At 43.9% G+C, this 69,359-nt stretch overlaps 6 protein-coding genes across 23 annotated transcripts; all 6 read left to right on the top strand.

Annotated features, from left to right (window-relative positions):
* The first annotated feature begins 4,199 nt into the window (after positions 1 to 4,199).
* Positions 4,200 to 6,756, top strand: LOC106562304 (uncharacterized). Of its 3 annotated transcripts, none has more exons than XM_045689206.1 (6): positions 4,200 to 4,609; positions 4,735 to 4,865; positions 5,326 to 5,512; positions 5,609 to 5,790; positions 5,884 to 5,970; positions 6,074 to 6,756. In XM_045689206.1, exons 1-6 carry the CDS (start codon positions 4,216 to 4,218, stop codon positions 6,653 to 6,655), a joined length of 1,563 nt encoding a protein of 520 aa, XP_045545162.1. In that variant the 5' UTR covers positions 4,200 to 4,215; the 3' UTR covers positions 6,656 to 6,756. The 3 variants fall into 3 exon arrangements, with proteins under 3 accessions (XP_045545162.1, XP_045545161.1, XP_045545159.1); XM_045689205.1 differs by having other exon boundaries at positions 4,205 to 4,609; positions 4,717 to 4,865; positions 5,338 to 5,512; XM_045689203.1 differs by having other exon boundaries at positions 4,206 to 4,609; positions 4,717 to 4,865.
* A 4,791-nt stretch (positions 6,757 to 11,547) lies between these two features.
* On the top strand, positions 11,548 to 14,450 carry LOC123725141 (serine-rich adhesin for platelets-like). Of its 5 annotated transcripts, none has more exons than XM_045689209.1 (6): positions 11,548 to 12,276; positions 12,402 to 12,532; positions 13,027 to 13,201; positions 13,298 to 13,479; positions 13,578 to 13,664; positions 13,768 to 14,450. In XM_045689209.1, exons 1-6 carry the CDS (start codon positions 11,964 to 11,966, stop codon positions 14,347 to 14,349), a joined length of 1,470 nt encoding a protein of 489 aa, XP_045545165.1. In that variant the 5' UTR covers positions 11,548 to 11,963; the 3' UTR covers positions 14,350 to 14,450. The 5 variants fall into 5 exon arrangements, with proteins under 5 accessions (XP_045545165.1, XP_045545164.1, XP_045545163.1 ...); XM_045689208.1 differs by having other exon boundaries at positions 11,570 to 12,276; positions 12,384 to 12,532; positions 13,030 to 13,201; positions 13,768 to 14,449; XM_045689207.1 differs by having other exon boundaries at positions 11,572 to 12,276; positions 12,384 to 12,532; positions 13,768 to 14,449.
* A 5,020-nt stretch (positions 14,451 to 19,470) lies between these two features.
* On the top strand, positions 19,471 to 22,306 carry LOC106562303 (serine-rich adhesin for platelets). 4 transcript variants are annotated; one of them, XM_045689201.1, is made up of 6 exons: positions 19,471 to 20,132; positions 20,258 to 20,388; positions 20,872 to 21,058; positions 21,155 to 21,336; positions 21,435 to 21,521; positions 21,625 to 22,306. In XM_045689201.1, the coding sequence occupies exons 1-6, from the start codon at positions 19,820 to 19,822 to the stop codon at positions 22,204 to 22,206; spliced, it is 1,482 nt and encodes a 493-aa protein (XP_045545157.1). In that variant the 5' UTR covers positions 19,471 to 19,819; the 3' UTR covers positions 22,207 to 22,306. The 4 variants fall into 4 exon arrangements, with proteins under 4 accessions (XP_045545157.1, XP_045545156.1, XP_045545155.1 ...); XM_045689200.1 differs by having other exon boundaries at positions 19,474 to 20,132; positions 20,240 to 20,388; positions 20,884 to 21,058; XM_045689199.1 differs by having other exon boundaries at positions 19,476 to 20,132; positions 20,240 to 20,388.
* Positions 22,307 to 27,193: 4,887 nt separating this feature from the next.
* On the top strand, positions 27,194 to 29,910 carry LOC123725239 (uncharacterized). Of its 4 annotated transcripts, XM_045690364.1 has the most exons (5): positions 27,251 to 27,912; positions 28,020 to 28,168; positions 28,652 to 28,838; positions 28,935 to 29,116; positions 29,421 to 29,910. In XM_045690364.1, the coding sequence occupies exons 1-5, from the start codon at positions 27,600 to 27,602 to the stop codon at positions 29,439 to 29,441; spliced, it is 852 nt and encodes a 283-aa protein (XP_045546320.1). In that variant the 5' UTR covers positions 27,251 to 27,599; the 3' UTR covers positions 29,442 to 29,910. The 4 variants fall into 4 exon arrangements, with proteins under 4 accessions (XP_045546321.1, XP_045546319.1, XP_045546320.1 ...); XM_045690365.1 differs by lacking the exon at positions 29,421 to 29,910 and having other exon boundaries at positions 27,194 to 27,912; positions 28,038 to 28,168; positions 28,935 to 29,175; XM_045690363.1 differs by lacking the exon at positions 29,421 to 29,910 and having other exon boundaries at positions 27,235 to 27,912; positions 28,664 to 28,838; positions 28,935 to 29,173.
* Positions 29,911 to 31,223: 1,313 nt separating this feature from the next.
* On the top strand, positions 31,224 to 34,100 carry LOC106592769 (serine-rich adhesin for platelets). 4 transcript variants are annotated; one of them, XM_045690360.1, is made up of 6 exons: positions 31,224 to 31,950; positions 32,076 to 32,206; positions 32,690 to 32,876; positions 32,973 to 33,154; positions 33,253 to 33,339; positions 33,443 to 34,100. In XM_045690360.1, the coding sequence occupies exons 1-6, from the start codon at positions 31,638 to 31,640 to the stop codon at positions 34,022 to 34,024; spliced, it is 1,482 nt and encodes a 493-aa protein (XP_045546316.1). In that variant the 5' UTR covers positions 31,224 to 31,637; the 3' UTR covers positions 34,025 to 34,100. The 4 variants fall into 4 exon arrangements, with proteins under 4 accessions (XP_045546316.1, XP_045546315.1, XP_045546314.1 ...); XM_045690359.1 differs by having other exon boundaries at positions 31,243 to 31,950; positions 32,058 to 32,206; positions 32,702 to 32,876; XM_045690358.1 differs by having other exon boundaries at positions 31,265 to 31,950; positions 32,058 to 32,206.
* A 13,537-nt stretch (positions 34,101 to 47,637) lies between these two features.
* On the top strand, positions 47,638 to 50,229 carry LOC106592770 (uncharacterized). 3 transcript variants are annotated; one of them, XM_045690356.1, is made up of 6 exons: positions 47,638 to 48,080; positions 48,206 to 48,336; positions 48,833 to 49,007; positions 49,104 to 49,285; positions 49,383 to 49,469; positions 49,573 to 50,229. In XM_045690356.1, exons 1-6 carry the CDS (start codon positions 47,837 to 47,839, stop codon positions 50,152 to 50,154), a joined length of 1,401 nt encoding a protein of 466 aa, XP_045546312.1. In that variant the 5' UTR covers positions 47,638 to 47,836; the 3' UTR covers positions 50,155 to 50,229. The 3 variants fall into 3 exon arrangements, with proteins under 3 accessions (XP_045546312.1, XP_045546310.1, XP_045546311.1); XM_045690354.1 differs by having other exon boundaries at positions 47,645 to 48,080; positions 48,188 to 48,336; XM_045690355.1 differs by having other exon boundaries at positions 47,646 to 48,080; positions 48,188 to 48,336; positions 48,836 to 49,007.
* The last annotated feature ends 19,130 nt before the right edge of the window (positions 50,230 to 69,359 follow it).

Genomic DNA, 69,359 nt, shown 5'->3' with positions numbered 1-69,359 from the left:
CGCCCGCGTCATAGTAGTAATGGCCCTCCCCCTGTGACCAAATTCCAAGCCTCTCTTTGGGTCAGTTTCTACCATAGAAGACTCAAACCACTTTGTAAAGACTGTTGACATCTAGTGGAAGCCTTAGGAAGTGCTAAATGATTAATAAGTCCCTGTGTGTTTCAATGGCAAAGGCTTGAAGTGATTCCACACATCAGATTTCCACTTCCTGTTCGGATTTGTCTCAGGGTTTTGACTGCCATATGCGTTCTGTTAAACTCACAGACACCATTCAAACAGTTTTAGAAACTTTAGAGTGTTTTCTATCCAAATCTACCAATTATATGCATATTCTAGTTACTGGGCAGGAGTAGTAACCAGATTAAATTGGGTACGTTTTTTATCCGGCCGTGCAAATACTGCCCCCTATCCCCAACAGGTTTTAAACAATGCCACTTTAATACTGTTTACATATCTTACATTATCATCTCATATGTCTATACTGCCTATGCCGCTCGGCCATCGCTCATCCATATATTTATATATTCATATTCTTATTCCATCCCTTTATATTTGTGTGTATTAGGTAGTTGTTGGTGATATTGTTAGATTACTTGTTAGATATCACTGCACTGTCAGAACTAGCACAAGCATTTCGCTACACTCGCATTAACCTGTTATGGCTAGGGGGCAGTATTTTCACGGCTGGATAAAAAACGTACCCGATTTAATCTGGTTACTACTCCTGCCCAGTAACTAGAATATGCATATAATTATTGGCTTTGGATAGAAAACACCCTAAAGTTTCTAAAACTGTTTGAATGGTGTCTGTGAGTATAACAGAACTCATATGGCAGGCAAAAACCTGAGAAGATTTCATGCAGGAAGTGGCCTGTCTGACAAGGTGTCGTTCTTCTTGTCTCTGTTTATTGAAGAGTGAGGATCTTAGCTGTCCCGTGACACTTCCTACGGCTGCCATAGGCTCTCAGAAGGCGGCAAAACGCTGAATCGTGGCTTTGCAGGCTCTGGCTGAAACAAAGTAGCGCGTTTGGGTAGTGGCTGGTTACAGTACTGTGAGACTCAGGCTCGTGCCCGCGTTGACCGAAAGCTTTGTTTTCTTTCCTCTGTTTAGCTAAATGGACATTCCCGGTCGGAATATTATCGCTTTTTACGAGAAAAATGGCATAAAAATGGATTTTAAACAGCGGTTGACATGCTTCGAAGTACGGTCATGGAATATTTAGATTTTTTTTGTCACGAATTGCGCCATGCGCGCGACCCTGATTTACCATTTCGGATAGTGTCTGGGACGCACGAACAAAACGCTGCTATTCGGATATAACGATGGATTATTTTGGACCAAACCAACATTTGTTATTGAAGTAGCAGACCTGGGAGTGCATTCTGACGAAGACAACAAAAGGTAATCAAACTTTTATAATAGTAAATCTGATATTGGTGAGTGCTAAACTTGCCGGGTGTCTAAATAGCTAGCCCGTGATGGCTGGGCTATGTACTTAGAATATTGCAAAATGTGCTTTCACCAAAAAGCTATTTTATAATCGGACATATCGAGTGCATAGAGGAGTTCTGTATCTATAATTCTTAAAATAATTGTTATGCTTTTTGTGAATGTTTATCGTGAGAAATTTAGTAAATTGTTAGCAAATTCCCCGGAAGTTTGCGGGGGGTATGCTAGTTCTGAACGTCACATGCTAGTGTAAAAAGCAGTTTTTTGATATAAATATGAACTTGATTGAACAAAACATGCATGTATTGTATAACATAATGTCCTAGGTGTGTCATCTGATGAAGATCATCAAAGGTTAGTGCTGCATTTAGCTGTCTTCTGGGTTTTTGTGACATGATATGCTAGCTTGAAAAATGGGTGTCTGATTATTTCTGCCTTGGTACTCTGCTGACATAATCTAATGTTTTGTTTTCGCTGTAAAGCCTTTTTGAAATCGGACAGTGTGGTTAGATAAAGGAGAGTCTTGTCTTTAAAATGCTGTGAAATAGTCATATGTTTGAAAAATTGAAGTTTTTGTATTTTTGAGGAATTTGTAATTCGCGCCACGCCTATCATTGGATATTGGAGCAGGTGTTCCGCTAGCGGAACATCTAGATGTAAGAGGTTAACATCTGCTAACCATTTGTATGTGACCAATAAAATGTCATTTGATTTGATTTGATTTATGTTACACAATTTCTGATATTTCTCATGCCTTTTATTTTCTTGCAGAAGTAAAAACAGGAAATGCATCACCGATGCCTCTACTGCCATTAATTCTAATTAGACTGGTTTGGATTTCTCTCTGATGAAAATGGCTGCCATTATCACTACATTCTATAACTTTGAGGGATTATGTAATAGCCCCTTTAGTAATTTAATAGATTCTCTATGGAGTTGACCACCAGACGACAGGGGCAGATAAACTGTCTTTCTCTCTGTGTGTGTGTGTGTGTGTGTTGTATGTCGTATGGAGAGAGCACCACTTTCCTCATCACAGAACATCAATAAATTAGAGTACCATTGTTGTAGTGTTGCATCTCGCTGTATGATGCCACATCCTTTACATCAGCTCTGCTGTCTGGGTACCTCCATGAACTCTACCACTGTCCTGTCCACCACAGATTAAGATTTTTACATGGCCATTTGGGGCTTCTTCATGCTCCACCTGCCACAACGTGATGATTTCTCTGTTATCTCATCCCAGCTAGGGAGGCCAATGGCAATGTATTTTTTCTTCAATGCTTTTTTCTGTATCATTATATCAAGCCAAGACATTGCCTTTTACTTCAGGTCCCACATCCCATGGGATATAAAACACACCATCTCATGGTCTTACTGCTTTAACGCAGCTCGTCAATACTGCTCTTTCACAGGTCATTGTCATGGACCACCATAAAGAGAGAGCGTATATCACCCCTACTTCTAGGGCTGTCAACAGACAGAGATTGGTGCAACTGCACTGTAGAACATCCTCTTCCATATCTGCTCCCCATTACATTCAGCTAGCTGCAGTCTGTTTCTTTTCTCTTGTCCCTCTCTTCTCCTCTGTCTAGCATATAGCATCACTCAGGCCGTTGGTTAGAGTTGCTGTGATGTAGATAAGGCCTCTCATCCCTGACTGATATAAACCAGGCCATTAGCTAGCTGCGCTGCTGTTGGATGTTGCCGTGCTACAGATGAAAAATGTTGTTACCATTAGTATGCACAGTGTCACAGGTCTCTCTGAGCACCTTTATGACAGCCAGCCTGCTGTCGCCTCTCATCTGGTTAACAACCGTGACCCATGGTCCACCTACACCAACCATTACTGTATGACAATAGGGTGTGTGTGTGTGTGTGTGTGTGTGTGTGTGTGTGTGTGTGTGTGTGTGTGTGTGTGTGTGTGTGTGTGTGTGTGTGTGTGTGTGTGTGTGTGTGTGTGTGTGTCTGTGTCTGTGTGCACGTACGTGCATACCTGCAAACCTATCGTTAGTGGTCTGAGTGAAATGGATACATTTCTGTGATCCATCCAGGTGCCTACAGAGGTGTTAGCCTATCATGTTGTGTGAGCTTTTATCACTAATCGCCTCAGAGGATGACACACAGAGTAATTATCAGGCTGACATGTAGCAGCACTTAAAAGCTGACACTAACAGGCGCTGAGCGAAGGAGGCTTGCTATCTTTTACGCTACATGTGGCAGCGATCTGCTTTTAATAGTGCAGACATAGAGGAGGTATGAATAGACGTGTTGCCATGACTCTTGCCCACAGGGCTGCATGTATTCACTGAGTCGCCTCTTGGACTACAACAAGCATGTATTCTGATTGCCAACAGTAGTAGTCTGTTGAATGTGGCACTTGATAATCAACTGTATAATCATTCTCATTGTGGAGTGATTGACCTGTGCTCAGCCACTCTCTCCTTGCATCATGATGCAGGCAAATAATTAGAAAATAAACTGCTGCAATAGGGTGAAGGCAGAGGTTGAATATGAGTACAGGCATAGAGAGGGAGAGGTAGAGAGAAGTAAAGAGAGAGACAGGCATAGAGTTGTAGGATCTTAATTTGATCCAGTTTGCTACAGCAGGAAAATAAAAACATACAGGCAGACTAGATCTATAGAAATAGGCAGTTCCAGTGTTCTGGGTTGATAGGTGGATAGGTAACTAACTTGATGATGTCACAATGCCCCTTTTCCAGGGACGGAGCACTAGTTATAATAAGGGAACATTATGAGGTAACATGTTGCCACGGAAACACACTTATGTCATAATCTCAGACCACATTAAAACTGTCAGACAAGCTCAGGTAGAGCGCATTAGCTACATTCGAACGATCTCTCGACCTGTAACTGATTTGATTGATTACAACAATACACTACCTTGTCGGGACATGGGTCAGAGACTAAGTGACCCTGTCCCTGAGGTATCCCTTAGGGAGAAACCAAAGGAGACACAGGAACATAAAGATAAACCCAAGGAGAAGAGGATCCCTCAAGCCCTGACCTTTCTTCAGCTGTTTACACTGCTGAGCTGCGTCAAGGTGAAGAAAACACCCTTTGATCCCTCCCAGAGTGGTGAGGGGAGAAAGGGAACGACGATAAACGAGACGAACAACAATAATGACTCTGATACTGGTGAGTGTTAGGAGTTGTATATTGATTAGTGCTGCTACATAGTACAATTATTTAGGCTTCACATGGAAAAAAACAGGTCACATGTCTTAGAAATGTTTCACTTACAGGCTTGGACTACTCTGCAGGTGACGTGAAAAGGATCAAGGACAAGAGTAAAGGAAAGGTTGGGGGAGAGAAACATTGCATTGAATCTCAGGACCACAAATGCAGAACCACACCGGAAAAAGAAAAATACATTAAACAAAGACCTAACTCGGTAAGACATCAAAATGTGCTTATTAATGAGGATTTACCAATGCATTTGACAGCTGATAATGACCACAATAAGGAAAACACAGCATATTGTGTTGATTTTAATCCTTTGACAAGGCTTGACAAATGTGATAATGTCACAATGCCCCTTCGGATGGGATAGCCCCTAATAGTTATTAGGAAAAGTCAACTCTGACCTTTGACGTTTGAAATTGAAATGGTTAAGGTAAGGGTTAAGGTTAAGGTAGGGGTTAAGGTTAGGGTTTAGGGTAGGGACGTCCCAAGGATCACGGACAGCACTAACCCTAGTTATTATGGGGTAACATTATGACATGGAAACACACTTAGGAAATAATATTTGCTGCCAATCAAGCTAGAGCTCATTGGCTACATATATTCAACATTGATATTGTAGTTTGAAATATCAGTAGATTTCTAACTGATGTACTGATTGCGACACTGAGGTCTCCCCCAAGGAGAAAGCAAAGGAGACCCAGCAGAAAGAGAAGAAGAGCATCCATCCAGCTGTGGCGGCCCTGCAGCTGTTCACTCTCTTCTGCTGTGGTGGGAAAGTCAAGCTGAGGAAGACTCGTCCCTCTCAGAACAGACAGAATAGAAAGGACCAGGACAAAGATAATGCATCTGATACTGGTGAGTGTTATGGGGTGTCTGTTGATTAGATATAGATTGAGATTGGCTCCACTTGGAAGAAAGTGTCTTCAAAATCAAAATGTCTAATCTACACAGGCTCGGACTTGTCTGGAGGTGATGTTACAACCAAAAGGGTAAAGGACAAGAGTAAGGGAAAGGTGGGGAGGGAGAAAGACCAGACTGAAGTTCAGCTGTTGAAATCATCTCAAGACCACAAACCCATAAGTACAACACCAGAAACAGACAAGGGAACTAATTCGGGACAAAGACCTAACTCTGTGAGACAACCAAACATGCTATATCATATTTTATTGTGAGCAGATCTTTCCCATAATGCTGTCATCATTGGGTGTTACAATTGTGTCATGCAGGAAAATCGAATGACACCCCGGCAAGTGAAGACCCCTGTGGAGGAAATTTACATAAGACCTGACTCTCCGACTCTACCACGTGCCCACGTAAGTTACTGAAAACTAAATTACTATACGGACAGACAAAGATTCAAACATCTAGACAATTTCCCCTATGACCTCAACCTAACCACCCTTTTCCTCCGTGTAGAGCTCCCTCTCTCAGTTTTCCCTGGCTAGGAGCCTGGCCATCCTCCCGCTGGAGTGGCAGCTACCTGGAGTCCCTCTGACCACCTCGTCTATGGCAACTAGGACAGAGAGAAAGCCATCATCTACCAACACTTCGACACACGCACAGATGGAAACACAGACAACAGATATGAACACAGACTCACAGACCACTGCCACCTCTCAGAGCCAGATCTCCACAGTCTCATCGGAGACCATGATAGATGTTCACACGTCAGACTCCATTACCCAGACCTCCACTCTTGACATGGCCCTGACACCTGACAGCACTAAGGACATGATCACTACTGATGAGGATGTGAAGGATGACTCTGCTAAAGATTTGATCTCCACCCTAACAGACACCTCTATGGAGAAATCCATCAGTGAGATCAGCCTGAAAGACCTCATCGCTGAGTATGAAGATGACAATGAGCTGAAGGATATGGCTGCCTCCGCTATCCCTGATACTGATAATGCCAATGAGGATGCAAAGCTGCTGGAGCATGCAGCACTTTATGACTTCATGTTGACAGTGGAGACCGAGCTGCCTCTGCATCTCTGAAGAGTCAATAGGCCTAATGAACATTTCAATGTAGCAAAAGCTATACTATGATCAATTAATAAAACATTTTTTATGCAGCAAATTCTCACTACTGTTGACATGTGACGCAGCATGTTTAGATTAGGCCTATTTGTTTGAATTCACCAAAAATAATAAATATTACTGCCTTGGGAACAAGCAAACCACTACAGGTAGGGGAGAGTGAATACATCAGCATAGAGTTCATTTGGACAATAATGATCCATAGGCATATTGCATTCTGTAATGTATGAAATAACATTCACCTGCAGCGAATACAAATCAGATGTGTTCTATTTTCTCCCTCTGTCCTTCCCTCCCACATCCAGATGAGGTTTATATTGTCATGTTATCCAGCCCTTAAACTGTTTAGCATTTTAATAACACCTCGCAAACTCAGGGCCTAATTACCTTTGTTTCAAATGCATCAAATAGTCCTCCTATCACCACATATCTGGGCCACCTGAAGGTGCTGTGTTACTGGTGGGTTTCCAACAGATTACAGGGAGATTGGTTAAGTAAGTCAACCTAAATAAGGATGGTGGGAACATCCTCATACTACAGCACATCATTCTCTTTGCCTATATTACAGGAGGGGAGGATATATTGGTGTCATCAGAGTAATTGATTAGCACACATACTGTATGTGTCGTTTTATCACCTTGAATGTCGACAAAATAGAGAGCTTTGAAACTATTCAATTAAGTGTTAAAATACCAGGTGAAAAATGCTCCGTTAGAAAATCACTTTGAGAATTTAGGTATTTTATGAAATCTCACAGGTAAGATTTCGGTCAAACTTTACTTTTCTGTCTCTGTCATGCCTGTGGTCACCAGCTGTACAGCCTCCCCAAAGCTGCATATTCCAGTGGCCTACATGCATGGATAATGAGCTGAGAAGTAGTAGTAGCAGCACATCGTTTAGGGCTACAGCCAAGCTGTCCTTCACCTGAGAATCCCCCTAGTTGTACATGAGTGCACTCTCCACAATAAAGATCAGCCTGACATCAACATACTGTTGACAAAGTAGACATGGAATGAAATCAACATAACATAGATACTGTACATGTATGTAATTAAACATGACGTTTTTGATGACTGTTAATCTAGAAAAGATGCAGAACATATTATTCTCAGAATGGGGAGGGAGAGAAGAGAGAGGGGGATGAATGGGTGGATATAGAGGAGACACAGTAGGAGGGATGGTGGGATGTGTCCATCTATGAATTCAAATATTAATCTACCCAATAAGGGGATCAAAGGGTCTCTCACCCAGGTGTACACACAGACATGCACGTACACACAGACATGCACGTACACACACAAAAGCACACACACACGCTCACACCCACTCCTCTATCCACATGAAGTGGTCAGGGCATCACAGTGATCTAGTTACATGGACATTGAGGCGGCAGGGTAGCCTAGTTGTTAGAGCGTTGGACTAGTAACCGAAATGATGCAAGATCGAATCCCCAAGCTGACAAGGTACAAATCTGTGGTTCTGCCCCTGAACAACGCAGTTTACCCACTGTTCCTAGGCTGTCATTGATAATAAGAATTTCTTTTTAACTGACTTGCCTAGTTAAATAAAGGTAAAATAAATTGAGAAAAGGCATTTCATTCCACTAGAGACAGTAACATTGATGAGGTCTCCAACAAGTCTGTGAATCAAAAGATTACATCATCATTTTAATCCAAGTACTTTTCATATGACTGCACAGTTAGATACATATTACTACAGTGAGGACCATTAATAGAGATCCACACTCTTTTCACACTTCGGTAGGCTATCTATGCCAGGTGCTATTCTAGATCCTGAGCTACGAGTATCCATTGACCTGGCCCATCATGGCTTTAACTGACCAGTCTATCCACAGGGGGATACTACTGACAACACATTGAAAGTGGGTGGGGTTATATCCTGCCTGTTTGGCCCTGTCCGGGCGATTCGTCGGATGGGGCCACAGTGTCTCCCGACCCCTCCTGTCTCAGCCTCCAGTATTTATGCTGCAGTAGTTTATGTGTTTCGGTGGGCCAGGGACAGTCTGTTATATCTGGAGTATTTCTCCTGTCTTATCCGGTGTCCTGTGTGAATTTAAGTATGCTCTCTCTAATTCTCACTTTCTCTCTTTCTTTCTCTCTCTCTTTCATTCTTTCTTTCTCTCTCGGAGGACCTGAGCCCTAGGACCACGCCTCAGGACTACTTGGCCTGATGACTCCTTGCTGTCCCTTGTCCACCTGGCCGTGCTGCTGCTCCAGATTCAACTTTTCTGCCTGCGGCTATGGAACCCTGACCTGTTCACCGGACGTGCTACCTGTTCCAGACCTGCTGTTTTCAACTCTCTAGAGACAGCAGGAGCAGTAGAGATACTCTGAATGATCGGCTATTGAATGCCAACTGACATTTACTCCTGAGGTGCTGACCTGTAGCACCCTTGACAACCACTGTGATTATTATTATTTGACCCTGCTGGTCATCTATGAACATTTGAACACCTTGGCTATGTTCTGTTATAACCTCCACCCGGCACAGCCAGAAGAGGACTGGCCACCCCTCATAGCCTGGTTCCTCTGTAGGTTTCTTCCTAGGTTCTAGGGAGTTTTTCCTAGCCACCGTGCTTTTACACCTGCATTACTTGCTGTTTGGGGTTTTAGGCTGGGTTTCTGTACAGCACTTTGAGATATCAGCTGATGTAAGAAGGGCTTTATAAATACTTTTTATTTGATTTATAAATAAATTTGATTTGACAGCCAGGCTCTATTACGGTCTGTAATCTGCTGTTTTTGCTGGCCCTGCTCATAGGACATGATGGACAGTGTGTGTGTCTGTCTTCAGAAATGTGTGTGCATGCATTCCTAGGCATGCATGCGTGGTTGCAAATTAATATATGTGTGTTTGTTTGTGTGTGTGTGTCTGTCTGTCTGTCTGTCTGTCTGTCTGTCTGTCTGTCTGTCTGTCTGTCTGTGTGTGTGTGTGTGTGTGCATGTGCATGTTGTGTGTGTTTGTGCGTGCATACCTGCAAATCTATCGTTAGTGGTCTGAGCGAAATGGATAAACTACTGTGATCCATCCAGGTGCCTACAGAGGTGTTAGCCTATCATGTTGTGTGAGCTTTTATCACTAATCGCTTCAGCGGATGACACACAGAGTAATTATCAGGCTGACATGTAACACTTAAAAACGGACTCTAACAGGCGCTGAACCAGGGAGGCTTGCTATCTCTTTTGCTACCTGTGGCAGCAATCTGCTTTTAATAGTGCAGACATAGAGGAGGTATGAATAGACATGTTGCCATGACTCTTACCCACTGGGCTGCATGTATTCACTGAGTCGACTCTTGGACTACAACAAGCATGTATTCTGATTGCCAACTGTAGTAGTCTTGTCACGACTGTCGGATGAAGTAGACCAAGGTGCAGCATGGTGAGTGTACATTTTCCTTTTTATTGAATGTCGCCAGCAAAACCAATAAACAATACAAAACGACCGTGAAGCTTACAGGGCAAAGTGCCACAAACAAAGACTACCCACAAGGACAGGTGGGAAAAGGGCTGCCTAAGTATGGTTCCCAATCAGAGACAACGATAGACAGCTGTCCCTGATTGAGAACCATACCCGGCCAAAACAAAGAAATACAAAACATAGAAAATAGAACATAGAATGCCCACCCAAATCACACCCTGACCAAACCTAAATAGAGACATAAAAAGGCTCTCTCTGGTCAGGACGTGACAAGTCAGTTGAATGTGGCACTTGATAATCAACTGTCTAATCATACTCTTTGTGGAGTGATTGACCTGTGCTCAGCCACTGTCTCCTTGCAACATGATGCAGGCAAATGATGAGAAAATAAACTGCTGCAATAGGGTGAAGGCAGAGGTTGAATATGAGTACAGGCAGAGAGAGAGAGAGGTAGAGAGAAGGAAAGAGAGAGACTGTCACGACTTCCGCCGAAGTCGGCTCCTCTCCTTGTTCGGGCGGTGTTCGGCGGTCGACGTCCCCGGCTTTCTAGCCATCGCCTGTCACGTCCTGGCCAGTATAAGGGTTAATTGTTATTGGAGTTTGGTCAGGACGTGGCAGAGGGTATTTGTTTTATGTGGTCCGGGGTGGTGTTTTGGTAAAAGGGTGTTTGATGTAGTATTTCCGGGTTTTTGGTTTATGGTCTATGTTTATGTATTTCTATGTGTAGTCTAGTAAGTGTGTTTCTATGTAGAGTTAATTGGGGTGGACTTCCAATTGAAGGCAGCTGTGTGGTGTTGCCTTTGATTGGAAGTCCTATATTAGTTCTGTGTTTAGCCTTGTGCCTTGCCAGACTGTCTGTATATCGTTCGTTCACTTGTTTTGTTATTTTGGTGTTCATTTTGGGAAGTTAATAAACGTCAAGATGAGCTTACACATACCTGCTGCATTTTGGTCCTCCATTACCGACGAAAACCGTGACATCGCCGCTCCATTTTTCATGTATCCATTTGTTTTGTCTTGTTCTCTGCACACCTGGTTTTCATTCCCCAATCAATTCATATGTATTTATTCCTCTGTTCCCATCATGTCTTTGTGTAGGATTGTTTGTGTTACGTGTATTTTGATATTGAGGATATTGTTACGCGCATTACTTTTTGTCTATGTTCCGTGTTTTGGGCACATTTTATGTTATTTTTGTGCTGTCATTTTGACCGGAATAAAAGTGCGCCTGTTCACTACACTCTGCTCTCCTGCACCTGACTTCGCCTCCGATACACACTCCTAACAGAGACAGACATACAGTTGTAGGATCTTAATTGACCCAGTTTGCTATAGCAGGAAAATAATTGTGCAGCAACAGGAAATGTGAATTATTATGTGGATAATAATTAATGGAGATTTTTTTGTAGGGTTTGATACATTGTTTATTTAGGCAAATCAAGTCTGACATTTTAAAATGGAAAATACAAACTTACAAAGCCTTTTGTAATACAATACAAGTTTGCATTTCTTGTTCTGCAGTACAAATCTCAGAAACAAAAGAGTGATCAACTTAAGATCCTACATCTGTACAGACAGACAGACATACAGACCTTCAGGCAGACTTGGTCTATAGAAATAGGCCGTTTCAGTGTTCTGAGTGGATATGTGGATAGGTAACTAACTCGATGATGTCACAATGCCCCTTTTCCAGGGACGGAGCACTAGTTATTATAAGGGAACATTATGAGGTAACATGTTGCCAAGGAAACACACTTATGTCATAATCTAAGACCACATTAAAACTGTCAGACAAGCTCAGGTAGAGCGCATTAGCTACATTTGAATGATCTCTCAACCGATAACTGATTTGATTGATTACAACAATACCTTGTTACAACAACCTTGTCGTGACATGGGTCAGAGACTAAGTGACCCTGTCCCTGAGGTATCCCCTAGGGAGAATCCAAAGGAGACACAGGAACATAAAGATAAACCCAAGGAGAAGAGGATCCCTCAAGCCCTGACCTTTCTTCAGCTGTTTACACTGCTGAGCTGCGTCAAGGTGAAGAAAACACCCTTTGATCCCTCCCAGAGTGGTGAGGGGAGAAAGGGAACGACGATAAACGAGACGAACAACAATAATGACTCTGATACTGGTGAGTGTTAGGAGTTGTATATTGATTAGTGCTGCTACATAGTACAATTATTTAGGCTTCACATGGAAAAAAACAGGTCACATGTCTTAGAAATGTTTCACTTACAGGCTTGGACTACTCTGCAGGTGACGTGAAAAGGATCAAGGACAAGAGTAAAGGAAAGGTTGGGGGAGAGAAACATTGCATTGAATCTCAGGACCACAAATGCAGAACCACACCGGAAAAAGAAAAATACATTAAACAAAGACCTAACTCGGTAAGACATCAAAATGTGCTTATTAATGAGGATTTACCAATGCATTTGACAGCTGATAATGACCACAATAAGGAAAACACAGCATATTGTGTTGATTTTAATCCTTTGACAAGGCTTGACAAATGTGATAATGTCACAATGCCCCTTCGGATGGGGTAGGCCCTAATAGTTATTAGGAAAAGTCTATACGGAATCCATGGAACGTCCCAACTCTGACCTTTGACGTTGAAATTGAAATGTTTAAGGTAAGGGTTAAGGTTAAGGTAGGGGTTAATGTTAGGGTTTAGGGTAGGGACGTCCCAAGGATCACGGACAGCACTAACCCTATTTATTATGGGGTAACATTATGACATGGAAACACACTTAGGAAATAATATTTGCTGCCAATCAAGCTAGAGCTCATTGGCTACATATATTCAACATTGATATTGTAGTTTGAAATATCAGTAGATTTCTAACTGATGTACTGATTGCGACACTGAGGTCTCCCCAAGGAGAAAGCAAAGGAGACCCAGCAGAAAGAGAAGAAGAGCACCCATCCAGCTGTGGCGGCCCTGCAGCTGTTCACTCTCTTCTGCTGTGGTGGGAAAGTCAAGCTGAGGAAGACTCGTCCCTCTCAGAACAGACAGAGTAGAAAGGACCAGAACAAAGATAATGCATCTGATACTGGTGAGTGTTATGGGGTGTCTGTTGATTAGATATAGATTGAGATTGGCTCCACTTGGAAGAAAGTGTCTTCAAAATCAAAATGTCTAATCTACACAGGCTCGGACTTGTCTGGAGGTGATGTTACAACCAAAAGGGTAAAGGACAAGAGTAAGGGAAAGGTGGGGAGGGAGAAAGACCAGACTGAATTTCAGCTGTTGAAATCATCTCAAGACCACAAACCCATAAGTACAACACCAGAAACAGACAAGGGAACTAATTCGGGACAAAGACCTAACTCTGTGAGACAACCAAACATGCTATATCATATTTTATTGTGAGCAAAATATCTTTCCCATAATGCTGTGTCATCATTGGGTGTTACAATTGTGTTATGCAGGAAAATCGAAGGACACCCCGGCAAGTGAAGACCCCTGTGGAGGAAATTTACATAAGACCTGACTCTCCGACTCTACCACGTGCCCACGTAAGTTACTGAAACCTAAATTACTATACGGACAGACAGAGATTCAAACATCTAGACACTTTCCCCTATGACCTCAACCTAACCACCCTTTTCCTCCGTGTAGAGCTCCCTCTCTCAGTTTTCCCTGGCAAGGAACCTGCCCATCCACCTGTTGGAGTGGCAGCTACCTGGAGTCCCTCTGACCACCTCGTCTATGGCAACTAGGACAGAGAGAAAGCCATCCTCTACCAACACTTCGACACACGCACAGATGGAAACACAGACAACAGATATGAACACAGACTCACAGACCACTGCCACCTCTCAGAGCCAGATCTCCACGGTCTCATCGGAGACCATGATAGATGTTCACACGTCAGACTCCATTACCCAGACCTCCACTCTTGACATGGCCCTGACACCTGACAGCACTAAGGACATGATCACTACTGATGAGGATGTGAAGGATGACTCTGCTAAAGATTTGATCTCCACCCTAACAGACACCTCTATGGAGAAATCCATCAGTGAGATCAGCCTGAAAGACCTCATCGCTGAGTATGAAGATGACAATGAGCTGAAGGATATGGCTGCCTCCGCTATCCCTGATACTGATAATGCCAATGAGGATGCAAAGCTGCTGGAGCATGCAGCACTTTATGACTTCATGTTGACAGTGGAGACCGAGCTGCCTCTGCATCTCTGAAGAGTCAATAGGCCTAATGAACATTTCAATGTAGCAAAAGCTATACTATGATCAATTAATAAAACATTTTTTATGCAGCAAATTCTCACTACTGTTGACATGTGACGCAGCATGTTTAGATTAGGCCTATTTGTTTGAATTCACCAAAAATAATAAATATTACTGCCTTGGGAACAAGCAAACCACTACAGGTAGGGGAGAGTGAATACATCAGCATAGAGTTCATTTGGACAATAATGATCCATAGGCATATTGCATTCTGTAATGTATGAAATAACATTCACCTGCAGCGAATACAAATCTGATGTGTTCTATTTTCTCCCTCTGTCCTTCCCTCCCACATCCAGATGAGGTTTATATTGTCATGTTATCCAGCCCTTAAACTGTTTAGCATTTTAATAACACCTCGCAAACTCAGGGCCTAATTACCTTTGTTTCAAATGCATCAAATAGTCCTCCTATCACCACATATCTGGGCCACCTGAAGGTGCTGTGTTACTGGTGGGTTTCCAACAGATTACAGGGAGATTGGTTAAGTAAGTCAACCTAAATAAGGATGGTGGGAACATCCTCATACTACAGCACATCATTCTCTTTGCCTATATTACAGGAGGGGAGGATATATTGGTGTCATCAGAGTAATTGATTAGCACACATACTGTATGTGTCGTTTTATCACCTTGAATGTCGACAAAATAGAGAGCTTTGAAACTATTCAATTAAGTGTTAAAATACCAGGTGAAAAATGCTCCGTTAGAAAATCACTTTGAGAATTTAGGTATTTTATGAAATCTCACAGGTAAGATTTCGGTCAAACTTTACTTTTCTGTCTCTGTCATGCCTGTGGTCACCAGCTGTACAGCCTCCCCAGAGCTGCATATTCCAGTGACCTACATGCATGGATAATGAGCTGAGAAGTAGTAGTAGCAGCACATCGTTTAGGGCTACAGCCAAGCTGTCCTTCACCTGAGAATCCCCCTAGTTGTACATGAGTGCACTCTCCACAATAAAGATCAGCCTGACATCAACATACTGTTGACAAAGTAGACATGGAATGAAATCAACATAACATAGATACTGTACATGTATGTAATTAAACATGACGTTTTTGATGACTGTTAATCTAGAAAAGATGCAGAACATATTATTCTCAGAATGGGGAGGGAGAGAAGAGAGAGGGGGATGAATGGGTGGATATAGAGGAGACACAGTAGGAGGGATGGTGGGATGTGTCCATCTATGAATTCAAATATTAATCTACCCAATAAGGGGATCAAAGGGTCTCTCACCCAGGTGTACACACAGACATGCACGTACAGTCAGACATGCACGTACACACACAAAAGCACACACACACGCTCACACCCACTCCTCTATCCACATGAAGTGGTCAGGGCATCACAGTGATCTAGTTACATGGACATTGAGGCGGCAGGGTAGCCTAGTTGTTAGAGCGTTGGACTAGTAACCGAAATGATGCAAGATCGAATCCCCAAGCTGACAAGGTACAAATCTGTGGTTCTGCCCCTGAACAACGCAGTTTACCCACTGTTCCTAGGCTGTCATTGATAATAAGAATTTCTTTTTAACTGACTTGCCTAGTTAAATAAAGGTAAAATAAATTGAGAAAAGGCATTTCATTCCACTAGAGACAGTAACATTGATGAGGTCTCCAACAAGTCTGTGAATCAAAAGATTACATCATCATTTTAATCCAAGTACTTTTCATATGACTGCACAGTTAGATACATATTACTACAGTGAGGACCATTAATAGAGATCCACACTCTTTTCACACTTCGGTAGGCTATCTATGCCAGGTGCTATTCTAGATCCTGAGCTACGAGTATCCATTGACCTGGCCCATCATGGCTTTAACTGACCAGTCTATCCACAGGGGGATACTACTGACAACACATTGAAAGTGGGTGGGGTTATATCCTGCCTGTTTGGCCCTGTCCGGGCGATTCGTCGGATGGGGCCACAGTGTCTCCCGACCCCTCCTGTCTCAGCCTCCAGTATTTATGCTGCAGTAGTTTATGTGTTTCGGTGGGCCAGGGACAGTCTGTTATATCTGGAGTATTTCTCCTGTCTTATCCGGTGTCCTGTGTGAATTTAAGTATGCTCTCTCTAATTCTCTCTTTCTCTCTTTCTTTCTCTCTCTCTCTCTTTCATTCTTTCTTTCTCTCTCGGAGGACCTGAGCCCTAGGACCACGCCTCAGGACTACTTGGCCTGATGACTCCTTGCTGTCCCTTGTCCACCTGGCCGTGCTGCTGCTCCAGATTCAACTTTTCTGCCTGCGGCTATGGAACCCTGACCTGTTCACCGGACGTGCTACCTGTTCCAGACCTGCTGTTTTCAACTCTCTAGAGACAGCAGGAGCAGTAGAGATACTCTGAATGATCGGCTATTGAATGCCAACTGACATTTACTCCTGAGGTGCTGACCTGTAGCACCCTTGACAACCACTGTGATTATTATTATTTGACCCTGCTGGTCATCTATGAACATTTGAACACCTTGGCTATGTTCTGTTATAACCTCCACCCGGCACAGCCAGAAGAGGACTGGCCACCCCTCATAGCCTGGTTCCTCTGTAGGTTTCTTCCTAGGTTCTGGCCTTTCTAGGGAGTTTTTCCTAGCCACCGTACACCTGCATTACTTGCTGTTTGGGGTTTTAGGCTGGGTTTCTGTACAGCACTTTGAGATATCAGCTGATGTAAGAAGGGCTTTATAAATAAATTTGATTTGATTTATAAATAAGGGAGAAAGACCAGACTGAAGTTCAGCTGTTGAAATCATCTCAAGACCACAAACCCATAAGTACAACACCAGAAACAGACAAGGGAACTAATTCGGGACAAAGACCTAACTCTGTGAGACAACCAAACATGCTATATCATATTTTATTGTGAGCAATTTACGGTCTGTAATGTGCTGTTTTTGCTGGCCCTGCTCATAGGACATGATGGACAGTGTGTGTGTGTGTGTCTTCAGAAATGTGTGTGCATGCATTCCTAGGCATGCATGCGTGGTTGCAAATTAATATATGTGTGTTTGTTTGTTTGTTTGTGTGTGTCTGTCTGTCTGTCTGTCTGTCTGTCTGTCTGTCTGTCTGTCTGTCTGTCTGTCTGTCTGTCTGTCTGTCTGTCTGTCTGTCTGTCTGTCTGTCTGTCTGTCTGTCTGTCTGTCGTGTGTGTGTGTGCATGTGCATGTTGTGTGTGTTTGTGCGTGCATACCTGCAAATCTATCGTTAGTGGTCTGAGCGAAATGGATAAACTACTGTGATCCATCCACTATCACTAATCGCTTCAGCGGATGACACACAGAGTAATTATCAGGCTGACATGTAGCACTTAAAAACGGACTCTAACAGGCGCTGAACCAGGGAGGCTTGCTATCTCTTTTGCTACATGTGGCAGCGATCTGCTTTTAATAGTGCAGACATAGAGGAGGTATGAATAGACATGTTGCCATGACTCTTACCCACTGGGCTGCATGTATTCACTGAGTCGACTCTTGGACTACAACAAGCATGTATTCTGATTGCCAACTGTAGTAGTCTTGTCACGACTGTCGGATGAAGTAGACCAAGGTGCAGCATGGTGAGTGTACATTTTCCTTTTTATTGAATGTCGCCAGCAAAACCAATAAACAACACAAAACGACCGTGAAGCTTACAGGGCAAAGTGCCACAAACAAAGCTACCCACAAGGACAGGTGGGAAAAAGGGCTGCCTAAGTATGGTTCCCAATCAGAGACAACGATAGACAGCTGTCCCTGATTGAGAACCATACCCGGCCAAAACAAAGAAATACAAAACATAGAAAATAGAACATAGAATGCCCACCCAAATCACACCCTGACCAAACCTAAATAGAGACATAAAAAGGCTCTCTCTGGTCAGGACGTGACAAGTCAGTTGAATGTGGCACTTGATAATCAACTGTCTAATCATACTCTTTGTGGAGTGATTGACCTGTGCTCAGCCACTGTCTCCTTGCAACATGATGCAGGCAAATGATGAGAAAATAAACTGCTGCAATAGGGTGAAGGCAGAGGTTGAATATGAGTACAGGCAGAGAGAGAGAGAGGTAGAGAGAAGGAAAGAGAGAGACTGTCACGACTTCCGCCGAAGTCGGCTCCTCTCCTTGTTCGGGCGGTGTTCGGCGGTCGACGTCCCCGGCTTTCTAGCCATCGCCTGTCACGTCCTGGCCAGTATAAGGGTTAATTGTTATTGGAGTTTGGTCAGGACGTATTTGAGGGTATTTGTTTTATGTGGTCCGGGGTGGTGTTTTGGTAAAAGGGTGTTTGATGTAGTATTTCCGGGTTTTTGGTTTATGGTCTATGTTTATGTATTTCTATGTGTAGTCTAGTAAGTGTGTTTCTATGTAGAGTTAATTGGGGTGGACTTCCAATTGAAGGCAGCTGTGTGGTGTTGCCTTTGATTGGAAGTCCTATATTAGTTCTGTGTTTAGCCTTGTGCCTTGCCAGACTGTCTGTATATCGTTCGTTCACTTGTTTTGTTATTTTGGTGTTCATTTTGGGAAGTTAATAAACGTCAAGATGAGCTTACACATACCTGCTGCATTTTGGTCCTCCATTACCGACAAAAACCGTGACATCGCCGCTCCATTTTTCATGTATCCATTTGTTTTGTCTTGTTCTCTGCACACCTGGTTTTCATTCCCCAATCAATTCATATGTATTTATTCCTCTGTTCCCATCATGTCTTTGTGTAGGATTGTTTGTGTTATGTGTATTTTGATATTGTGGATATTGTTACGCGCATTACTTTTTGTCTATGTTCCGTGTTTTGGGCACATTTTATGTTATTTTTGTGCTGTCATTTTGACCGGAATAAAAGTGCGCCTGTTCACTACACTCTGCTCTCCTGCACCTGACTTCGCCTCCGATACACACTCCTAACAGAGACAGACATACAGTTGTAGGATCTTAATTTGACCCAGTTTGCTATAGCAGGAAAATAATTCTGCAGCAACAGGAAATGTGAATTATTATGTGGATAATAATTAATGGAGATTTTTTGTAGGGTTTGATACATTGTTTATTTAGGCAAATCAAGTCTGACATTTTAAAATGGAAAATACAAACTTACAAAGCCTTTTGTAATACAATACAAGTTTGCATTTCTTGTTCTGCAGTACAAATCTCAGAAACAAAAGAGTGATCAACTTAAGATCCTACATCTGTACAGACAGACAGACATACAGACCTTCAGGCAGACTTGGTCTATAGAAATAGGCCGTTTCAGTGTTCTGAGTGGATATGTGGATAGGTAACTAACTCGATGATGTCACAATGCCCCTTTTCCAGGGACGGAGCACTAGTTATTATAAGGGAACATTATGAGGTAACATGTTGCCAAGGAAACACACTTATGTCATAATCTAAGACCACATTAAAACTGTCAGACAAGCTCAGGTAGAGCGCATTAGCTACATTTGAATGATCTCTCAACCGATAACTGATTTGATTGATTACAACAATACCTTGTTACAACAACCTTGTCGTGACATGGGTCAGAGACTAAGTGACCCTGTCCCTGAGGTATCCCCTAGGGAGAATCCAAAGGAGACACAGGAACATAAAGATAAACCCAAGGAGAAGAGGATCCCTCAAGCCCTGACCTTTCTTCAGCTGTTTACACTGCTGAGCTGCGTCAAGGTGAAGAAAACACCCTTTGATCCCTCCCAGAGTGGTGAGGGGAGAAAGGGAACGACGATAAACGAGACGAACAACAATAATGACTCTGATACTGGTGAGTGTTAGGAGTTGTATATTGATTAGTGCTGCTACATAGTACAATTATTTAGGCTTCACATGGAAAAAAACAGGTCACATGTCTTAGAAATGTTTCACTTACAGGCTTGGACTACTCTGCAGGTGACGTGAAAAGGATCAAGGACAAGAGTAAAGGAAAGGTTGGGGGAGAGAAACATTGCATTGAATCTCAGGACCACAAATGCAGAACCACACCGGAAAAAGAAAAATACATTAAACAAAGACCTAACTCGGTAAGACATCAAAATGTGCTTATTAATGAGGATTTACCAATGCATTTGACAGCTGATAATGACCACAATAAGGAAAACACAGCATATTGTGTTGATTTTAATCCTTTGACAAGGCTTGACAAATGTGATAATGTCACAATGCCCCTTCGGATGGGGTAGGCCCTAATAGTTATTAGGAAAAGTCTATACGGAATCCATGGAACGTCCCAACTCTGACCTTTGACGTTGAAATTGAAATGTTTAAGGTAAGGGTTAAGGTTAAGGTAGGGGTTAATGTTAGGGTTTAGGGTAGGGACGTCCCAAGGATCACGGACAGCACTAACCCTAGTTATTATGGGGTAACATTATGACATGGAAACACACTTAGGAAATAATATTTGCTGCCAATCAAGCTAGAGCTCATTGGCTACATATATTCAACATTGATATTGTAGTTTGAAATATCAGTAGATTTCTAACTGATGTACTGATTGCGACACTGAGGTCTCCCCCAAGGAGAAAGCAAAGGAGACCCAGCAGAAAGAGAAGAAGAGCACCCATCCAGCTGTGGCGGCCCTGCAGCTGTTCACTCTCTTCTGCTGTGGTGGGAAAGTCAAGCTGAGGAAGACTCGTCCCTCTCAGAACAGACAGAGTAGAAAGGACCAGGACAAAGATAATGCATCTGATACTGGTGAGTGTTATGGGGTGTCTGTTGATTAGATATAGATTGAGATTGGCTCCACTTGGAAGAAAGTGTCTTCAAAATCAAAATGTCTAATCTACACAGGCTCGGACTTGTCTGGAGGTGATGTTACAACCAAAAGGGTAAAGGACAAGAGTAAGGGAAAGGTGGGGAGGGAGAAAGACCAGACTGAAGTTCAGCTGTTGAAATCATCTCAAGACCACAAACCCATAAGTACAACACCAGAAACAGACAAGGGAACTAATTCGGGACAAAGACCTAACTCTGTGAGACAACCAAACATGCTATATCATATTTTATTGTGAGCAAAATATCTTTCCCATAATGCTGTGTCATCATTGGGTGTTACAATTGTGTTATGCAGGAAAATCGAAGGACACCCCGGCAAGTGAAGACCCCTGTGGAGGAAATTTACATAAGACCTGACTCTCCGACTCTACCACGTGCCCACGTAAGTTACTGAAACCTAAATTACTATACGGACAGACAAAGATTCAAACATCTAGACACTTTCCCCTATGACCTCAACCTAACCACCCTTTTCCTCCGTGTAGAGCTCCCTCTCTCAGTTTTCCCTGGCAAGGAACCTGCCCATCCACCTGTTGGAGTGGCAGCTACCTGGAGTCCCTCTGACCACCTCGTCTATGGCAACTAGGACAGAGAGAAAGCCATCCTCTACCAACACTTCGACACACGCACAGATGGAAACACAGACAACAGATATGAACACAGACTCACAGACCACTGCCACCTCTCAGAGCCAGATCTCCACGGTCTCATCGGAGACCATGATAGATGTTCACACGTCAGACTCCATTACCCAGACCTCCACTCTTGACATGGCCCTGACACCTGACAGCACTAAGGACATGATCACTACTGATGAGGATGTGAAGGATGACTCTGCTAAAGATTTGATCTCCACCCTAACAGACACCTCTATGGAGAAATCCATCAGTGAGATCAGCCTGAAAGACCTCATCGCTGAGTATGAAGATGACAATGAGCTGAAGGATATGGCTGCCTCCGCTATCCCTGATACTGATAATGCCAATGAGGATGCAAAGCTGCTGGAGCATGCAGCACTTTATGACTTCATGTTGACAGTGGAGACCGAGCTGCCTCTGCATCTCTGAAGAGTCAATAGGCCTAATGAACATTTCAATGTAGCAAAAGCTATACTATGATCAATTAATAAAACATTTTTTATGCAGCAAATTCTCACTACTGTTGACATGTGACGCAGCATGTTTAGATTAGGCCTATTTGTTTGAATTCACCAAAAATAATAAATATTACTGCCTTGGGAACAAGCAAACCACTACAGGTAGGGGAGAGTGAATACATCAGCATAGAGTTCATTTGGACAATAGTGATCCATAGGCATATTGCATTCTGTAATGTATGAAATAACATTCACCCGCAGCGAATACAAATCAGATGTGTTCTATTTTCTCCCTCTGTCCTTCCCTCCCACATCCAGATGAGGTTTATATTGTCATGTTATCCAGCCCTTAAACTGTTTAGCATTTTAATAACACCTCGCAAACTCAGGGCCTAATTACCTTTGTTTCAAATGCATCAAATAGTCCTCCTATCACCACATATCTGGGCCACCTGAAGGTGCTGTGTTACTGGTGGGTTTCCAACAGATTACAGGGAGATTGGTTAAGTAAGTCAACCTAAATAAGGATGGTGGGAACATCCTCATACTACAGCACATCATTCTCTTTGCCTATATTACAGGAGGGGAGGATATATTGGTGTCATCAGAGTAATTGATTAGCACACATACTGTATGTGTCGTTTTATCACCTTGAATGTCGACAAAATAGAGAGCTTTGAAACTATTCAATTAAGTGTTAAAATACCAGGTGAAAAATGCTCCGTTAGAAAATCACTTTGAGAATTTAGGTATTTTATGAAATCTCACAGGTAAGATTTCGGTCAAACTTTACTTTTCTGTCTCTGTCATGCCTGTGGTCACCAGCTGTACAGCCTCCCCAGAGCTGCATATTCCAGTGGCCTACATGCATGGATAATGAGCTGAGAAGTAGTAGTAGCAGCACATCGTTTAGGGCTACAGCCAAGCTGTCCTTCACCTGAGAATCCCCCTAGTTGTACATGAGTGCACTCTCCACAATAAAGATCAGCCTGACATCAACATACTGTTGACAAAGTAGACATGGAATGAAATCAACATAACATAGATACTGTACATGTATGTAATTAAACATGACGTTTTTGATGACTGTTAATCTAGAAAAGATGCAGAACATATTATTCTCAGAATGGGGAGGGAGAGAAGAGAGAGGGGGATGAATGGGTGGATATAGAGGAGACACAGTAGGAGGGATGGTGGGATGTGTCCATCTATGAATTCAAATATTAATCTACCCAATAAGGGGATCAAAGGGTCTCTCACCCAGGTGTACACACAGACATGCACGTACAGCACAGACATGCACGTACACACACAAAAGCACACACACACGCTCACACCCACTCCTCTATCCACATGAAGTGGTCAGGGCATCACAGTGATCTAGTTACATGGACATTGAGGCGGCAGGGTAGCCTAGTTGTTAGAGCGTTGGACTAGTAACCGAAATGATGCAAGATCGAATCCCCAAGCTGACAAGGTACAAATCTGTGGTTCTGCCCCTGAACAACGCAGTTTACCCACTGTTCCTAGGCTGTCATTGATAATAAGAATTTCTTTTTAACTGACTTGCCTAGTTAAATAAAGGTAAAATAAATTGAGAAAAGGCATTTCATTCCACTAGAGACAGTAACATTGATGAGGTCTCCAACAAGTCTGTGAATCAAAAGATTACATCATCATTTTAATCCAAGTACTTTTCATATGACTGCACAGTTAGATACATATTACTACAGTGAGGACCATTAATAGAGATCCACACTCTTTTCACACTTCGGTAGGCTATCTATGCCAGGTGCTATTCTAGATCCTGAGCTACGAGTATCCATTGACCTGGCCCATCATGGCTTTAACTGACCAGTCTATCCACAGGGGGATACTACTGACAACACATTGAAAGTGGGTGGGGTTATATCCTGCCTGTTTGGCCCTGTCCGGGCGATTCGTCGGATGGGGCCACAGTGTCTCCCGACCCCTCCTGTCTCAGCCTCCAGTATTTATGCTGCAGTAGTTTATGTGTTTCGGTGGGCCAGGGACAGTCTGTTATATCTGGAGTATTTCTCCTGTCTTATCCGGTGTCCTGTGTGAATTTAAGTATGCTCTCTCTAATTCTCTCTTTCTCTCTTTCTTTCTCTCTCTCTCTCTTTCATTCTTTCTTTCTCTCTCGGAGGACCTGAGCCCTAGGACCACGCCTCAGGACTACTTGGCCTGATGACTCCTTGCTGTCCCTTGTCCACCTGGCCGTGCTGCTGCTCCAGATTCAACTTTTCTGCCTGCGGCTATGGAACCCTGACCTGTTCACCGGACGTGCTACCTGTTCCAGACCTGCTGTTTTCAACTCTCTAGAGACAGCAGGAGCAGTAGAGATACTCTGAATGATCGGCTATTGAATGCCAACTGACATTTACTCCTGAGGTGCTGACCTGTAGCACCCTTGACAACCACTGTGATTATTATTATTTGACCCTGCTGGTCATCTATGAACATTTGAACACCTTGGCTATGTTCTGTTATAAACTCCACCCGGCACAGCCAGAAGAGGACTGGCCACCCCTCATAGCCTGGTTCCTCTGTAGGTTTCTTCCTAGGTTCTGGCCTTTCTAGGGAGTTTTTACTAGCCACCGTGCTTTTACACCTGCATTACTTGCTGTTTGGGGTTTTAGGCTGGGTTTCTGTACAGCACTTTGAGATATCAGCTGATGTAAGAAGGGCTTTATAAATAAATTTGATTTGATTTATAAATAAGGGAGAAAGACCAGACTGAAGTTCAGCTGTTGAAATCATCTCAAGACCACAAACCCATAAGTACAACACCAGAAACAGACAAGGGAACTAATTCGGGACAAAGACCTAACTCTGTGAGACAACCAAACATGCTATATCATATTTTATTGTGAGCAATTTACGGTCTGTAATGTGCTGTTTTTGCTGGCCCTGCTCATAGGACATGATGGACAGTGTGTGTGTGTGTCTTCAGAAATGTGTGTGCATGCATTCCTAGGCATGCATGCGTGGTTGCAAATTAATATATGTGTGTTTGTTTGTGTGTGTCTGTCTGTCTGTCTGTCTGTCTGTCTGTCTGTGTGTGTGTGTGTGTGCATGTGCATGTTGTGTGTGTTTGTGCGTGGATACCTGCAAATCTATCGTTAGTGGTCTGAGCGAAATGGATAAACTACTGTGATCCATCCACTATCACTAATCGCTTCAGCGGATGACACACAGAGTAATTATCAGGCTGACATGTAGCACTTAAAAACGGACTCTAACAGGCGCTGAACCAGGGAGGCTTGCTATCTCTTTTGCTACATGTGGCAGCGATCTGCTTTTAATAGTGCAGACATAGAGGAGGTATGAATAGACATGTTGCCATGACTCTTACCCACTGGGCTGCATGTATTCACTTAGTCGACTCTTGGACTACAACAAGCATGTATTCTGATTGCCAACTGTAGTAGTCTTGTCACGACTGTCGGATGAAGTAGACCAAGGTGCAGCATGGTGAGTGTACATTTTCCTTTTTATTGAATGTCGCCAGCAAAACCAATAAACAATACAAAACGACCGTGAAGCTTACAGGGCAAAGTGCCACAAACAAAGTTAACTACCCACAAGGACAGGTGGGAAAAAGGGCTGCCTAAGTATGGTTCCCAATCAGAGACAACGATAGACAGCTGTCCCTGATTGAGAACCATACCCGGCCAAAACAAAGAAATACAAAACATAGAAAATAGAACATAGAATGCCCACCCAAATCACACCCTGACCAAACCTAAATAGAGACATAAAAAGGCTCTCTCAGGTCAGGACGTGACAAGTCAGTTGAATGTGGCACTTGATAATCAACTGTCTAATCATACTCTTTGTGGAGTGATTGACCTGTGCTCAGCCACTGTCTCCTTGCAACATGATGCAGGCAAATGATGAGAAAATAAACTGCTGCAATAGGGTGAAGGCAGAGGTTGAATATGAGTACAGGCAGAGAGAGAGAGAGGTAGAGAGAAGGAAAGAGAGAGACTGTCACGACTTCCGCCGAAGTCGGCTCCTCTCCTTGTTCGGGCGGTGTTCGGCGGTCGACGTCCCCGGCTTTCTAGCCATCGCCTGTCACGTCCTGGCCAGTATAAGGGTTAATTGTTATTGGAGTTTGGTCAGGACGTATTTGAGGGTATTTGTTTTATGTGGTCCGGGGTGGTGTTTTGGTAAAAGGGTGTTTGATGTAGTATTTCCGGGTTTTTGGTTTATGGTCTATGTTTATGTATTTCTATGTGTAGTCTAGTAAGTGTGTTTCTATGTAGAGTTAATTGGGGTGGACTTCCAATTGAAGGCAGCTGTGTGGTGTTGCCTTTGATTGGAAGTCCTATATTAGTTCTGTGTTTAGCCTTGTGCCTTGCCAGACTGTCTGTATATCGTTCGTTCACTTGTTTTGTTATTTTGGTGTTCATTTTGGGAAGTTAATAAACGTCAAGATGAGCTTACACATACCTGCTGCATTTTGGTCCTCCATTACCGACGAAAACCGTGACATCACCGCTCCATTTTTCATGTATCCATTTGTTTTGTCTTGTTCTCTGCACACCTGGTTTTCATTCCCCAATCAATTCATATGTATTTATTCCTCTGTTCCCATCATGTCTTTGTGTAGGATTGTTTGTGTTATGTGTATTTTGATATTGTGGATATTGTTACGCGCATTACTTTTTGTCTATGTTCCGTGTTTTGGGCACATTTTATGTTATTTTTGTGCTGTCATTTTGACCGGAATAAAAGTGCGCCTGTTCACTACACTCTGCTCTCCTGCACCTGACTTCGCCTCCGATACACACTCCTAACAGAGACAGACATACAGTTGTAGGATCTTAATTTGACCCAGTTTGCTATAGCAGGAAAATAATTCTGCAGCAACAGGAAATGTGAATTATTATGTGGATAATAATTAATGGAGATTTTTTTGTAGGGTTTGATACATTGTTTATTTAGGCAAATCAAGTCTGACATTTTAAAATGGAAAATACAAACTTACAAAGCCTTTTGTAATACAATACAAGTTTGCATTTCTTGTTCTGCAGTACAAATCTCAGAAACAAAAGAGTGATCAACTTAAGATCCTACATCTGTACAGACAGACAGACATACAGACCTTCAGGCAGACTTGGTCTATAGAAATAGGCCGTTTCAGTGTTCTGAGTGGATATGTGGATAGGTAACTAACTCGATGATGTCACAATGCCCCTTTTCCAGGGACGGAGCACTAGTTATTATAAGGGAACATTATGAGGTAACATGTTGCCAAGGAAACACACTTATGTCATAATCTAAGACCACATTAAAACTGTCAGACAAGCTCAGGTAGAGCGCATTAGCTACATTTGAATGATCTCTCAACCGATAACTGATTTGATTGATTACAACAATACCTTGTTACAACAACCTTGTCGTGACATGGGTCAGAGACTAAGTGACCCTGTCCCTGAGGTATCCCCTAGGGAGAATCCAAAGGAGACACAGGAACATAAAGATAAACCCAAGGAGAAGAGGATCCCTCAAGCCCTGACCTTTCTTCAGCTGTTTACACTGCTGAGCTGCGTCAAGGTGAAGAAAACACCCTTTGATCCCTCCCAGAGTGGTGAGGGGAGAAAGGGAACGACGATAAACGAGACGAACAACAATAATGACTCTGATACTGGTGAGTGTTAGGAGTTGTATATTGATTAGTGCTGCTACATAGTACAATTATTTAGGCTTCACATGGAAAAAAACAGGTCACATGTCTTAGAAATGTTTCACTTACAGGCTTGGACTACTCTGCAGGTGACGTGAAAAGGATCAAGGACAAGAGTAAAGGAAAGGTTGGGGGAGAGAAACATTGCATTGAATCTCAGGACCACAAATGCAGAACCACACCGGAAAAAGAAAAATACATTAAACAAAGACCTAACTCGGTAAGACATCAAAATGTGCTTATTAATGAGGATTTACCAATGCATTTGACAGCTGATAATGACCACAATAAGGAAAACACAGCATATTGTGTTGATTTTAATCCTTTGACAAGGCTTGACAAATGTGATAATGTCACAATGCCCCTTCGGATGGGGTAGGCCCTAATAGTTATTAGGAAAAGTCTATACGGAATCCATGGAACGTCCCAACTCTGACCTTTGACGTTGAAATTGAAATGTTTAAGGTAAGGGTTAAGGTTAAGGTAGGGGTTAATGTTAGGGTTTAGGGTAGGGACGTCCCAAGGATCACGGACAGCACTAACCCTAGTTATTATGGGGTAACATTATGACATGGAAACACACTTAGGAAATAATATTTGCTGCCAATCAAGCTAGAGCTCATTGGCTACATATATTCAACATTGATATTGTAGTTTGAAATATCAGTAGATTTCTAACTGATGTACTGATTGCGACACTGAGGTCTCCCCCAAGGAGAAAGCAAAGGAGACCCAGCAGAAAGAGAAGAAGAGCACCCATCCAGCTGTGGCGGCCCTGCAGCTGTTCACTCTCTTCTGCTGTGGTGGGAAAGTCAAGCTGAGGAAGACTCGTCCCTCTCAGAACAGACAGAGTAGAAAGGACCAGGACAAAGATAATGCATCTGATACTGGTGAGTGTTATGGGGTGTCTGTTGATTAGATATAGATTGAGATTGGCTCCACTTGGAAGAAAGTGTCTTCAAAATCAAAATGTCTAATCTACACAGGCTCGGACTTGTCTGGAGGTGATGTTACAACCAAAAGGGTAAAGGACAAGAGTAAGGGAAAGGTGGGGAGGGAGAAAGACCAGACTGAATTTCAGCTGTTGAAATCATCTCAAGACCACAAACCCATAAGTACAACACCAGAAACAGACAAGGGAACTAATTCGGGACAAAGACCTAACTCTGTGAGACAACCAAACATGCTATATCATATTTTATTGTGAGCAATTTACGGTCTGTAATGTGCTGTTTTTGCTGGCCCTGCTCATAGGACATGATGGACAGTGTGTGTGTGTGTCTTCAGAAATGTGTGTGCATGCATTCCTAGGCATGCATGCGTGGTTGCAAATTAATATATGTGTGTTTGTTTGTGTCTGTCTGTCTGTCTGTCTGTCTGTCTGTCTGTCTGTCTGTCTGTCTGTCTGTGTGTGTGTGTGCATGTGCATGTTGTGTGTGTTTGTGCGTGGATACCTGCAAATCTATCGTTAGTGGTCTGAGCGAAATGGATAAACTACTGTGATCCATCCACTATCACTAATCGCTTCAGCGGATGACACACAGAGTAATTATCAGGCTGACATGTAGCACTTAAAAACGGACTCTAACAGGCGCTGAACCAGGGAGGCTTGCTATCTCTTTTGCTAAATGTGGCAGCGATCTGCTTTTAATAGTGCAGACATAGAGGAGGTATGAATAGACATGTTGCCATGACTCTTACCCACTGGGCTGCATGTATTCACTGAGTCGACTCTTGGACTACAACAAGCATGTATTCTGATTGCCAACTGTAGTAGTCTTGTCACGACTGTCGGATGAAGTAGACCAAGGTGCAGCATGGTGAGTGTACATTTTCCTTTTTATTGAATGTCGCCAGCAAAACCAATAAACAATACAAAACGACCGTGAAGCTTACAGGGCAAAGTGCCACAAACAAAGTTAACTACCCACAAGGACAGGTGGGAAAAAGGGCTGCCTAAGTATGGTTCCCAATCAGAGACAACGATAGACAGCTGTCCCTGATTGAGAACCATACCCGGCCAAAACAAAGAAATACAAAACATAGAAAATAGAACATAGAATGCCCACCCAAATCACACCCTGACCAAACCTAAATAGAGACATAAAAAGGCTCTCTCAGGTCAGGACGTGACAAGTCAGTTGAATGTGGCACTTGATAATCAACTGTCTAATCATACTCTTTGTGGAGTGATTGACCTGTGCTCAGCCACTGTCTCCTTGCAACATGATGCAGGCAAATGATGAGAAAATAAACTGCTGCAATAGGGTGAAGGCAGAGGTTGAATATGAGTACAGGCAGAGAGAGAGAGAGGTAGAGAGAAGGAAAGAGAGAGACTGTCACGACTTCCGCCGAAGTCGGCTCCTCTCCTTGTTCGGGCGGTGTTCGGCGGTCGACGTCCCCGGCTTTCTAGCCATCGCCTGTCACGTCCTGGCCAGTATAAGGGTTAATTGTTATTGGAGTTTGGTCAGGACGTATTTGAGGGTATTTGTTTTATGTGGTCCGGGGTGGTGTTTTGGTAAAAGGGTGTTTGATGTAGTATTTCCGGGTTTTTGGTTTATGGTCTATGTTTATGTATTTCTATGTGTAGTCTAGTAAGTGTGTTTCTGTGTAGAGTTAATTGGGGTGGACTTCCAATTGAAGGCAGCTGTGTGGTGTTGCCTTTGATTGGAAGTCCTATATTAGTTCTGTGTTTAGCCTTGTGCCTTGCCAGACTGTCTGTATATCGTTCGTTCACTTGTTTTGTTATTTTGGTGTTCATTTTGGGAAGTTAATAAACGTCAAGATGAGCTTACACATACCTGCTGCATTTTGGTCCTCCATTACCGACGAAAACCGTGACATCGCCGCTCCATTTTTCATGTATCCATTTGTTTTGTCTTGTTCTCTGCACACCTGGTTTTCATTCCCCAATCAATTCATATGTATTTATTCCTCTGTTCCCATCATGTCTTTGTGTAGGATTGTTTGTGTTACGTGTATTTTGATATTGAGGATATTGTTACGCGCATTACTTTTTGTCTATGTTCCGTGTTTTGGGCACATTTTATGTTATTTTTGTGCTGTCATTTTGACCGGAATAAAAGTGCGCCTGTTCACTACACTCTGCTCTCCTGCACCTGACTTCGCCTCCGATACACACTCCTAACAGAGACAGACATACAGTTGTAGGATCTTAATTTGACCCAGTTTGCTGTAGCAGGAAAATAATTCTGCAGCAACAGGAAATGTGAATTATTATGTGGATAATAATTAATGGAGATTTTTTTGTAGGGTTTGATACATTGTTTATTTAGGCAAATCAAGTCTGACATTTTAAAATGGAAAATACAAACTTACAAAGCCTTTTGTAATACAATACAAGTTTGCATTTCTTGTTCTGCAGTACAAATCTCAGAAACAAAAGAGTGATCAACTTAAGATCCTACATCTGTACAGACAGACAGACATACAGACCTTCAGGCAGACTTGGTCTATAGAAATAGGCCGTTTCAGTGTTCTGAGTGGATATGTGGATAGGTAACTAACTCGATGATGTCACAATGCCCCTTTTCCAGGGACGGAGCACTAGTTATTATAAGGGAACATTATGAGGTAACATGTTGCCAAGGAAACACACTTATGTCATAATCTAAGACCACATTAAAACTGTCAGACAAGCTCAGGTAGAGCGCATTAGCTACATTTGAATGATCTCTCAACCGATAACTGATTTGATTGATTACAACAATACCTTGTTACAACAACCTTGTCGTGACATGGGTCAGAGACTAAGTGACCCTGTCCCTGAGGTATCCCCTAGGGAGAATCCAAAGGAGACACAGGAACATAAAGATAAACCCAAGGAGAAGAGGATCCCTCAAGCCCTGACCTTTCTTCAGCTGTTTACACTGCTGAGCTGCGTCAAGGTGAAGAAAACACCCTTTGATCCCTCCCAGAGTGGTGAGGGGAGAAAGGGAACGACGATAAACGAGACGAACAACAATAATGACTCTGATACTGGTGAGTGTTAGGAGTTGTATATTGATTAGTGCTGCTACATAGTACAATTATTTAGGCTTCACATGGAAAAAAACAGGTCACATGTCTTAGAAATGTTTCACTTACAGGCTTGGACTACTCTGCAGGTGACGTGAAAAGGATCAAGGACAAGAGTAAAGGAAAGGTTGGGGGAGAGAAACATTGCATTGAATCTCAGGACCACAAATGCAGAACCACACCGGAAAAAGAAAAATACATTAAACAAAGACCTAACTCGGTAAGACATCAAAATGTGCTTATTAATGAGGATTTACCAATGCATTTGACAGCTGATAATGACCACAATAAGGAAAACACAGCATATTGTGTTGATTTTAATCCTTTGACAAGGCTTGACAAATGTGATAATGTCACAATGCCCCTTCGGATGGGGTAGGCCCTAATAGTTATTAGGAAAAGTCTATACGGAATCCATGGAACGTCCCAACTCTGACCTTTGACGTTGAAATTGAAATGTTTAAGGTAAGGGTTAAGGTTAAGGTAGGGGTTAATGTTAGGGTTTAGGGTAGGGACGTCCCAAGGATCACGGACAGCACTAACCCTAGTTATTATGGGGTAACATTATGACATGGAAACACACTTAGGAAATAATATTTGCTGCCAATCAAGCTAGAGCTCATTGGCTACATATATTCAACATTGATATTGTAGTTTGAAATATCAGTAGATTTCTAACTGATGTACTGATTGCGACACTGAGGTCTCCCCCAAGGAGAAAGCAAAGGAGACCCAGCAGAAAGAGAAGAAGAGCACCCATCCAGCTGTGGCGGCCCTGCAGCTGTTCACTCTCTTCTGCTGTGGTGGGAAAGTCAAGCTGAGGAAGACTCGTCCCTCTCAGAACAGACAGAGTAGAAAGGACCAGGACAAAGATAATGCATCTGATACTGGTGAGTGTTATGGGGTGTCTGTTGATTAGATATAGATTGAGATTGGCTCCACTTGGAAGAAAGTGTCTTCAAAATCAAAATGTCTAATCTACACAGGCTCGGACTTGTCTGGAGGTGATGTTACAACCAAAAGGGTAAAGGACAAGAGTAAGGGAAAGGTGGGGAGGGAGAAAGACCAGACTGAAGTTCAGCTGTTGAAATCATCTCAAGACCACAAACCCATAAGTACAACACCAGAAACAGACAAGGGAACTAATTCGGGACAAAGACCTAACTCTGTGAGACAACCAAACATGCTATATCATATTTTATTGTGAGCAAAATATCTTTCCCATAATGCTGTGTCATCATTGGGTGTTACAATTGTGTTATGCAGGAAAATCGAAGGACACCCCGGCAAGTGAAGACCCCTGTGGAGGAAATTTACATAAGACCTGACTCTCCGACTCTACCACGTGCCCACGTAAGTTACTGAAACCTAAATTACTATACGGACAGACAAAGATTCAAACATCTAGACACTTTCCCCTATGACCTCAACCTAACCACCCTTTTCCTCCGTGTAGAGCTCCCTCTCTCAGTTTTCCCTGGCAAGGAACCTGCCCATCCACCTGTTGGAGTGGCAGCTACCTGGAGTCCCTCTGACCACCTCGTCTATGGCAACTAGGACAGAGAGAAAGTCATCCTCTACCAACACTTCGACACACGCACAGATGGAAACACAGACAACAGATATGAACACAGACTCACAGACCACTGCCACCTCTCAGAGCCAGATCTCCACGGTCTCATCGGAGACCATGATAGATGTTCACACGTCAGACTCCATTACCCAGACCTCCACTCTTGACATGGCCCTGACACCTGACAGCACTAAGGACATGATCACTACTGATGAGGATGTGAAGGATGACTCTGCTAAAGATTTGATCTCCACCCTAACAGACACCTCTATGGAGAAATCCATCAGTGAGATCAGCCTGAAAGACCTCATCGCTGAGTATGAAGATGACAATGAGCTGAAGGATATGGCTGCCTCCGCTATCCCTGATACTGATAATGCCAATGAGGATGCAAAGCTGCTGGAGCATGCAGCACTTTATGACTTCATGTTGACAGTGGAGACCGAGCTGCCTCTGCATCTCTGAAGAGTCAATAGGCCTAATGAACATTTCAATGTAGCAAAAGCTATACTATGATCAATTAATAAAACATTTTTTATGCAGCAAATTCTCACTACTGTTGACATGTGACGCAGCATGTTTAGATTAGGCCTATTTGTTTGAATTCACCAAAAATAATAAATATTACTGCCTTGGGAACAAGCAAACCACTACAGGTAGGGGAGAGTGAAAACATCAGCATAGAGTTCATTTGGACAATAATGATCCATAGGCATATTGCATTCTGTAATGTATGAAATAACATTCACCCGCAGCGAATACAAATCAGATGTGTTCTATTTTCTCCCTCTGTCCTTCCCTCCCACATCCAGATGAGGTTTATATTGTCATGTTATCCAGCCCTTAAACTGTTTAGCATTTTAATAACACCTCGCAAACTCAGGGCCTAATTACCTTTGTTTCAAATGCATCAAATAGTCCTCCTATCACCACATATCTGGGCCACCTGAAGGTGCTGTGTTACTGGTGGGTTTCCAACAGATTACAGGGAGATTGGTTAAGTAAGTCAACCTAAATAAGGATGGTGGGAACATCCTCATACTACAGCACATCATTCTCTTTGCCTATATTACAGGAGGGGAGGATATATTGGTGTCATCAGAGTAATTGATTAGCACACATACTGTATGTGTCGTTTTATCGCCTTGAATGTCGACAAAATAGAGAGCTTTGAAACTATTCAATTAAGTGTTAACCTCTTGGGGCTAGGTGGGACGCTAGCGTGCCACCCGTGGTGCACTCCATCAACAGCAGGTGCATTTCAAGAGCGGCAAATTTGAATCCAAATAAATGTCAAAATTCAAATTTTTCAAAAATACAACTATTTTACACCATTTGAAAGATAAACATCTCCTTAATCTAACCACGTTTTACGATTTCAAAAAGGTTTTATGGCGAAAGCATAAATTTAGAGTATGTTAGGACAGTACATTTACAAGAGTTGTGTGTAATGTTTTGTCAAGTCAAAGACAGGGTCACCAAAACCATAAAACCAGCTAAAATGATGCACTAACCTTTTACAATCTCCATCAGATGACACTCCTAGGACATTATGTTAGACAATGCATGCATTTTTAGTTCTATCAAGTTCATATTTATATCCAAAAACAGCGTTTTACTATGGCATTGATGTTGAGGAAATCGTTTCCCTCCAATAACCGGCAGTCAAGTCAGCGTCACAAATTAAATAATTAAAATTAGAAAACATTGGTAAAATATTATATTGTCATTTAAAGAATTATAGATTTACATCTCTTGAACGCAATCAACTTGCCAGATTTAAAAATAACCTTACTGGGAAATCACACTTTGCAATAATCTGAGCACTGCGCCCAGAAAAATACGCGTTGCGATACAGACTAGACGTCATGTTGGGGAGATCTAAAATCGAAAATACTATGTAAATAATCCATTACCTTTGATTCTCTTCATCAGATGTCACTTCCAGGTATCACAGGTCCATAACGAATGTAGTTTTGTTCAAAAAAGCTCATCATTTATGTCCAAAAATCTCCGTCTCGTTAGCACATGATGTAAGCCAGCCGGACTTCTCGTCATGAACGAGGGGAAAAAATATATTTCCGTTCGTTCAAACATGTCAAACGTTGTATAGCATAAATCATTAGGGCCTTTTTTAACCAGAACATGAATAATATTCAAGGTGGACGAATGCATACTCTTTTATAACGTATTGGAACGAGGGTACCCAACATGAACTCGCGCGCCAGGTGTCTAATGGGACATCATCGTTCCATGGCTCTTGTTCGGTCAGATCTCCCTCCAGAAGACTCAAAACACTTTGTAAAGGCTGGTGACATCTAGTGGAAGCAATAGGAAGTGCCAAAATATTCCTAAACCCCTGTGTTTTTCAATGGGATAGGTTTAAAGTCAATACAACACATCAGGTATCCACTTCCTGTCAGAAAATGTCTCAGGGTTTTGCCTGCCAAATGAGTTCTGTTATACTCACAGACACCATTCAAACAGTTTTGGAAACTTTAGAGTGTTTTCTATCCATATATAATAAGTATATGCATATTCTAGTTACTGGGTAGGATTAGTAACCAGATTAAATCGGGTACATTTTTTTTATCCAGACATGCAAATGCTGCCCCCTAGACCCAACAGGTTAAAATACCAGGTGAAAAATGCTCCGTTAGAAAATCACTTTGAGAATGTAGGTATTTTATGAATTCTCACAGGTAAGATATCGGACAAACTTCACTTTTCTGTCTCTGTCATGCCTGTGGTCACCAGCTGTACAGCCTCCCCAGAGCTGCATATTCCAGTGACCTACATGCATGGATAATGAGCTGAGAAGTAGTAGTAGCAGCACATCGTTTAGGGCTACAGCCAAGCTGTCCTTCACCTGAGAATCCCCCTAGTTGTACATGAGTGCACTCTCCACAATAAAGATCAGCCTGACATTAACATACTGTTGACAAAGTAGACATGGAATGAAATCAACATAACATAGATACTGTACATGTATGTAATTAAACATGACGTTTTTGATGACTGTTAATCTAGAAAAGATGCAGAACATATTATTCTCAGAATGGGGAGGGAGAGAAGAGAGAGGGGGATGAATGGGTGGATATAGAGGAGACACAGTAGGAGGGATGGTGGGATGTGTCCATCTATGAATTCAAATATTAATCTACCCAATAAGGGGATCAAAGGGTCTCTCACCCAGGTGTACACACAGACATGCACGTACACACAGACATTCACGTACACACATCTACACACACAAAAGCACACACTCATGCTCACACCCACTCAGTCTGTTATGTCTGGAGTACTTCTCCTGTCTTATTCGGTGTCCTGTGTGAATTTAAGTATGCTCTCTCTAATTTTTTCTTTCTTTCTTTCTTTCTTTCTTTCTTTCTTTCTTTCTTTCTTTCTTTCTTTCTTTCTTTCTTTCTTTCTTTCTTTCTTCCCAGGACCATGCCTCAGGACTACCTGGCCTGATGACTCCTTGCTGTCTCTTGTCCACATGGCCATGGTGCTGCTCCAGTTTCAACAATTCTGCCAATTCTGTGGCTATGGAACCCTGACCTGTTCACCGGACGTGATACCTGTCCCAGACCTGCTGTTTTCAACTCTCTAGAGACAGCAGGAGCGGTAGAGATACTCTGAATGATCGGCTATGGAAAGCCAACTGACATTTATTCCTGAGGTGCTGACCTGTTACACCCTCGACAACCACTGTGATTATTATTATTTGACCCTGCTGGTCATCTATGAACATTTGAACATCTTGGCAATGTTCTGTTATAATCTCCACCTGGCACAGCCAGAAGAGGACTGGCCACCCCTCATAGCCTGGTTCCTCTCTAGGTTTCTTCCTAGGTTCTGGCCTTTCTAGGGAGTTCTTCCTAGCCACTGTGCTTCTACACCTGCATTGCTTGCTGTTTGGGGTTTTAGGCTGGGTTTCTGTACAGCACTTTGAGATATCAGCTGATGTAAGAAGGGCTTTATAAATACATTTGATTTGATTTATAAATAAATGTGATTTGACAGCCAGGCTCTATTACTGTCTGTCAGCTGCTGTTTTTGCTGGCCCTGCTCATAGGACATGATGGACAGTGTGTGTGTGTCTGTGTCTCCAGTAATGTGTGTGTGCATGCATTCCTAGGCATGCATGCGTGGTTGCAAATGCATATGTGTGTGTGTGTGTGTGTGTGTGTGTGTGTGTGTGTGTGTGTGTGTGTGTGTGTGTGTGTGTGTGTGTGTGTGTGTGTGTGTGTGTGTGTGTGTGTGTGTGTGTGTGTGTGTGTGTGTGTGCGTGCATGTGGTGTGTGTTTGTGTGTGCATACCTGCAAACATATCATTAGTGGTCTGAGTGAAATGGATAAACTACTGTGATCCATCCAGGTGCCTACAGAGGTGTTAGCCTATCATGTTGTGTGAGCTTTTATCACTAATCGCAGCACTTAAAAGCTGACACTAACAGGCTCTGAGCCAGGGAGGCTTGCTATCTCTTACGCTACATGTGGCGGCGATCTGTTTTAATAGTGCAGACATAGAGGAGGTATGAATAGACCTGTTGCCATGACTCTTGCCCACTGGGCTGCATGTATTCACTGAGTCGACTCTTGGACCTCAACAAGCATGTATTCTGATTGCCAACAGTAGTAGTCTGTTGAATGTGGCACTGGATAATCAACTGTATAATCATTCTCATTGTGGAGTGATTGACCTGTGCTCAGAACACTCTCTCCTTGCAACATGATGCAGGCAAATGATGAGAAAATAAACTGCTGCAATAGGGTGAAGGCAGAGGTTGAATATGAGTACAGGCAGAGAGAGGGAGAGGTAGAGAGAAGCATCTCAGCCTATGCTACCCTCCAGTCCCTCAACTTCTTGGCGCTGACGGAAACATGGATTACCACAGAAAACACTGCTACTCCTACTGCTCTCTCCTCCTCTGACCATGTGTTCTCGCATACCCCGAGAGCATCTGGTCAGCGGGGTGGTGGCACTGGAATCCTCATCGCTCCCAAGTGGACATGCTCTCTTTCTCCCCTGACCCATCTGTCTATCTCCTCCTTTGAATTCCATGCTGTCACAGTCACTAGCCCATTCAAGCTTAACATCCTTATCATTTATCGCCCTCCAGGTTCCCTTGGAGAGTTCATCAATGAGCTTGACGCCTTGATAAGTTCCTGTCCTGAGGATTGCTCACCCCTCACAATTCTGGGTGACTTTAACCTCCCTACCTTCCCGGCCGGCTCGGTCCTCCCCTCCTGCTCCGTGGCTTGACGACTCATTGTGAGCTCACAGAACTGGGCTCCGGGCAGCCGAGCGGAAATGGAGGAAAACTAGCCTCCCTGCGGACCTGGCATCTTTTCACTCCCTCCTCTCCACATTTACTTCCTCTGTTTCTGCTGCAAAAGCCACTTTCTACAACTCTAAATTCCAAGCATCTGTCTCTAACCCTAGGAAGCTCTTTGCCACCATCTCCTCCCTCCTGATTCCCCCCCCCTTCTCCCTCTCTGCGGATGACTTTGTCAACCATTTTGAAAAGAAGGTTGACGACATCTGATCCTCGTTTGTTAAGGCTAGTGCGAGGAGCGGGAACAGGCTGAATAGGACTGGGCTGACGCACTGGAAGCCTAATGCGTGGGGCTGGTAGTGGAGCTACCAGACTGGAGACACGCACTTTAAGGCTAGTGCGAGGAGCAGGAACAGGCTGAATTGGACTGGGCTGACGCACTGGAGGCCTGGTGCGTGGTGCTGGTACTGGATATACCAGGCCGTGGAGGCGCACTGGCGGTCTCGATCGCACCTCCAGCACAACCCGTCCTCGCTGGATGGAACTAGTAGCCCTGCACGAGCGAAGTGCTGGCACAGGGCGAACTGGGCTGTGCAGGGGCCTGATGGTTGCCGTGCGTAGAGCCGGCGTAGGGTAGCCTGGGCCTAGGAGGTGCACTGGTGGCCAGATGCGCTGCGCAGGCATCCTTCTACCAGGCTGGATGCCCACTCTAGCACGGCACTTGCGAGGGGCTGGGATAACTCGCACCGGACTGTGCGTGCGCATGGGCGAGATCGTGCGCACTTCCGCATACCTCGGCGCTCTCCACTCCATACATTCTCCATAATAAGCACGGGGAGCTGGCTTAGGTCTACTGCCTGACCTAGCCAAACTACCCGTGTGCCCCCCCGAAACAAAAATTATTGGGGGTGCCTCTCCGGCTTCCTAGCCAGCCGTGTTCCCCTGTAGCGGTCCCGGTCCTCACCAGACTTCCTCCATGGACCCTCTCTGGCCAGAATTTCCTCCCAAATCCAAAACTCCCGACAGTCCACCTGTTGCTCCTTCCTCCACTGCTTGGTCCGTGTTTGGTGGGAGATTCTGTCACGGTTGTCGTAGGGTAGAGTGGACCAAAACGCAGCAGGAATATGTGCACTCATCTTCTTTTGTTAAATAGACAAAGAAGGTAAACCAAAACAAACACGTACACCAAAAAACACAATGACGAATAACAGGCCGGTAAGGCACAAAGCTATACACAGCACAATCTCCCACAAAAAAAACAGGAAAACAAACTCCTAATTATAGGACCCTCAATCAGAAGCAACGATAACCAGCTGCTTCCAATTGAAGGTCCAACCCCAATAAACTAAACATAGAAATAGACTAGACTAGACAGAACATAGAAATACACTAACATAGAACAGTGCCCAAAAACCCCGGAATACATAAATCAACCACCCCTCTACATATACATACACCCCGAACCACATAAACCAAATACCCCCTGCCACGTCCTGACCAAACTACAATAACAAATAACCCCTATACTGGTCAGGACGTGACATCGATGTCACTGGCTTTCTAGCCATCGCCTCTCCATTTTTCATGTATCCATTTGTTTTGTCTTGTTCTCTGCACACCTGGTTTTCATTCCCCAATCAATTCATATGTATTTATTCCTCTGTTCCCATCATGTCTTTGTATAGGATTGTTTGTGTTATGTGTATTTTGATATTGTGGATATTGTTACGCGCATTACTTTTTGTCTATGTTCCGTGTTTTGGGCACATTTTATGTAATTTTTTTCCTGTCATTTTGACCGGAATAAAAGTGCGCCTGTTCACTACACTCTGCTCTCCTGCACCTGACTTCGCCTCCGATGCACACTCCAAACAGAATCCTACACCAACCATGGAGTCAGCAGGAGCAGGTACCCCGGTCAGAGGAGTCGAGGAACACGTCCAGGAACACGCGGCTATGCTACATCATCTCGGTGCCATGATGGATCGCGTTGTCCAGACCATGGGCCGCTGGGAGAGACAGGTAGTCTCTCCAGCGCCTCAACCAGCTCAACCGGGGTCATCTCTACCCGTCCCGTCCGGATCCAGCTCCAGTGGAATACGTCTCTCCCTTCCCAGGGAGTATGATGGGACGGCAGCACAGTGCCAGGGGTTCCTTTTACAACTGGACCTATACCTGGCCACTGTTCACCCAGCTCCCTCAGGAAGGGAGAGAGTATCCGCCCTCGTCTCATGCCTCTCGGGGAGAGCTCTGGAGTGGGCAAATGCCGTGTGGGGAGAGGAGGATGCGGCGTTGGACCACTTTGAGGAGTTTACCCGCCGTTTCCGTTTCCGGGCCGTCTTTGACCATCCGCCCGAAGGTAGAGTGACGGGTGAACGACTCTTCCATTTCAGGCAGGGGACGAGGAGTGCACAGGATTTCACGCTGGAGTTCCGGACCTTGGCCGCCGGAGCAGGATGGAATGACAGGGCCCTCATCGACCACTATCGATGCAGCTTACGTGAGGATGTGAGTTGACGGGAGTTGGCCTGCAGGGATGCCACCACCTTTAACCTCTTGACGCACGCCAAGGATAGGGGGCGCTACAGCGATTTTTGAAAAAAATACGTGCCGATTTTAAACGGCCTCCTACTCAAACTCAGAAGCTAGGATATGCATATAATTAGTAGATGTGGATAGAAAACACCCTAAAGTTTCTAAAACTGTTTGAATGGTGTCTGTGAGTATAACAGAACTCATATGGCAGTCAAAACCCCGAGACAGATCCTAACAGGAAGTGGAAATCTGATTTGTGGACTCAACTTCAGCACTTTACCTATAAAACACACCGTGAGTTAGGATTCATTGAGCACTTCCTATGGCTTCCACTAGATGTCACTAGTCTTTACAAAGTGGTTTGAGTCTTCTACGGTACAAACTGACCGAATGAGAGACTGTGGAACTTGGTCATAGGGGGAGGGCCATTATCATTATGACCCTGGCTACCATACCCTTTGGAAACGTTTAAAAAGACAATGCAATCGTCCCCCTTGAATATTATTGAAGCTCTGGTTGAAAAAGGCCCTAAAGATTTATGTTATACAACGTTTGACATGTTTGAACGAACTTAAATATTTTTTTTTTGCACATTCGTGACGAGAAGTCCCGCGCACTACTGTACATTTTGAGTAGCCTTCGGAACGCGCTAACAAGAAGAAGCTATTGGGACATAAATTATTAACCTCTTACATCTAGACGTTCCGCTAGCGGAACACCTGCTCCAATATCCAATGATAGGCGTGGCGCGAATTACAAATTCCTCAAAAATACAAAAACTTCAATTTTTCAAACATATGACTATTTCACAGCATTTTAAAGACAATACTCTCCTTTATCTAACCACACTGTCCGATATCAAAAAGGCTTTACAGCGAAAGCAAAACATTAGATTATGTCAGCAGACTACCCAGCCAGAAATAATCAGACACCCATTTTTCAAGCTAGCATATAATGTCACAAAAACCCAGAAGACAGCTAAATGCAGCACTAACCTTTGATGATCTTCATCAGATGACACACCTAGGACATTATGTTATACAATACATGCATGTTTTGTTCAATCAAGTTCATATTTATATCAAAAAACAGCTTTTTACATTAGCATGTGACGTTCAGAACTAGCATACCCCCCGCAAACTTCCGGGGAATTTACTAACAATTTACTAAATTACTCACGATAAACGTTCACAAAAAGCATAACAATTATTTTAAGAATTATAGATACAGAACTCCTCTATGCACTCGATATGTCCGATTTTAAAATAGCTTTTTGGTGAAAGCACATTTTGCAAAATTCTAAGTACATAGCCCAGCCATCACGGGCTAGCTATTTAGACACCCGGCAAGTTTAGCCTTCACCAAAATCAGATTTACTATTATAAAAGTTTGATTACCTTTTGTTGTCTTCATCAGAATGCACTCCCAGGACTGCTACTTCAATAACAAATGTTGGTTTGGTCCAAAATAATCCATCGTTATATCCGAATAGCGGCGTTTTGTTCGTGCGTCCCAGACACTATCCGAAATGGTAAATCAGGGTTGTGCGCATGGCGCAATTCGTGACAAAAAAATTCTAAATATTCCATTACCGTACTTCGAAGCATGTCAACCGCTGTTTAAAATCAAGTTTTAGAAACTTTAGGGTGTTTTCTATCCAAAGCTAATAATTATATGCATATTCTAGTTACTGGGCAGGAGTAGTAACCAGATTAAATCGGGTACGTTTTTTATCCAGCCGTGAAAATACTGCCCCCTAGCCATAACAGGTTAACTTTTTCGAACAAAACTACATTTTTTGTGGACCTGGGATGCCTGGAAGTGCCTTCTGATGAAGATAATCAAAGGTAAGGGAATATTTACAATAGTATACAAGAGTAGATTTGATATTAGATTGTTCCAAGATGGCGCTAATCTGTATCGCTAGCCTATTTTTCTGAGTATAGCATCCCCTTTTATTGCAAAGTGTGATTTCCCAGTAAAGTTATTTTTAAATCTGGCAATGCGGGTGCTTTCACGAGATGTTAATCGACAATTCTTTGAATGACAATATTACATTTTAAAAATGTTTTCGAATAGTAATTTAGTAAATTGTAGTGCTGGTTCACCGGATGCATTTGAGGGAAAATATTTTCTCAACGTCACGCGCCGATGTAAAATGCTGTTTTTATATATAAATATGAACTTTATCAAACAAAAGAATGCACGTATTGTGTAACATGATGTCCTAGGAGTGTCATCTGATGAAGATTGTCAAAGGTTAGTGCTGCATTTAGCTGTGTTTTGGTTATTTGTGATGCATGTGGTTGGTCGGAAAATGGCGATGTAGCTACTTTGACGATGTACTCCTCTAACATAATCTAATGTTTTGCTTTTGCTGTAAAGCCTTTTTGAAATCGGACAACGTGGTTCGATTCAGGAGAGGTGTATCTATAAAACGATATAAAATAGTCCTATATTTGAGAAAAAAAAAATATTACATTTTGTTATGGTTCGGATATGAATATGGCGATATGATTTTTCGCTGGATGTTGATCCCGCATGCGGGACGAGCGCTTTTAACCAACTGGTGGATATGTCCATCTGGTTGGATAACCTGCTGGTCGTCCGTGGACATCCTGAGGGGGCTCTGTTGGTTCCATCTCCCAGCACTCCCACTCCGGTGCCCATGGAGTTGGGAGGGGCTGCGTGTAGGGAGGCTGGAGGAGGGGTCTTCATGTGCACCATCTGTGGCCGCAGAGGGCACACTGCCGGTTGGTGCCGGGTTGGTCCCTCTGGGAGTCGAGGCAGCAGGCAGGGCACTCTGACGTCGATTCAGCATAAGGCGCTCGTCGATTCAGGTGCAGCTGGGAATTTTATTGACAGAGCGTTAGCACTTAGTTTAGGGATCCCCATTATTCCTGTGGATAGACATTTTCCGGTTCACTCTCTGGAAAGTCGACCATTAGGGTCCGGGCTAATCAGGGAGGCCACCATCTCCCTGGCCATGGAGACGCAGGGGGTTCACAATGAGAGAATCAGTCTCTTTCTCATGGACTCTCCTGTGTTTCCCGTGGTACTAGGCCTTCCCTGGTTGGCTCGTCATAACCCCACCATTTCCTGGCAACAGAGGGATCTCACGGGGTGGTCGCGAGAGTGCTCGGGGAGGTGTGTAGGTGTTTCCGTTGGTGCTACCACGGTGGAAAGTCCAGACCAGACCAAGTCCAGACCGTGCACATTCCCCCAGAATATGCCGATTTGGCTCTCGCCTTCTGTAAGAAGAAGGCGACTCAATTACCACCCCATCGACGGGAGGATTGTGCAATAAATCTCCTGGTAGACGCTGCACTTCCCAGGAGTCACGTGTATCCCCTGTCGCAAACGGAGACGATGGCTATGGAGACATAAATCTCTGAATCCCTGCGTCAGGGGTACATTCGGTCCTCCACTTCACCCGCCTCCTCGAGTTACTTTTTTGTAAAGAAGAATGATGGAGGTCTGCACCCGTGCATTGATTATAGAGGTCTCAATCAAATCATGGTGAGGTACAGTTACCCGCTACCTCTTATCGCCACGGCGATTGAGTCAATGCACGGGGCACGCTTCTTCACTAAACTGGATCTCAGGAGTGCGTACAATCTGGTGCGTATCCGAGAGGGAGACGAGTGGAAGACGGCGTTTAGTACCACCTCAGGGCATTATGAGTACCTTGTCATGCCGTACGAGTTGATGAATGCTCCATCAGTCTTCCAATCCTTTGTAGATGGGATTTTCAGGGACCTGCATGGCCAGGGTGTAGTGGAGTATATCGATGACATTCTGATATACTCCGCTACACGCACCGAGCATGTGTCCTTGGTGCGCAAAGTACGACTGTTGGAGCATGACCTGTACGTCAAGGCTGAGAAATGCCTGTTCTTTCAACAGTCCGTCTCCTTCCTAGGGTACCGCATTTCCACATCAGGGGTGGAGATGGAGAGTGACCGCATAGCAGCCGTGCGTAATTGGCCGACTCCCACCACGGTAAAGGAGGTGCAGCAATTTTTAGGGATTGCCAATTACTACCGGAGATATATCCAGGGTTTTGGCCAGGTGGCTGCTCCCATTACCTCACTGCTGAAGGGGGGTCCTGTACGTCTGCAGTGGTCGGTTGAGGCGGACAGTGCTTTTGGGCAGCTGAGAGCTCTGTTTACCTCGGCTCCCGTGCTGGCCCATCCGCATCCCTCTTTGGCATTCATAGTGGAGGTGGACGCGTCAGAGGCTGGGATCAGAGCCGTGCTCTCTCAGCGCTCGGGCACACCACCGAAGCTCCGCCCCTGTGCATTCTTCTCGAAGAAGCTCAGCCCGGTGGAGCGGAACTGGTTACACACGTCTTCCGGCACTACGGGGTGCCTGAGGATATAGTGTCTGATCGGGGTCCCCAGTTCACTTCGAGAGTCTGGAGGGCGTTCATGAAACGTTTGAGGGTCTCGATCAGCCTTACCTCGGCTTTCCACCCCGAGAGTAATGGGCAGGTGGAGAGAGTGAACCAGGATGTGGGCAGGTTTCTGCGGTCCTATTGCCAGGACCAGCCGGGAGAGTGGGCAGCGTTCATCCCCTGGGCAGAGATGGCCCAAAACTCACTCCGCTACTCCTCCACTAACCTGTTAGGGCTAGGGGGCAGCATTGACACGGCTGGATAAAAAACATACCCGATTTAATCTGGTTACCACTCCTACCCAGTAACTAGAATATGCATATACTTATTACATATGGATAGAAAACACCCCAAATTTTCAAAAACTGTTTGAATGGTGTCTGTGAGTATAACAGAACTCAAATGGCAGGTCAAAACCTGAGAGATTCCTTTACAGGAAGTGGCCTGTCTGACCATTTGTTGAACTTCTTTTCCATCTCTATCATTTACTAAGGATCTCTGCTCTAACGTGACACTTCCCACGTCGTCCATAGGCGCTCAGAGCCCGGGAAAAAACAGAATGTCGTCATTCCAGCCCCAGGCTGAAACACATTATCGCCTTTCTCAAGTGGCCGATCAAGGGACACTAGCTTATGCGCGTGACCCCGACTGCCCCCGCCTTTGGGATTTTTTCCTCTGTTTGCCGAAAAGGAGATTCCCTGTCGGAATATTATCGCTTTTCTACGAGAAAAATGTCGTAAAAATGTGCTTGTAACGTCCGTCTGAAGGAGTAGACCAAGGCGCAGCGTGGGTTGGGTTCATCATATTTTAATTAACATGAACCAGCAAAACAATAAACAAAACACAACGAACGAACAGTATTGCAGGCTACTCACAGCTATGCAAAATCAACTTCCCACAAAAGACAGGTGGAAAAATGGCTACCTAAGAATGGCTCCCAATCAGCGACAATGAAGTACAGCTGTCCCTGATTGAGAGCCATACCAGGCCAAAACACAGAAATACAAAACAAGGATAGGGAACATAGAATGAACATAGAAATATAAAATATAGAACATACATCAAAACCCCAAAACACACAAAACAAACACCCCCTGCCACGGCTTGACCAAACTACTATAACAAATAACCCCTTTTACTGGTCAGGATGTCACAGTGCTGTCATTTTGACCGGAAAAAAAGTGTGCTTGTACACTGCACACCTGGTTTTCATTCCCCAATCAATTCATATGTATATATTCCTCTGTTCCAATCATGTTTTTGTGTAGGATTGTTTGTGTTACGTGTATTTTGATATTGTGGATATTGTTACGCGCATTACTTTTTGTCTATGTTCCGTGTTTTGGGCACATTTTATGTTATTTTTGTGCTGTCATTTTGACCGGAATAAAAGTGCGCCTGTTCACTACACTCTGCTCTCATGCACCTGACTTCGCCTCCGATACACACTCCTAACAGAGACAGACATACAGTTGTAGGATCTTAATTTGATCCAGTTTGCTATAGCAGGAAAATAATCTTACAGCTATAGGAAATTTGAATTATTATGTGGATAATAATTGATGGAGATTTTTTTGTAAGGTTTGATACATTGTTTATTTAGGCAAATCAAGTCTGACATTTTAAAATGGAAATTACAAACTTACAAAGCCTTTTGTAATACAATACAAGTTTGCATTTCTTGTTCTGCAGTACAAATCTCAGAAACAAAAGAGTGATCAAATTAAGATCCTACATCTGTTCAGACAGACAGACACACAGACCTTCAGGCAGACTTGGTCTATAGAAATAGGCTGTTCCAGTGTTCTGAGTGGATATGTGGATAGGTAACTAACTTGATGATGTCACAATGCCCCTTTACCAGGGACGGAGCACTAGTTATTATAAGGGAACATTATGAGGTAACATGTTGCCAAGGAAACACACTTATGTCATAATCTAAGACCACATTAAAACTGTCAGACAAGCTCAGGTAGAGCGCATTAGCTACATTCGAACGATCTCTCAACCGATAACTGATTTGATTGATTACAACAATACCTTGTTACAACAACCTTGTCGTGACATGGGTCAGAGACTAAGTGACCCTGTCCCTGAGGTATCCCCTAGGGAGAATCCAAAGGAGACACAGGAACATAAAGATAAACCCAAGGAGAAGAGGATCCCTCAAGCCCTGACCTTTCTTCAGCTGTTTACACTGCTGAGCTGCGTCAAGGTGAAGAAAACACCCTTTGATCCCTCCCAGAGTGGTGAGGGGAGAAAGGGAACGACGATAAACGAGACGAACAACAATAATGACTCTGATACTGGTGAGTGTTAGGAGTTGTATATTGATTAGTGCTGCTACATAGTACAATTATTTAGGCTTCACATGGAAAAAAACAGGTCACATGTCTTAGAAATGTTTCACTTACAGGCTTGGACTACTCTGCAGGTGACGTGAAAAGGATCAAGGACAAGAGTAAAGGAAAGGTTGGGGGAGAGAAACATTGCATTGAATCTCAGGACCACAAATGCAGAACCACACCGGAAAAAGAAAAAGACATTAAACAAAGACCTAACTCGGTAAGACATCAAAATGTGCTTATTAATGAGGATTTACCAATGCATTTGACAGCTGATAATGACCACAATAAGGAAAACACAGCATATTGTGTTGATTTTGATCCGTTGACATGGCTTGACAAATGTGATAATGTCACAATGCCCCTTCGGATGGGGTAGGCCCTAATAGTTATTAGGAAACGTCTATACAGAGTCCATGGAACGTCCAAACTCTGACCTTTGACGTTTGAAATTGAAATGGTTAAGGTAAGGGTTAAGGTTAAGGTAGGGGTTAAGGTTAGGGTTTAGGGTAGGGACGTCCAAAGGATCACGGACAGCACTAACCCTAGTTATTATGGGGTAACATTATGACATGGAAACACACTTAGGAAATAATATTTGCTGCCAATCCAGCTCGAGCTCATTGGCTACATATATTCAACATTGATATAATAGTTTGAAATATCAGTAGATTTCTAACTGATGTACTGATTGCGACACTGATGTCTCCCCCGAGGAGAAAGCAAAGGAGACCCAGCAGAAAGAGAAGAAGAGCATCCATCCAGCTGTGGCGGCCCTGCAGCTGTTCACTCTCTTCTGCTGTGGTGGGAAAGTCAAGCTGAGGAAGACTCGTCCCTCTCAGAACAGACAGAGTAGAAAGGACCAGGACAAAGATAATGCATCTGATACTGGTGAGTGTTATGGTGTGTCTGTTGATTAGATATAGATTGAGATTGGCTCCACTTGGAAGAAAGTGTCTTCAAAATCAAAATGTCTAATCTACACAGGCTCGGACTTGTCTGGAGGTGATGTTACAACCAAAAGGGTAAATGACAAGAGTAAGGGAAAAGTGGGGAGGGAGAAAGACCGGACTGAAGTTCAGCTGTTGAAATCATCTCAAGACCACGAACCCATAAGTACAACACCAGAAACAGACAAGGGAACTAATTCGGGACAAAGACCTAACTCTGTGAGACAACCAAACATGCTGTATCATATTTCATTGTGAGCAAAAAAAAAATCCATAATGCTGTGTCATCATTGGGTGTTACAATTGTGTTATGCAGGAAAATCGAAGGACACCCCGGCAAGTGAAGACCCCTGTGGAGGAAATTTACATAAGACCTGACTCTCCGACTCTACCACGTGCCCACGTAAGTTACTGAAAACTAAATTACTATACGTACAGACAGAGATTCAAACATCAAGACAATTTCCCCTATGACTTCAACCTAACCACCCTTTTCCTCCGTGTAGAGCTCCCTCTCTCAGTTTTCCCTGGCTAGGAGCCTGGCCATCCTCCCGCTGGAGTGGCAGCTACCTGGAGTCCCTCTGACCACCTCGTCTATGGCAACTAGGACAGAGAGAAAGCCATCCTCTACCAACAGTTCGACACATGCACAGATGGAAACACAGACAACAGATATGAACACAGACTCACAGACCACTGCCACCTCTCAGAGCCAGATCTCCACGGTCTCATCGGAGACCATGATAGATGTTCACACGTCAGACTCCATTACCCAGACCTCCACTCTTGACATGGCACTGACCCCTGAGAGCACTAAGGACATGATCACTACTGATGAGGATGTGAAGGATGACTCTGCTAAAGATTTGATCTCCACCCTAACAGACACCTCTATGGAGAAATCCATCAGTGAGATCAGCCTGAAAGACCTCATCGCTGAGTATGAAGATGACAATGAGCTGAAGGATATGGCTGCCTCCGCTATCCCTGATACTGATAATGCCAATGAGGATGCAAAGCTGCTGGAGCATGCAGCACTTTATGACTTCATGTTGACAGTGGAGACCGAGCTGCCTCTGCATCTCTGAAGAGTCAATAGGCCTAATGAACATTTCAATGTAGCAAAAGCTATACTATGATCAATTAATAAAACATTTTTTATGCAGCAAATTCTCACTACTGTTGATATGTGACGCAGCATGTTTAGATTAGACCTATTTGTTTGAATTCACCCAAAATAATAAATATTACTGCCTTGGGAACAAGCAAACCACTACAGGTAGGGGAGAGTGAATACATCAGCATAGAGTTCATTTGGACAATAATGATCCATAGGCATATTGCATTCTGTAATGTATGAAATAACATTCACCCGCAGCGAATACAAATCAGATGTGTTCTATTTTCTCCCTCTGTCCTTCCCTCCCACATCCAGATGAGGTTTAGATTGGCATGTTATCCTGCCCTTTAAACTGTTTAGCATTTTAATAACACCTCGCAAACTCAGGGCCTAATTACCTTTGTTTCACATCCATCAAATAGTCCTCCTATCACCACATATCTGGGCCACCTGAAGGTGCTGTGTTACTGGTGGGTTTCCAACAGATTACAGGGAGATTGGTAGAGTAAGTCAACCTAAATAAGGATGGTGGGAACATCCTCATACTACAGCACATCATTCTCTTTGCCTATATTACAGGAGGGGAGGATATATTGGTGTCATCAGAGTAATTGATTAGCACACATACTGTATGTGTCGTTTTATCACCTTGAATGGTGACAGAATAGAGAGTTTTGAAACTATTCAATTAAGTGTTAAAATACCAGGTGAAAAATGCTCCGTTAGAAAATCACTTTGAGAATGTAGGTATTTTATGAATTCTCACAGGTAAGATATCGGACAAACTTCACTTTTCTGTCTCTGTCATGCCTGTGGTCACCAGCTGTACAGCCTCCCCAAAGCTGCATATTCCAGTGGCCTACATGCATGGATAATGAGCTGAGAAGTAGTAGTAGCAGCACATCGTTTAGGGCTACAGCCAAGCTGTCCTTCACCTGAGAATCCCCCTAGTTGTACATGAGTGCACTCTCCACAATAAAGATCAGCCTGACATCAACATACTGTTGACAAAGTAGACATGGAATGAAATCAACATAACATAGATACTGTACATGTATGTAATTAAACATGACGTTTTTGATGACTGTTAATCTAGAAAAGATGCAGAACATTATTCTCAGAATGGGGAGGGAGAGAAGAGAGAGGGGGATGAATATGTGGATATAGAGGAGAGACAGTAGGAGGGATGGTGGGATGTGTCCATCTATGAATTCAAATATTAATCTACCCAATAAGGGGATCAAAGGGTCTCTCACCCAGGTGTACACACAGACATGCACGTACACACAGACATGCACGTACACACACCTACACACACACAAAAGCACACACACACGCTCACACCCACTCCTCTATCCACATGAAGTTGTCAGGGCAACACAGTCATCTAGTTACAAGGACATTGAGAGAAGCCATTTCTTTCCTCTAGAGACTGTAACATTGATGAGGTCTCCAACAAGTCTTTGAAACAAAATATTACATCATCATTTTAATCCAAGTACTTTTCATATGACTGCACAGTTAGATACATATTACTACAGTGAGGACCATTAATAGAGATCCACACTCTTTTCACACTTTGGTAGGCTATCTATGCCAGGGGCTATTCTAGATCCTGAGCTACGAGTATCCATTGACCTGGCCCATCATGGCTTTAACTGACCAGTCTATCCACAGGGGGATACTACTGACAACACATTGAAAGTGGGTGGGGTTATATCCTGCCTGTTTGGCCCTGTCCGGGCGATTCGTCGGATGGGGCCACAGTGTCTCCCGACCCCTCCTGTCTCAGCCTCCAGTATTTATGCTGCAGTAGTTTATGTGTTTCGGGGGGCCAGGGACAGTCTGTTATATCTGGAGTATTTCTCCTGTCTTATCCGGTGTCCTGTGTGAATTTAAGTATGCTCTCTCTAATTCTCTCTTTCTCTCTTTCTTTCTCTCTCTCTCTCTTTCATTCTTTCTTTCTCTCTCGGAGGACCTGAGCCCTAGGACCACGCCTCAGGACTACTTGGCCTGATGACTCCTTGCTGTCCCTTGTCCACCTGGCCGTGCTGCTGCTCCAGATTCAACTTTTCTGCCTGCGGCTATGGAACCCTGACCTGTTCACCGTACGTGCTACCTGTTCCAAACCTGCTGTTTTCAACTCTCTAGAGACAGCAGGAGCAGTAGAGATACTCTGAATGATCGGCTATTGAAAGCCAACTGACATTTACTCCTGAGGTGCTGACCTGTAGCACCCTCGACAACCACTGTGATTATTATTATTTGACCTGCTGGTCATCTATGAACATTTGAACATCTTGGCTATGTTCTGTTATAACCTCCACCCGGCACAGCCAGAAGAGGACTGGCCACCCCTCATAGCCTGGTTCCTCTGTAGGTTTCTTCCTAGGTTCTGGCCTTTCTAGGGAGTTTTTCCTAGCCACCGTGCTTCTACACCTGCATTACTTGCTGTTTGGGGTTTTAGGCTGGGTTTCTGTACAGCTCTTTGCGATATCAGCTGATGTAAGAAGGGCTTTATAAATACATTTGATTGGATTTATAAATAAATTTGATTTGACAGCCAGGCTTTATTACGGTCTGTCAACTGCTGTTTTTTCTGGCCCTGCTCATAGGACATGATGGACAGTGTGTGTGTGTCTGTGTCTTCAGTAATGTGTGTGTGCATGTGTTCCTAGGCATGCATGCGTGGTTGCAAATGCATATGTGTGTGTGTGTGTGTGTGTGTGTGTGTGTGTGTGTGTGTGTGTGTGTGTGTGTGTGTGTGTGTGTGTGTGTGTGTGTGGTGTATGACTGAGGGTTGGAATGAACAGTCAACTGTTTCTCAATTGTGCCTAGATGCAGAGGGAGTGCAATAAGACAGTGATGTATGAATGTCCCCTGAGCAATCAGAGACATTATGAGCCATCATGGGAAGAAACAGGGGAGAATATATATATGAAACAATGAATGGATTTGATAGACAAAAGCATTGAAGTTATACTCTACTACCGTGTTTCCCAACTCCGATCCTCGAGCACCCCCAACCAGTGGAGGATGTCTCATTTTTTATTATTTTTATTATTTAACCTTTATTTAACTAGACATGCCAGTTAAGAACAAATCCTTATTTACAATGATGGCCTTCACCGGCCAAACCCAGACAATGCTGGGCCAATTTTGCAACACCCTATGGGACTCCCAATCACAGCAAGTTGTGATACAGCCTGGACTTGAACCAGGGTGTCTGTAGTGGCACCACTAGCACTGAGATGCAGTGCTTTAGACCGCTGCGTCACTCGAGCATAATGGAGTGAATGGTATCAAACACATGGTTTTCATCTGTTTGATACCATTCCATTCACTCCATTCCAGCCATTATTATGAGTTGTCCACCCATCAGCAGCCTCCACTGCCCCCAACAATACATATTTTAGTTGTGGCCCCAGACAAACACACCTGATTTTAGTTGTCAACTCAACATCAAGTCCTTGACAAGTTTTTGTCCAGGGCTACAATACAAATGTGTACTGTTAGTGGTACTGGAGGACTTGAGTTGGGAACAACTGCTCTACTACAAAATTATTGAACAAATAAGTGATTGTAAGCTGACTTCTTGTGATAATATGATACTATATGATACTGATACTCTTTATCAGCTGTATCTTTCTCCCTTCCTCTAAACAGTAGAGTTGTATTGTTAATTACACAGACATTGCTCTGTCAGTAAGAGCTCATGGAACAGACATAGCATCTCTCCATCCCTACACTGGGGAGTGGGGAGCCATGAGGACCTACTTTGAAGTTCTCCACAGACTAGTTTATTGGTGGAGCACACTGATGGAAGGTAGAGGGAGAGGGAGGAGGTATAGAAAGAGCGAGAGCGAGAGCGAGAGAGAGAGAGAGAGAGTGAGTGAGTGAGTGAGTGAGTGAGTGAGTGAGTGAGTGAGTGAGTGAGTGAGTGAGTGAGTGAGTGAGTGAGTGAGTGAGTGAGTGAGTGAGTGAGTGAGTGAGTGAGTGAGTGAGTGAGTGAGTGAGTGAGTGAGTGGAGTGAGTGAGTGAGTGAGTGGTGAGTGAGTGAGTGAGTGAGTGAGTGAGTGAGTGAGTGAGTGAGTGAGTGGTGAGTGAGGTGAGTGAGTGAGTGAGTGAGTGAGTGAGTGAGTGAGTGAGTGAGTGAGTGAGTGAGTGAGTGAGTGAGTGAGTGAGTGAGTGAGAGAGAGCAGCCAATGGAATGTCAGTTCCTCACTATGATAGGATTATTAGAGGACAACGATAGAGATATTAAAGTAATCCATTGGTAGAGCTAGTGTATTTCCACACCTTCCACTCCTGTTACAGGATGACATAGTGAGTGAGATTGAACAGGTTGGCACTATTAACCCCCCATCTCTTTAAATCCTCCTCATCAACAGCAAACAGCCATCAGCCATTCTGAGACACACTTAGATAATTCATATGATGATACAGCAGTAGCAATACAAGGATTTAACATCTATAGAAGAGACAGGAATGCTTATGGAGGAGGTGTTGCTATATACAGTATATTCAGAGCCATTTTCCTGATCTTTCGTCATGTGTTATTGAAGTGTTATGGTTGCAGGATCACTTGGCACATCTAAAGCCTTTCCTTTTGGGGTGTTGCTATAAACCACCAAGTGCTAACAGTCAGTATCTAAATAATGTTTGTGAAATGCTTGATAGTGTATGTGATGTAAACACAGAGGTCTACTTTCTTGGAGACCTGAATATTGACTGGTTTTCATCAAGTTGTCCACACAAAAGGAAGCGTGTCACAGTGCCTGCAATCTGGTTCAGGTTAATAATCAACCTACCAGGGTGTTTAAAAACACTACAGGAACAAGATCATCCACATGTCTTTTTATAAATTATTATTACATTTTTACTAACACTGTAGAACTTTGTTCTAAAGCTGTATCCATACCCATTGGACGCAGTGGTTATATCCAGGAATGTCAAAGTTCCAAAAGCTGGTCCTAAAATAATGTATAAGAGATCATATGAAAGATTTTGCTGTGACTATTATGTGGATGATGTTAAAAATATTTGTTGTTCTGATGGGATTAATAAGGAGCATCCAGACTCTGTACTTGATGAATTTATGAAATTGCTTCTTCCAATTATTGATAAACATGCACCTGTTAAGAAAATTACTGTTAGAACTCTGTGGAGTGATGAGGAATTACAAAACTGTATGGTTGAAAGAGATGGGGGAAAAAGAAGTGGCCAGTAAGTCGGGCTGCACATCTGATTGGCTGACTTACTGCTAATTGAGAAATTATGTGACACGTAACATGTACCGCACTGACACAAATGACTGATGATTGGTTTAAAAAAATTGATAAGAAGATTATGGAAGCTGTACTGTTAGATTTCAATGCAGCCTTTGATATTATTGACCATAACCTGTTGTTGAGAAAATGAATGTGTTATGTGTAACGGCTGTCAAAGGGAGTACACCAAGGCGCAGCGGGTTGAGTGCTCATTTTAACGTTTATTTTAATAAACTTGAACACGTAACAAAAACAAGAAAACGAATGACAGCTAAACAGTTTTGCAGGCTAACCCTAGCAGCGCAAAAACAACTTCCCACAAGGGACATGTGAAAACAGGGCTACCTAAGTATGACTCCCAATCAGCAACAACGATGTACAGCTGTTCCTGATTGAGAGCCATACCAGGCCAACACAAAGAAATACACAACATAGACAGAGCATAGAACTAAAATACATAGAACATAACCAACAACCCCAGAATACTCTAAACAAACACCCCTCTACATAAACACACATCCCAACAAACCCCGAACCACATAAAACAAACAGCATCGTTGAAGATTCCGGACTAGGGACCGTTGCTGCAGGCTCCATGCCATGGATCATCAATACAGGTTCCATGCCATGGATCATCACTGGAGGCTTCGTGCCATGGATCATCTCTACAGTCATCGGACCATAGATTATCACTGGAGGCTTTTCTCGTGGAGCTGGAACAGGTCTCACCGGACTGGAGAGATGCACTGAGGACCGGGTGCTCAGAGCAGGCACCGGCCGTACTGGGCTATGGAGGCGCACTGGAGGGAGAGTGCGAGGAGCAGGCACCGGATGTACTGGGCTATGGAGGCGCACTGGAGGGAGAGTGCGAGGAGCAGACACAGGACGTACTGGGCAATTGAGGCGCACTGGAGGGAGAGTGCGAGGAGCAGGCACAGGACGTACTGGGCTATGGAGGTGCACTGGAGGGAGAGTGTGAGGAGCAGGCACAGGACGTACTGGGCTATGGAGGCACACTGGATGGAGAGTGCGAGGAGCAGGCACAGGACGTACTGGGCTATGGAGGCGCGCTGGAGGGAGAGTGCGAGAGGCAGGCACATTCTCACCACAATAAGCACGAGGAGTTGGCTCAGCTCTCACCCCTGGCCCCGCCAAACTACCCGTGTGCCCCACCCAAACATTTTTTGGTGGCTGCCTCTCATTCTTCCCCGGTAGGCTACGATACCTGGCTATTACCTGGCCCCAAGTCCAGTTTCTCCTTTCAATCCAATCCTCATTAGACCAGGTATCCATCTCTGCCCGGGCACGCCGCTTGATCCAATCGTGTTGGGTAGTTCTGTAACGTGCGTCGTATAGAGGGGACCAAGGCGCGGCATGTTGAGTGCTCATGATTATTCTTTAAAGAAAACTAAACAAACAAAGAAACAAAACAACTGCAAACAGTTCCGTCAGGCAACAGACAACAAAACGGAAAACTACCCACAAAACACTATAAAAAAAAAAAAAACTAAATATGATCTCCAATTAGAGGCAACGAGGACCAGCTGTCTCCAATTGGAGATCAAACCCCCCCAAAAAAACATAGAAATAGAAAAACTAGAACTTAAACATAGAAATAGAAAACATAGAAAACCACCCAAAACACCTCCTGTCACGCCCTGACCTACTTTACTATAGAAAATGACATCTTACAAGGGTCAGGACGTGACACATGCCACCGGGTTTTTTTTCACACTCCCTGTGTCCAGAACAAATTCAAGGAAACGTACAGTATTATACAGAGCCATGAGTGCATGGAAGTCCCATCTCAGATAGCACAGCTATAGTGAACAGCAAACCTGGTTTCAAAAAACAAATAAAGCAACACCTCACAGCACAACACCTCTCCCCAATGTGACTTACTTGTTGTGTGTTTGTACTGACATGTATGTGTAACTGATAGATGCACACACAGACTACATGTTCATGTTTCTAAATATATGTAAATTGTAAAGTATTTTGTCTGTAATATCTTGTTCGTTATATGTCGGACCCCAGTAAGACTAGCTGTCCACCCTTGGTGTCAGCTAATGGGGAGCCTAATAAATCAAATCAAATCAAGAGGGGATACGATGTGCTCAGTGCAGCAGTCAGTAAACTGACCATGGTGAACCAGTCCACCTCCTGTCCTGACTGAGCAATTGATTTCTCCACTCTCTGGGAACTGCATTAGCCAGAACACATTGGTGGAGAGAAGGTCAGTGTCATCATGATGACGGAATGTCATTTTCACTAAACCCAGCAGTCAGGCAGACGCATGCACGTACACACACGCACAAACACAGGCAGACGCATGCATGTACACACACGCACAAACGCAGGCAGATAAGCAGGAATGACTACACACAAATACACATATATTTGTGTATTGATTCTGTTATTACAACACCTTGCAACAATCACTGAGATAACACCTCTAGACCAGAGTACCAAGGTACAGTATATCAATCAATCAATCAAATGTATTTATAAAGCCCTTCTTACATCAGCTGATGTCACAAAGTGCTGTACAGAAACCCAGCCTAAAACCCCAAACATCAAGCAATGCAGGTGTAGTAGCACCTGTATATGATTCCTCACCCTACCTAGTTCTGCTTGGTTTCATGTATGAAGTTAAAATGTTGATCCTGTGATCAACGGTGGATCATGCCTGTGACCACAGTGATGGAGGTCGTAACACAGAGACATGGCCTGTATTTGTTTAGCTAATGGACATCACTAAAAGGAATCCAATAAGCCATCAGGATACACCCTGTGGCCATACAAGTGTCTAGGGGTCTGAAAGGAAGACTGGGTAGAGTGGATAAACACACTGACAGACACACATAGAAGAAAACACACATTGTCCCTCTACAAAACACTTCCTACCAACACACCCACATGTAAACCCCTATGAAACACACACACCCTGCATTTATCTGGCCGCTAATGGTCTTGGCTGGAGGATGAAGGCATTTGTTATTGTCTTCAGGAGAGGCCAAGGTTTGTACATCATCACTACCCAGGAGGCACCACTCTGATCTCTCCGCACCAATCTCTGTGTGGAGCTCTCTGAGGATTCACCCAGGCTCACTGCCCTGGGAAGCAATCTAATCTTCGCTGGACTTTACGAGCCTTTCTGCCTTTACAGAGCTGCATGGCCAAACTGTAGCCAAACACTGAACTGGCAGTTTTGATCATTTTCAAATTAATGGCAACAATAATGATCTTTACTATCATTGGATATAAAACATATTATGTGTGCAACTGTTGTGGGAGGATAAAAGATTCTGAGAGCGAGAGAGAGAGCGAGAGAGAGAGAGAGAGAGAGAGAGAGAGAGAAAACAGGAGGATTCATTGGATAAATGGACAGACATTTTTTAAGCGAATCAATTCAGTTACCCCACTCCATCTTGCACTTGTGTGTTCCCTATGTTATGATGTAAAGCCTATGTTATGATGTGTAGCCTATGTTATGATGTGCAGTCTATGTTATGATGTGCAGTCTATGTTATGATGTGCAGTCTATGTTATGATGTGTAGCCTATGTTATGATGTGTAGACTATTTTATGATGTGTTTTTTGCTAAACAGTATGTTAAACAGAACACCATTCATGATTGCCATACACACAACATTTGGTCATTGACATACTGTACGTAGTGATTTGATGCTCCCTGGTGGCCTTGTAAGGCATAGCAGCACATCACTGCCTCTCCATGCTCTCCTACACAGATAGCAAAGATGGTGGATAATGAAGATGCTACATAAAGCCTGTTAACCATAAAAACAAAAAGGTCATAGTTCCTGTCTGTGTAAGTGGGCTTTTCCACCGTGCATTCTCAAAGATGGTCACAAAGGAGAGGGAACGCCCACTTAGACAGGAACCTTCACAATTGTTTTCAACAGGAATCTGCCCGATAACGGCTGGCTCTGGTCTACCTATTCCCCCTTCACCCCCGCTCACCCCACCCTACCCGATCAGAAAAAAAATTGCCTGTGAGATGTTTTGCTTTCTCTAACGTCTCTGCTGATAGGACACGTACACTATCAAAAGAACACACAGGTGAATGCAAATGGATCAGAGGAGCAACAGTGACTGTACTTACTTGAAAGGAAGGAAACTCAACTGGAGATGTAACAGTAGAAGGTATGTTTTGTCGAGCGTAGGGGGCCGGAGAGGGGAGAGGAGAGGGAAGGGATAGAGCAGGTGGTAGGGGAGGGTTGTAGATAATATCTCAAATACTCCAACTGTAGAACAATGTTATGATGCCTTCTTCCCCACTATAACAGCTATCTGAGCTGTGTTTTTCACAGTACATCCAGAAGGTTGTTTCTTTCCTATTGGATTGTGTTGAGCGGTGCAGAGGTTTGTGGGAGAAAACACAGTGCATGTACCATATCATTAATGTGCTTTTGTTATTCCCTGGCCAGAAATAAAAGCATTTATTTTGCCAACAACCGACTGGTTGTGACTAAAATAGGCCTACAAGTCGAAATGTTCATTATACACGCTTAGAAAAAAAGCTTAAAAAAGGGTTCTTCGGCTGTCCCCGTAGGAGAACCCTTTTTTGTTCCAGGTAGAACCATTTTGGGTTATATGTAGAACCCTCTGTGGAAAGGGTTCTAATTGGAAAATAAAGGGGTTCTTCAAAGGGTTCTCCTATGGGGACAGCAAATGAACCCTTGTATGTTCTAGATAGCACTTTTCTTTCTAATAGTGTACCAAAGACCTTGAAATAACGAAAGATAGGGGTGGTAGGATGATGCTGTACTCTGGTTCTGGTCAAGGACTTGATATAATCTGACTAATCTGATACATTTTGTTGTGGTGCAGTTCAGTTGGTAGGTTATCACTCCTCCAGTGATTGCATCTCTGCCACTATGGAGCCAGAGTGCTATGAAATAACAACCTTATCTGCGATTTAGTAAGTAGTCTACGTATCGACCCTTGGGTGTGTGTGATTACAACTCATTGGCAAACATATAGTACCAGTCAAAAGTTTGGACGCACCTACTAATTCAAGGGTTTTTCTTTATTTTTACTATTTTCTACATTGTAGAATAATAGTGAAGACATCAAAACTATGAAATAACACATATGGAATCCTGTAGTAACCAAAGAAGTGTTAAACAAATCAAAATATATTTAATATATTAGCCACCCTTTGCCTTGATGACAGCTTTGCACACTCTTGGCATTTTCTCAACCATCTTCACCTGGAATGCTTTTCCAACAGTCTTGAAGGAGTTCCCACATATGCTGAGCACTTGTTGGCTGCTTTTCCTTCACTCTGCGGTCCAACTCATCCCAAACCATCTCAATTGGGTTGAGGTCGGGGGATTGTGGAGGCCAGGTCATCTGATGCAGCACTCCATCACTCTCCTTCAAATAGCCTTTCCACAGTCTGGAGGTGTGTTGGGTCATTGTCCTGTTGAAAAACAAATGTCCCACTAAGTGCAAACCAGATGGGATGGCACATCGCTGGAGAATGCTGTGGTAGCCATGCTGGTAAAATGTGCCTTGAATTCTAAATAAATCACAGACAGTGTCACCAGCAAAGTACCCCCACACCATCACACCTCCTCCTCCATGCATCACGGTGGGAACCACACATGCGAAGACTATTCGTTCACCTACTCACAAAGACACAGAGGTTGGAACCAAAAATCTCAAATTTGGACTCAACAGACCAAAGGACAGATTTCTACCAGTCTAATGTCAATTTCTCGTGTTTCTTCATCTTATTGGTGTTCTTTAGTAGTGGTTTCTTTGCAGAAATGTGACCATGAAGGCCTAATTCAGGCAGTCTCCTCTGAACAGTTGATGTTGAGATGTGTCTGTAACTTGAACTCTGTGAAACATTTATTTGGGCTGCAATTTCTGAGGCTGGTAACTCTAATGAACGTATCCTCTACAGCAGAGGTAAATCTGGATATTCCTTTCCTGTGGCGATCCTCATGAGAGACAGTTTCATCATAGCGCTTGATGGTTTTGCGACTGCACTTGAAGAAACTTTCAAAGTTCTTAAAATGTTCCATGTTGACTGACCTTCATGTCTTCATGTCTGGACTCTCTTTGCTTATTTGAGCTGTTGTTGCATTAATATGGACTTGGTCTTTAACCAAATAGGGCTGTCTTCTGTATACCACCTCTACCTTGTCACAACACAACTGATTGGGCTAGGGGGCAGTGTTCGGAAGTTCGGATGACTGACGTGCCCAAAGTAAACTGCCTGTTACTCAGGCCCAGAAGCTAGGTATGCATAATATTGGTAGTATTGGATTGAAAACACTCTAAAGTTTCTAAAACTGTTAAAATAATGTCTGTGAGTATAGCAGAACTGTATGGCTGGCGAAAACCTGAGGAAAATCCATCCGGAAATGTCAATGCTAGCCTATGGGATATACAAATAAATAGGACCCAGATTGCAGTTCCTATGGCTTCCACTAGATGTCAACAGTCTTTAGACAGGGTTTCAGGCTTGTTTCTTGAAAAATGAACAAGTAGTTGTAGTTTATCCAAGGTGTCCCTCATTAGAAAAGTAGTCTTGTTGCGCGCATGAATGAGGTGCGTGCTCTTCGTTATTTATCCTCCCTTTTGAACATACTATTCTCCTACTTAAATATTATAATTTATTTAGATATTAGAGTACCTGAGGATTAATTACAAACATCATTTGACTTGTTTGGATGAACTTTACTGGTAACTTTTGTATTCGTTTGCATGCATGTTGAACGAGTAGATTACTGAAATCAATGGCGCCAACTAAACTGACATTTTTGGATATAAAGAAGGACTTTATCGAACAAAACGACCATTCATTGTGTAGCTGGGACCCTTGGGATTGCAAACAGAGGAAGATCTTCAAAAGTAAGTGATTTATTTTATCGCTATTTGTGATTTTTGTGACGCCTGTGCTGGTTTGAAAAAGTATTTTGATGTTGGGCGCTGTCCTTAGATAATCGCATGGTATGCTTTCGCCGTAAAGCCTTTTTGAAATCTGACAAAGCGGTTGGATTAACAAGAAGTTAAGCTTTTAAATGATGTAAGACACTTGTATGTTCATGAATGTTTAATATTACGATTTTGTAATTTCAATTTGGCGCTCTCCAAATTCACCGGATGTTGTCGAATTTGATCCCGGTAATGGAATCGGAGCCCTAACAGGTTTTAAGAAGGAAAGAAATTCCCCAAATTAACTTTTAAAGGCACACCTGATAACTAAAAAGCATTGCAGGTCACTACCTTAAGAATCTGGCTTAGAAAATGCCAATAGTGTGCAAAGCTGTCATCAATGCGGCTACTGGCTACTGTGAAAAATCTCAAATATTATATATATTGTTTATTTGTTAAACACTTTTTTGGTTACTACATGATTCCGTATGTGTTATTTCATCGTTTTGACGTCTTCACTATTATTCAGCAATGTAGAAAATAGTAAAAATAAAGAGAAACCCTTGAATGAGTAGGTGTGTCCAGACTTTTGACTGATACTGTATGTGTTTATTTAGTTTATAGCAGCCTACTGCAGTAGTGGATTTCACTCTGCAACAGAGTGGGGAATGCTATTACAACATTCTGTGTTGTGCCAGGACAACAATCTCTCCCTCAATGTGATCATGACAAAGGAGCTGATCGTGGACTACTGGAAAACGAGGGCAGAACAGGTCCCTATTCACATTGACGAGGGTGCATTGAAGCGGGTCGAGAGTTTCAAGTTCCTTGGTGTCCACATCACCAACAAACTATCATGGACCAAACACACCAAGACAGTCGTGAAGAGGGCAGGACAACACATTTTCCCCCTCAGGAGACTGAAAGATTTGGCATGGGTCCCCACATCCTCAAAAGGTCTACAGCTGCACCATCGAGAGCATCCTGACCAGTTGCATCACCGTCTCTGGTATGGCAACTGCACGGCATCCGACCGTAAGGCGCTACAGAGTGTAGTGCGTACGGCCCAGAACATCAATGAGTCAGCCCAGTCCAGTACAGCCTGTTCCTGCTCCTCGCACTAGCCCTGAGGTGCGTGTTCCCAGGCTGATACCTCCAGTACTAGCACCACGCATCAGGCTTCCAGTGCGTCAACCCAGTCCGACTCGGCCTGTTCCCGCATCCCGCACTAGCCCTGAGGTGCGTGTCCCCAGACTGGCACATCCAGTACCAGTACCACGCATCAGGCTTCCAGTGCGTCACCCCAGCCTCGAGAGTTCGGCAATAGTGTGCAGTCCAGAGTATCCGGCAACAGTGTGCAGTCCAGAGTATCCGGCAACGGTGTGCAGTCCAGAGTATCCGGCAACGGTGTGCAGTCCAGAGTATCCGGCAACGGTGTGCAGTCCGGAACCGGGTGAGTCTGCCTGCGACCCGGAACCGGGTGAGTCTGCCTGCGACCCGGAACCGGGTGAGTCTGCCTGCGACCCGGAACCAGGTGAGTCTGCCTATGACCTGGAACCGGGTGAGTCTGCCTATGACCCGGAACCGGGTGAGTCTGCCTATGACCCGGAACCAAGGGAGTCCATCAGCGACCCAGAACCGGGTGAGTCTGCCTGCGACCCGGAACCGGGTGAGTCTGCCTATGACCCAGAACCAAGGGAGTCAATCAGCGACCCAGAACCGGGTGAGTCTGCCTATGACCCGGAACCGGGTGAGTCTGCCTATGACCCGGAACCGGGTGAGTCTGCCTATGACCCGGAACCAAGGGAGTCCATCAGCGACCCAGAACCGGGTGAGTCTGCCTATGACCCGGAACCGGGTGAGTCTGCCTATGACCCGGAACCGGGTGAGTCTGCCTATGACCCGGAACCAAGGGAGTCCATCAGCGACCCAGAACCGGGTGAGTCTGCCTATGACCCGGAACCAAAGGAGTCTATCAGCAACCCGGAACTAAGTAAGTCAGTTGACGATCCAGAACTAAAAATGATTAACTATGTATTTAATGAGTCTGCCTACAGTGTGGAAAGGAAGAGGTCTGCCTACGATCCGGAACAAGGGGAGTCTGCCTACGGCCCGAAACTAATCAAGTCTGTCTGCATTCTGGAGGACAGTAGGCCGGAGCCAGAACCACCTCCTGTATAGGTGGGTTGGGGAGGGGGGGTGTAGCACAAGTGCCGTCTGTGACGGCAGTCACCCTCTCTTCCCTCCCTTTAGTTTAGGGGGAATTTTTTGTTGTTGTTTTTTTATTTATTTTTATTTATGAGGTGCATCCGGGGTCTGCACCTTTAGGGGGGGGGGGGGGGTACTGTCACGTCCTGACCAGTATAAGGGTTATTTGTTATTGTAGTTTGGTCAGGACGTCGCAGAGGGTATTTGTTTTATGTGGTTCGGGGTGGTGGTTTATTTAGTAGGGCGTTTGATTTATTATTTCCGGGTTTTTGGGGTTATGTTTGTATTCTATGTTCTTTCTGGTTTGTTGTATGTCTATGTTTAGGTTGATGGGGGGTTGGACTCTCAATTGGAGGCAGGTGCTTTCTCGTTGCTTCTGATTGAGAGTCCTATATATGGGTAATTGTTTGGTTTGGTGTTGTGGGAGATTGTTTCTTGATTTGCGTGTGTGAGCATGACAAGACTGTTTTGTTGTTCGTGAGTTCTTCTTTTGTTATTTTGGTGTTTCTTGGTTTAAAATAAATACAAGATGAGCATCCACATTCCTGCTGCGTTTTGGTCCTCCATTCCCGACGACAACCGTTACAATGTCCTGGGATATGTTCTTGTTTCTTACAACCTCGTTAGCTCTACGTTAGCTCTACCGTCCCATGTGGGGGGACACCAATCCTGTAGAGCAGGTATTCCCAAACTGGGGTTGGGGGTACGCCAAATAAAAATTTGATTCTGATTTTTTTTTTAATCATTTTTTTAAAATCTTCACATTTTCAAATAGTCCTTTTATATTTTCCAACGGGGCTATACATTTGGGTGAGGTTTTTTTCTCGCCTGAGTAGCCTCGTTTCACTGCCAAAAATAAAATGAAACCATCTAGTGTTCAGCGAAGTAACAACACAATGTAAAATACTGGTAGCCTAGTCAAATAATTAACATCCAATCACATTAACCGTTACTCTCTCGCAGGAATTCCACTAACGGTCCATATGTAGCCAAACGTAGCTGCTGCTCATATTGGTATCTGTACTGATGGCGCAAAAGCCATGACAGGGAGATATGGTGGAGGGGTAACGCGTGTGCAAGCAGTTGCTCCCGACGCCACTTGGGTACACTGCATCGTCCACCGAGAGGCTCTTGCTGCCAAGGGAATGCCTGACTACTTGAAAGACATTTTGGACACTACAGTTAAATGGTTAACTTTGTTAATCTTAGCTCACGGATCCCGTTAACAGGATCAAAATCGACAACATTATGTGTATATCCCATCGACAAGCGTTGAGATGGACAGTGACCTCACAAAAATACTTCTGGATGGATTTTCCTTGGGTTTTTGCCTGCAATATCAGTTCTGTTATACTCACAGACATTATTTTAACAGTTTTAGAAACTTCAGAGTGTTTTCAATCCAATGCTACCAATTATATGCATATGCTAGCTTCTGGGCTTGAGTAAGAGGCAGTTTACATTTGGCACGTAATTTATCCGCACTTCCGAACACTGACCCCTAGCCCTAATAGGGGGCTTATAAGTCAGCATTCCATGGTAAGGTCTAAACCTGTTGTATTGTGACAAAAACAATTTGATTTCTATATAGACCAAATAAGAGGATTGTATGATTACATCTGTGAACAGAGGATGTAATACAACGTGACAATGTGCATTAGGTTTAAAGATTTATATACATTTTCCTGTGAGTAGGTTTGTGTGTGTACGCGTGTGCGTGTAATTATACTGCAAATAGTCCAAAACAGGGTGTAGTGACAGAGATGATGGCTGTCACCATTCTGTCTACATCACCCATAGGGTTTTCACTTGGACTTTGTTATGACAGCCACTGGTCCATGTTTGCATTGGTTATCAGTATCCAACTGTCTGTCATCCTGACCTCCTACTGTATGTCCGTCCTGCTGGTCAGTACCATCTTTATACTGATTCAACCTTGTTTCCAGTAAGACAGTATTTTGTAACTTCTGTATTCTCAGCCTAAGGGCCAAATAACAGCCATAAAAATCATACCAACCATGAAAAAAATAAAGAAACACAAGACAATTAAGAAATATAGAAATATTAAAACGAGCAATGTCACTCCGGAATATAATTCTCTAAGGTATAGGGTGGAGTACTGGGTGGCAGCCGATTAGTAACAGTGACTTTAATGGCTGTGGTAGAGAGGCGACCAAAGTGCAGCGTGGTGAGTGTTCATGATTTTATTTCACTATGAAACGCTCAAACAAAATAACAAAACAAAAACAAGCCAACAGGTCTGTCAGGTACAGAAAACAACTACCCACAAACACAGGTGGGAAAAGGCTGCCTAAGTATGATTCCTAATCAAAGACAACGATAGACAGCTGCCTTTGATTAGGAACCATACTCGGCCTAAAACAAAGAAATACAAAACATAGAATGCCCTCCCCACACCCTGACCTAACAAAATAGAGAAATAAACCCCCACTCCGCCCGCTGATCTCCCGCTTCTGTGTCGCCGGAGGAACCAGACCGTGGATCATCGCCGGAGGCTCTGAACTGCCGACCGTCGCTGGAGGCTCCGGACTGGGGAACGTCGCTGGAGGCTCCGGACTGGGGAACGTCGCTGGAGGCTCCGGACTGGGGAACGTCGCTGGAGGCTCCGGACTGGGGCGCGTCGCTGTAGTTTCCGGACTGGGGACCGTCGCTGCAGACTCCGTGCCATGGATCGTCACTACAGGATCCGCGCCATGGATCATCACTGGAGGCTTCGTGCCATGGATCATCTCTACAGGCTCTGGGCCATAGATCATCCCTACAGGCTTCTTGCCATGGATTATCCCTACAGGCTACGGGCCATGGATTATCACTGGAGGCTTCGTGCCATGGATCATCCCTACAGGCTCCGGGCCATGGATCATCACTGGAGGCTTCGGACCATAGATCATCACTGGAGGCTTCTTTCGTGGAGCTGGAACAGGTCTCACCGGACTGGGGAGACGCACTGGAGACCAGGTGCGCAGAGCTGGCACAGGGTATACTGGGCCGTGGAGGCGCACTGGAGGGAGAGTGCGAGGAGCAGGCACAGGACGTACTGGGCTGTGGAGGTGCACTGGTGGGAGAGTGAGAGGAGCAGGCACATGCTCACCACGATAAGCACGGGGAGTCGGCTCAGGTCTCAACCCTGACTCCGCCAATCTACCCGTGTGCCCCCCCCCAAAGAAATTGGGGGCTGCCTCTCGTGCTTCCCCGGCAGGCTTCCGTATCTCTCCAATACTTGCCCCCAAGTCCAGTCTATCCTCTCTCGCAACTCCTCCAGAAACCAGGAATCCATCTCCTCCCGGGCACGCTGCTTGATCCAGTTGTGGTGGGTAGTTTTGTAACGGCTGTCGTAGTGAGGGGACCAAAGCGCAGCGTGGTTAGGGTTCATGACTTTATTTCACTATGAAACACTCTAACAAAATAACAAAACGAAAACAAGCCAACAGTTCTGTCAGGTACAGAAAACTACACAGAAAACAACTACCCACAAACACAGGTGTGAAAAGGCTGCCTAAGTATGATTCCTAATCAGAGACAATGATAGACCACACCCTGACCTAACAAAATAGAGAAATAAACCGTCTCTCTCAGGTCAGGGCGTGACAGACTAAGGTTTCAACAGTCTGATGGCCTGGAGATAGAATCTGTTTTTCAGTCTGTTGGTTCCAGCTTTGATGTACCTGTCTCCACCTAGATGGTAGCAGGGTGAACAGGCTGTGGCTCGGGTGGCTGAGGTCCTTGATGATCTTCTAGGTCTTCCTGTGACTCCGGGTGCTATAGTTGTCCTGAAGGCCAGGCATTGTGCCACCAGGAGTTGGGCAGACCGCACCACCCTCTTGAGATCCCTGCAGTTGAGGAGGGTGCAGTTGCTATACCAGGCAGTGATAAGGCAGTGTGCAGTGCGAATGTGATTGCGTCATCCGTGGATCTTTTGGGGCGGTATGCAAATTGTATTGAGTCTAGGGTGTCGGGTAAGGTGAAGGTGATATGGTCCTTATCAAGTCTCTCACAGCATTTCATGATGACAGAAGTGAGAGCTACAGGGAGATAGTCATTTATTTCAGTTACCTTCAGGACATATGAATGAAGTTAACAAGTTTTAGAAATAAAGGGAAGACAAATTTAAGTACTTGAACAAGATTTTTTTTTTTTTTAACCACCCCTTTTTCATGGTATCCGATTGGTAGTTACATTCTTGTCTCACCGGCTGCAACAGAGGCTGGACTCGAACCCAGAATCTCTAGTGGCACAGCTAGCAGTGCGATGCAGTGTCTTAGACCACTGCACCACTCAGGAGGCCCAATAAAACAAAAACACAAACAATGCCAAGGTTGCGCTCCCATCCCAAGTGGATAGGACTGCTGACAATGGCAAGAACTCCGCCCGCAAAATGAGAGGAACATTTAAAGCCAAAAGCCACATCCATGGAGGATATTTACATAGGAAAAAAGGCTGTTGTTGTTTTGCTGTAAATGGATCTAAGAGGTAAAGAGTACTCCTTAAAGCTGCAGTCATCTGAGTGCTGATTAGAATCTCTTTGACTGGTTTTGCATTTTAGTTCATGATTGAAAATTGTCCCATCTCTTACTCCCCTCCCTTCTGCTCCTTCTGCCCCTCTCCGTCTCTCTCAAACCTTCCTCTCTCCAGCTCTACTCTCACTCCCTCCATCCCCCTCTCTCTCTCTCTCTCTTTCTCTATTTCAATTTCTCCTACCGGTGCATGGTGATCCGGTGAGTAACAGTGTATGAAGTAGCCCGTTGCCATGGCGTCAGAT

This window comes from Salmo salar, chromosome ssa11 (assembly GCF_905237065.1).
Source record: "Salmo salar chromosome ssa11, Ssal_v3.1, whole genome shotgun sequence".
NCBI classification, from domain to species: domain Eukaryota; kingdom Metazoa; phylum Chordata; class Actinopteri; order Salmoniformes; family Salmonidae; genus Salmo; species Salmo salar.
Note: the sequence above shows the minus strand (reverse complement) of the source record. Positions and strands in the feature narration are given on the sequence as shown.

Bases quoted from the DNA above. Each gene is read 5' to 3' on its own strand.
- LOC106562304 (XM_045689203.1), top strand. From the start codon at position 4,216: ATGTTGCCACGGAAACACACTTATGTCATAATCTCAGACCACATTAAA. The intron at 4,866-5,325 runs GTAAGACATCAA...TGCGACACTGAG, and splicing joins TTAAACAAAGACCTAACTCG to GTCTCCCCCAAGGAGAAAGC. The intron at 5,791-5,883 runs GTGAGACAACCA...TGTGTCATGCAG, and splicing joins CGGGACAAAGACCTAACTCT to GAAAATCGAATGACACCCCG.
- LOC123725141 (XM_045689207.1), top strand. From the start codon at position 11,964: ATGATCTCTCAACCGATAACTGATTTGATTGATTACAACAATACCTTG. The intron at 12,277-12,383 runs GTGAGTGTTAGG...TTTCACTTACAG, and splicing joins CAATAATGACTCTGATACTG to GCTTGGACTACTCTGCAGGT. The intron at 12,533-13,026 runs GTAAGACATCAA...GGTCTCCCCAAG, and splicing joins TTAAACAAAGACCTAACTCG to GAGAAAGCAAAGGAGACCCA.
- LOC106562303 (XM_045689199.1), top strand. From the start codon at position 19,820: ATGATCTCTCAACCGATAACTGATTTGATTGATTACAACAATACCTTG. The intron at 20,133-20,239 runs GTGAGTGTTAGG...TTTCACTTACAG, and splicing joins CAATAATGACTCTGATACTG to GCTTGGACTACTCTGCAGGT. The intron at 21,059-21,154 runs GTGAGTGTTATG...TAATCTACACAG, and splicing joins AGATAATGCATCTGATACTG to GCTCGGACTTGTCTGGAGGT.
- LOC123725239 (XM_045690362.1), top strand. From the start codon at position 27,600: ATGATCTCTCAACCGATAACTGATTTGATTGATTACAACAATACCTTG. The intron at 27,913-28,019 runs GTGAGTGTTAGG...TTTCACTTACAG, and splicing joins CAATAATGACTCTGATACTG to GCTTGGACTACTCTGCAGGT. The intron at 28,169-28,651 runs GTAAGACATCAA...TGCGACACTGAG, and splicing joins TTAAACAAAGACCTAACTCG to GTCTCCCCCAAGGAGAAAGC.
- LOC106592769 (XM_045690358.1), top strand. From the start codon at position 31,638: ATGATCTCTCAACCGATAACTGATTTGATTGATTACAACAATACCTTG. The intron at 32,207-32,689 runs GTAAGACATCAA...TGCGACACTGAG, and splicing joins TTAAACAAAGACCTAACTCG to GTCTCCCCCAAGGAGAAAGC. The intron at 33,155-33,252 runs GTGAGACAACCA...TGTGTTATGCAG, and splicing joins CGGGACAAAGACCTAACTCT to GAAAATCGAAGGACACCCCG.
- LOC106592770 (XM_045690354.1), top strand. From the start codon at position 47,837: ATGGGTCAGAGACTAAGTGACCCTGTCCCTGAGGTATCCCCTAGGGAG. The intron at 49,008-49,103 runs GTGAGTGTTATG...TAATCTACACAG, and splicing joins AGATAATGCATCTGATACTG to GCTCGGACTTGTCTGGAGGT. The intron at 49,286-49,382 runs GTGAGACAACCA...TGTGTTATGCAG, and splicing joins CGGGACAAAGACCTAACTCT to GAAAATCGAAGGACACCCCG.